The 72,089-nt window shown below is 45.9% G+C and overlaps 1 protein-coding gene across 2 annotated transcripts; it reads right to left on the bottom strand.

Moving 5' to 3' along the window:
• Nucleotides 1-34,270: 34,270 nt before the first annotated feature.
• LOC129713339 (substance-P receptor-like) lies at nt 34,271-70,023 on the bottom strand. Of its 2 annotated transcripts, none has more exons than XM_055662323.1 (6): nt 69,295-70,023; nt 51,209-51,409; nt 40,277-40,427; nt 39,534-39,730; nt 38,707-38,793; nt 34,271-35,479 (listed from the first exon to the last, which is right to left on the bottom strand). In XM_055662323.1, exons 1-6 carry the CDS (start codon nt 69,684-69,686, stop codon nt 35,392-35,394), a joined length of 1,116 nt encoding a protein of 371 aa, XP_055518298.1. In that variant the 5' UTR covers nt 69,687-70,023; the 3' UTR covers nt 34,271-35,391. The 2 variants fall into 2 exon arrangements, with proteins under 2 accessions (XP_055518298.1, XP_055518297.1); XM_055662322.1 differs by having other exon boundaries at nt 38,499-38,793; nt 69,295-70,022.
• Between the last annotated feature and the right edge of the window lie 2,066 nt (nt 70,024-72,089).

Genomic DNA, 72,089 nt, shown 5'->3' with positions numbered 1-72,089 from the left:
TACTCCAAAAACATACAAATAACCAAAGTATGTTATTTTATATTCCTTCCCCTTTACCGCACCCTAATTGAATTTCTTCATTTGCTGATTTAAAAAAAAATTTAACCAACATGGTTGAAAATATTATTTAAATTAGAAGTAGGAACTGAGACAAGAAATTCTATTTTTGTTGTTGTTTGTCTATGTATTTAATCCCTTCTCAAGCTTGTTTCAAGCCATTATCCCACATGTACAGAAGAGTTCGATGGCGGCAACCCTACAGATATAACAGATTGCCAACCTATTTGCAGAGTTTCCCATTCACTGTAACCAGGTATTTCACCCCATTTTTCAGCTCCTGTCTGAACTTCCTCTGTGTCAGTCCATAGATACAAGTGTTGGTGCAGGAACTCAGTAGTTGCAACATGAACCCTGTTTGCTGGTTGATGAATATCGGGCTGGTGTAATACTTGTCTGTGTAATTGTAGTTTATCATTTGCCAATTTAAGGAATGTATAAAATACGGTGTCCAGAGGAGGATGAAATTGGCAGACAGAGTAAAGAGCAAAATCATAGACTTCTTACGGTTCTCGCTCTCAGAATCATTCCCTTCATCAACGTTACTCATGAGCGCCCGGCGGATTTTATTGGACTTTATGATATGTTTGACGGTCAGGGCGTTGAACAGAAGGATGAGGAAGATTGGTAAGAAAGGGTTTAAGATACTATCGAACCACTCAATGCCCACCCATAACTGCGAGGTATTGTAGGCAGCGGTTGCAATGCACAAATACGGGATGTTGTTAATTATATATCCGGGTTCATACATAAAATAATACGGGATGCTACTCAAACAGGCCAGTGCCGTCGCGCTTGCTATAACCACACTTGCTGTCCTTGTGGTACAATACCTTGGTCTGAGGTTTGGAGAGGAAATGGCCACAAGACGATCAAAGGTAAACGCGACAGTGAACCAGACAGAGCAATCCAGGGCTGCCTGTTTTAAGACCAGTTTCATGGCACAGACTGGAGTGATGAACAAAATATTGATCGGCAAATAAATGTTGTTAATCCGCTTCAGTATGACTTCGAAGATCACCACCATCACATCGGCCACCGCCATGGCAACCAGATAGCGTGTAATACATTTGGAGAGTCCGCATTTTCCCCGGGACAGGATGACGATCGCAACCACGTTAACTGCAACAGAAAGGGAAAGGAAATTATCACCTTCCTCAGGAAACAAATCAGTGCCAGGGTCGAGAAACAGGTTACTAACTTCCTGTAAACAATGGAAATAAATACCGTTAGTAAAAGTGTTAGGGGTAATGGGGAGAACTCTGTGATTTGGTTTTGACAATAAATGTTGGGATGTTGCAGTACAGGAGAAAAACGGCCCTTCGAGCCATGTTGGTGATCATGGCTGATCTGTGGAATCAAATGCTACAGACGGCTGTGAGGGCCAAGTCAATGATATAGCCACAAGGGACATCTGACCGATTCTTGCCAATAGAAACTGTGGCCTCAAATACCTTATGGGCAGCGAATTCCAGAGAAGACCACTCTCTGTGAGAGAAAATGATAGATCTCATCTCGGATTGAATAAAAGAATTCCCCCTGATGGGTCGAACTGTGACCCCTGTTCTGCTCCTAGACCATCGGGAATCTCATGAACTTGGGAATGTCCAACCCCTTAAGAACATGCACAGCGACTGGACCCCATTCAATACCTAAATTCTGCGAGTACTGCCGAGTCTATCCAGTAGATCTCCATTCAAACACAAAGAGAGAAAGATAGCCCATGTTATCACTGAATCGGAAGGACAGTTGGGCCATGAGCAGCCTAATATGTCCTGCAAGGTGGCAAGTTAGGTTACTCGAGAAATCCCTTATAGAAATGGCTGGTAATATAACAGGTGATGGGTTCGGTTTGTGGCGTTTGTGGCATCATCTTGAAAGACATATTTAAACTCTGATTCCACCCTATGACAATACATGTTGGGATGCTGCAGTACAGGAGAAGAAAGGGAAACATGTGCACAGCATTCACACAAGGGTGGTGAATCTGTGGAATTCATTGCCACAGACGGTTGTGAGGGCCAAGTCAATGGATATTTTTAAGATGGAGATTGACCGAATCGTGATTAGTAAAGCTGTCAGTGGTTATGGGGCGAAGGCAGAAGAATGGGGCTGAGAGAGAATGATAGACCAACCATGATTGAATGGCAGAGTAGACTTGATGGGTCGAATTGCCTAATTCTGCTCCTAGACCATATGAACTCATGAACTTGGGAATATTCACAAAAACATGCACAGTGACTGGTTCCATTCCTTACCTGTGATGCCGACTGCTGCAAGAATAGGATAGTAGATACTTTCAAACACAAAGATGACCGGATAGCCCATGTTATGCGTCAAGGACAGTTGCCCATGAGGCGATGTCTGCAAGGTGTCAGTTTGGTTACTTGAGACCTCCCTTATATGAAATGGGATGGTCTGCTGGGACACTTAGTTGGAGTGCACTCTGTTATATTTAATTAAATAACCTGACTTAATGAACCAACCCCAGAACCTGTTTTACGAGGCTATTTTTAAGTTGTTTTGTATTTTCTTCAGAAGGAACAAGTTTTCCAAATAAATCACTACAAGGCTGCCACATTAAGAGGTCTGGGGATTTTTACTCCGATTTACTGACCAGTCGTTTCTGTAATCATATTCACAGAGCTACCAGAACCAGTGAAATTCTTTGCCACAGAAGGCTGAGGAGGCCAAGTCAGTGGATATTTTTAAGGCAGAGAAAGATCGATTCTTAAGAGTCATAATTATAGAGTCATGAGTATAGGAGCTAAGAGGTTCTTCGGCGGTTGTACATGGCCCTAGTATGAGCACACCTGGAGTAATGTGTGCAGTTTTGGTCCCCAAATTTGAGGAAAGACATTCTTGCTATTGTGCAGCGTAGGTTGACGAGGTTAATTCCCGGGATGGAGGAACACTCGTATGTTGAGAGAATGGAGCGGCTGGGCTTGTACACTCTGGAATTTACAAGGACGAAAGGGATCTTATTGAAACTTATAAGATTATTAAGGGGTTGGACACGCTAGAGGCAGGAAACATGTTCCCGATGTTGGGGGATTCCGAATCCAGGGGCCACCGTGTAAGAATAAGGAGTAAACCATTTAGAACTGAGTTGAATAAATACTTTTTCTCTCAGAGAGTTGTGAGTCTGTGGAATTCCCTGCCTCAGAGGGCGGTGGGGGGCGATTCTCAGGATACTTTCAAGAGAGAGTTAGATGTTGACAGTATTCATTGCTAAATACTCCATAAATGGCCAAAGTATGTTATTTTATATTCCTTCCCCTTTACCGCACCCTCATTGAATTTGTTCATTTGCTGATTTAAAAAAAAAAATTTAACCAACATGGTTAATATATTACTTAAATTGGGGGTAGGAACTGAGACAATACATTTTTGTTGTTGTTTGTCTATGTATTTAATCCCTTCTCAAGCATGTTTCAAGCCATTATCCCACATGTACAGAAGAGTTCGATGGCGGCAACCCTACAGATATAACAGATTGCCAACCTATTTGCAGAGTTTCCCATTCACTGTAACCAGGTATTTCACCCCATTTTTCAGCTCCTGTCTGAACTTCCTCTGTGTCAGTCCATAGATACAAGTGTTGGTGCAGGAACTCAGTAGTTGCAACATGAACCCTGTTTGCTGGTTGATGAATATCGGGCTGGTGTAATACTTGTCTGTGTAATTGTAGTTTATCATTTGCCAATTTAAGGAATGTATAAAATACGGTGTCCAGAGGAGGATGAAATTGGCAGACAGAGTAAAGAGCAAAATCATAGACTTCTTACGGTTCTCGCTCTCAGAATCATTCCCTTCATCAACGTTACTCATGAGCGCCCGGCGGATTTTATTGGACTTTATGATATGTTTGACGGTCAGGGCGTTGAACAGAAGGATGAGGAAGATTGGTACGAAAGGGTTTAAGATACTATCGAACCACTCAATGCCCACCCATAACTGCGAGGTATTGTAGGCAGCGGTTTCAACGCACAAATACGGGATGTTGTTAATTATATATCCGGGTTCATACATAAAATAATACGGGATGCTCCTCAAACAGGCCAGTGCCGTCGCGCTTGCTATAACCACACTTGCTGTCCTTGTGGTACAATACCTTGGTCTGAGGTTTGGAGAGGAAATGGCCACAAGACGATCAAAGGTAAACGCGACGGTGAACCAGACAGAGCAATCCAGGGCTGCGTGTTTTAAGACCAGTTTCATGGCACAGACTGGAGTGATGAACAAAATATTGATCGGCAAATAAATGTTGTTGATCCGCTTCAGTATGACTTCGACGATCACCACCATCACATCGGCCACCGCCATGGCAACCAGATAGCGTGTAATACATTTGGAGAGTCCGCATTTTCCCCGGGACAGGATGACGATCGCAACCACGTTAACTGCAACAGAAAGGGAAAGGAAATTATCACCTTCCTCTGGAAACAAATCAGTGTCAGGGTCAGAAACAGATTACTAACTTCCTGTAAAGTATAAAACAAACTACCTTTAGGACGGGTGTTAGGGATAATGGGGAGAAGTCTCTGTGTGTGAAAAATGTTTTCCTCATCTCGGTCCTAAAAGATTTCCCCCTTATCCTTAAACTGTGACCCCATGTTCTGGACTTCCCCACCATCGGGAACAATCTTCCTGCATCTAGCCTGTGCAACCCCTTAAGAATTTTGTAAGTTTCTATAAGATCCCCCCTCAATCTTCTAAATTCTAGCGAGTACAAACCGAGACTATCCAGTCTTTCTCCATATGACCCCAGAGAGAAAGATAGATCTGTCATAACTGAATGGCGGAATACGAGATTGATGGGCCGAGCAGCAGGACTGTTCCTAATATATATCAAGTATAGCCTTGTCTGTGAAATGGCTTTTAAAAGGATGAGGGGAGATAAAATGAAAGATATCAAATTTTATAAAATTATAAACTGTGATGGACTAGCTAGATGCGGGGAAAATGTTCCCCAAATGAGCGGGAACTCTGTGCCACAGTCCTATAAAATAAAGGGGGGAGGCCATTTTAGACTGAGGTTGAAAAACGTTTACCCCCTCAAGAAAGTGAAATTGTGGAATGTGCACAGAGGCTGTGGAGGCAAAACAATGCTGGTTTAATCACACAGGAGTGATGAATCTAGGGGCTATTGGAATCCAGGGATACGGTGAGAGGGGCAATATTTCAATTGGACGATCAGCCATTTTTAAGATGGGGTGATTGACCGAATCGTGATTAGTAAAGCTGTCAGTGGTTATGGGGCGAAGGCAGAAGAATGGGGCTGAGAGAGAATGATAAACCAACCATGATTGAATGGCAGAATAGACATGATGGGTCGAATTGCCTAATTCTGCTCCTAGACCATATGAACTCATGGACTTGGGAATATTCACAAAAACATGCACAGTGACTGGTTCCGTTCCTTACCTGTGATGCCGACTGCTGCAAGAATAGGATAGTAGATACTTTCAAACACAAAGATGACCGGATAGCCCATGTTATGCGTCAAGGACAGTTGCCCATGAGGCGATGTCTGCAAGGTGTCAGTTTGGTTACACGAGACCTCCCTTATATGAAATGGGATGGTCTGCTGGGACACTTAGTTGGAGTGCACTCTGTTATATTTAATTAAATAACCTGACTTAATGAACCAACCCCAGAACCTGTTTTACGAGGCTATTTTTAAGTTGTTTTGTATTTTCTTCAGAAGGCACAAGTTTTCCAAATAAATCCCCACAAGGCTGCCACATTAAGAGGTCTGGGGATTTTTACTCCGATTTGCAGACCAGTCGTTTCTGTAATCATATTCACAGAGCTACCAGAACCAGTGAAATTATTTGCCACATAAGGCTGAGGAGGCCAAGTCAGTGGATATTTTTAAGGCAGAGATAGATAGATTCTTGATTAGTACGGGAGTCAGGGGTTATGGGGAGAGGGCAGGAGAATGGGGTTAGGAGGGAGAGATAGATCAGCCATGGTTGAATGGCGGAGTAGATTTGAAGGGGCGAATGGCCCAAGTCTGCTTCTAAAAAAGACAACAGTTACCTGAAGGACGACGCTGACCGTTTTGAAGACAATCCGGAATCTAAGATTGTGGAATGAACACAAATGCTCAAAGCTTATTCATATCAGAAGGTAACACACGGAGCGACGTTGATCACTTGTTGGACGAATGTTGACAACTTCACTTTTATTCACAATTGCCGAATGACAATTGGCGGTTTCAATAGAGAGTCATAAGGATAAAATCATAAGTATAGGAGCAGGGGCGTCCTTCTGCAGTTGTACAGGACCCCAGTGTGACCACACCTGGAGTATTGTGTGCAGTTTTGTCTCCAAATTTGAAGAAGGACATTCTTGCTATTGAGGGAGTGCAGCGTAGGTTCACAAGGTTAATTCCCGGGATGGTTGGACTGTCACATGTTTCAGCGCTATATCTCTAAACTAAACTATGCTAAAACCTTCAGTATAAACATTGAATTTAAACTGTACATTGTAACTATTACTCCCATTTCCTATCGGCAAGAATAAACTTATTTTGCGACTTAGTCCTTCTCTAAACCTAACATCTCTTAACTTCTCCCAACATAAATGATATTCTGCTTTAACCTATTGTCATTCTCTCACTCCAGCCCTCTATCCTATCATAGATCTTCCTGCTCTAAATCTGACATCAGCTTCGCCCCTAAAAAAAAGTATGTTAATGATGAGAGGCATAGATGGGGTGGATAGTCAGTCTTTTCTCTCTCTCAGGATGCTCATATCAAATACCAGAGAGCCTACACTTAAGATGAGAGATCTTATCTATCATCTTAAGATGATGCATAATCAGTCATGTATGTTTTGCAACATGTGAGGATTTGCCATACCGTCATACTAATAAAACGAAGCAGAACATACAAAACACATTTTAACATGAACATCCACCACAGTGACTCCTCCACATTCCTCACTGTGATGGAAGGGGGAAAAAAAGTTCAATTTCTTCCCTTCTTTGATGGGAATATTTATAGATTTGTCTGGTCGGCTCTTTATACATAGAGTGATAGATGCCTGGAATGTGTTGCCGGGGAAGGTGGTAGAAGATGATATTACCGACATTCAGTTGAAATTAAAACAGGCACATGTAAATACAGGGCATTGTTTTAATGCTTTGAAAACTGCGCCACTGTAGCTGTTACAACGAGGGTGAATCCAGGCTGTAATACAGTGTATGTCCACGTGTGATATTAGTGACTGTAAACATTCAGCCTACCATTGTCAATTACCAAGTGCAAGTGCAACGTCAGCAGTCTTTCAGCACTCAGTTTTGGATTAGATAACATTCAAAAATTATATTTAGGATTGGGGAAATATAATCCCTTTAAAACCTAAAATAAATGAATATTGAACGTTTTACCTTGTAAAAATGCTTGATCATTAACGTGCCTTCTCTATTGTTGGTTCCAAGTTATTAATTTACCATTGAATACCTCCAATGGAGATTCACCCAGAATGCACATTGAGATGCATTCCACCAATCCTGAGTGGTCTTCGGTTCTCAATAGGAACCATCCTATCCTTTCTTATCTCCCCCTCCCAACAAGTGGAACAAAACCTTGCACGCGAGACAGATTTACAATGAAAGCCACAACAATGGTACCCTGTCCGCGTTCTGAATTTCATTTCTACCTTCACTTCTGCACAATCCATCCACCCCCAGCTTCTCGTATATGAGGTACTCAGTGTCTGAAAATTTGATCCATTTATTTGCATCTATGGAGGTCTAGATACGGCAGCATTCCACGACTCCAACTCTCCTTTGAACGAACTTCCCTATCCTCACTATTTGAAAACCCCTCATAGCATATCATTCAATTGACTATTTTCAGTCCACTTCTGCGTAACCTTATCTCAAATGAATGACAATGGAAATGGTCTTGTTTAAAACGATGACACATTTGCTCAGTATTCATAGTTCATAATTACTACAAATCAGTCAGTTATTCTTGCATATGATTGATGTGAGTTCCTTATGTTTACTAGAAAACTGCCTATTTATTCATACTCTATTCTCTGCTGGTTTAGTCAAATAGGAGGAGTTATTTAATATCAAATCTAATACGAGGAGTTGGACCAATTCATTGGTTTCTTCTAACAATGTGTATGGTTAATACACTATTGGATGGGTTTCATCTCCCAGCATCCAGTTCTGAAGAATAGAATCCGATAAGCAGGAAGAGGCACTACAACACCGGGACAGTCCTTAGCTTCCTATTTACAGAGTTTCCCATTCAGTGTGACCAGATATTTCACCCCATTTTTCAGCTCCTGTCTGAACATCCTTTGCGTCAGTCCATAGATACACGTGTTGGTGCAGGAACTCAGTAGTTGCAACATGTACCCTGTTTGCTGGTTGATGTATATCGGGTTGGTGAAATACTTGTCAGTGTAGTTATAGTTTTTTACCCGCCAGCTTAAGGAATGTACAACATATGTTAACCAGAGGAGGATGAAATTGGCAGACAGAGTAAATAGCAAAATCATAGACTTCTTACGGTTCTCGCTCTCAGAATCATTCCCTTCATCAACGTTACTCATGAGCGCCCGGCGGATTTTATTGGACTTTATGATATGTTTGACGGTCAGGGCGTTGAACAGAAGGATGAGGAAGATTGGTACCAAAGGGGTTAAGATACTGTCGAACCACTCAATGCCCACCCAGAAAGGCGAGGTATAGTAGGCAGCGGTTTCAACGCAGAAATACGGGATGTTGTTAATTATATATCTCGGTTCATACATAAAATAATACGGGATGCTCCTCAAACAGGCCAGTGCCGTCGCGCTTGCTATAACCACACTTGCTGTCCTTGTGGTACAATACCTTGGTCTGAGGTTTGGAGAGGAAATGGCCACAAGACGATCAAAGGTAAACGCGACAGTGAACCAGACAGAGCAATCCAGGGCTGCGTGTTTTAAAACTAGCTTCATGGCACAGACTGGAGTGATGAACAAAATATTGATCGGCAAATAAATGTTGTTGATCCGCTTCAGTATGACTTCGAAGATCACCACCATTACATCGGCCACCGCCATGGCAACCAGATAGCGTGTAATACATTTGGAGAGTCCGCATTTTCCCCGGGACAGGATGACGATCGCAACCACGTTAACTGCAACAGAAAGGGAAAGGAAATTATCACCTTCCTCTGGAAACAAATCAGTACCAGGGTCAGAAACAGATTACTTGCTTCCTGTAAAGTATAAAACAAACTACCTTTAGTATTAGTGTCAGGGGTAATGGGGAGAAGGCAGGAGCATGGGGTTGAGAGGGAAAAGCAGATCTGTCATAATTGAATGGCGGAGTTGACTTGATGGGCCAAATGGCCTCTTGCTGTTCCGAGAAACGTATGAATTTAAGAAGTATAGGTAATATAATATAAAGATAGAAAATGCAAAAAACATGTAGCGTCTGTGGAGAGAGAAATATTTCAGTTCGACAGTTTTGTCCAAACGGGGAAATGAAATGAACACTTTTAATTTGCAAGGACGGAAATCTAGAGGAGGACATGCAAACTCCTCGCAGTCAGCGATAAAGCTTGGTATTGGACCTGGGTAGCTGGAGCTGGGAGGCAGCAGCTGTGCTCCAATAGTCATGAAATGTACATTTGGTTTATGCAATGTAGAATATTCCAAATCACCAAACACGGACAATGGGACACCAATACAACGCATTGTTTTTCTTTGTCCTTGAAGATCCAATCAGGATGTATTTGGGACTCTGACTGGTGGGAAGGGAAGGGGAAATGAAAGTCATACATGAGAGTGCTGAGCAAAGCAGTGTGCTTGTGGGTGAAGATGGGATGATGTAGCAGAGATTGGGGGAGAAACATTTCCTTCAGATGCTGCAGGAAAGGGTAGGTGTACCCGTGGTAGCCTCTTATTGCAGGTTGTGGAAGTACATCACGTTTGTAAAACATCTCTGACACACATATACTATTTGCATCCATCCTATAACAATGAATGTTTGGATGTTGTGATGAAAGATAAGGAAGGGACACGTGTACACACCATTCACACGAGGGTAGTGAATCTGTGTACAGACGGCTGTGTGGGCCAAAAGTCAATGGATATTTTTAAGATGGAGATCGCGGTGAAGGAATGAGTGCTCACGTCGCGGCCCTGTTTCCATCAATCTTTCCACCAGCACGTACAATAAGCGACAAGACAGACACCATTGTATGCAGATGCCGAGACGTGTGTTCAGCTCAGGCTGAACAACTCCTAATCTTGTGTGTGGACTCGACAAGAAGAAGAAGGAGATTGACTGATTCTCGATTAGTAAAGATGTCAGGAGTTATGGGGCGAAGGCAGAAGAATGAGGCTGAGAGAGAATGATAGACCAACCATGATTGAATGGCAGAATAGACTTGATGGGTCGAATTGCTTAATTCTGCTCCTAGACCATATTAACTCATGAACTTGGGAACATTCACAAAAAACATGCACAGTGACTGGTTCCATTCCTTACCTGTGATGCCGACTGCTGCAAGAATAGGATAGTAGATACTTTCAAACACAAAGATGACCGGGTAGCCCATGTTATGCGTCAAGCACAGTTGCCCATGAGGTGATGTTTGTAAGGTGTGAATTTGGTTACACGAGACCTCCCTTATATGAAATGGGATAGTCTGCTGGGACACTTAGTTGGAGTGCACTCTGTAATATTTAATTAAATAACCTGACTTAATGAACCAACCCCAGAAGCTGCTTTACGAGGCTATTTTTAAGTTGTTTTGTATTTTCTTCAGAAGGCACAAGTTTTCGAAATAAATCCCCACAAGGCTGCCACATTAAGAGGTCTGTGGGTTTTTACTCTAATTTGCAGACTAGTCGTTTCTGTAATCACATTCGGGAGCTATCAGTTACCTGAAGGACAAGGCTGACCTTTTTGAAGACAGCCCAGAATCGAAGCTTGTATAATGAACACAAATGCTCAAAGTTTATTCATGTCAGAAGTTAACACACTGAGCGACGTTGATCAGGTAGATACACAACTTGCTGGAGTAACTCAGCGGGACATGTAGCATCTCTGGAGAGAAGGAATGGGTAACGTTTCGGGTCGAGACCCTTCTTCGGACTGATGTCAAGGGAGAGGGAGGTGCATAGATAAGGAAGTGTAAGGTGCAAAAACAGGATAAAGGGAATGGAGATCAAGGGAAATGTTGAAGACTCTTCTTCATACTGATCAGGGGAGTGGGCGGTCCAGAGATAACATGTAGTCGGAGGCAGGAAGAGGTAGGAGAACTGGGAATGGGGAGCCGAAGAAAGGTATCGCCCGAAAAGTCACCCCATTCCTTCTCTCAAGAGATGCTGCCTGTCCCGCTGAGTTACTCCAGCATTCTGTGTCCATCTGCGATTTAAACCAGCACCTGCGGTTCTTTTCAGTCCACTTCCGCGGAATCTTATCTCCAGTGATTAACAATGGAAATAGTCAAGTTCAAAACGATTAGATATTTGCTCAGTGTTCATAATTCTTTACTCCAAATCATTCAGATATTGTTGCGTCTAATTGATGAGAAGTCATTTCGTTTACTGAAAAACTGCCCATTTATTCATTCGCTGTCCATCGCTTCTGGCTAATTCAAATTAGGAGGTGTTACTTTAATACCAGATGGACTGGACCAATTCATTGGTTTCTTCCACCAATGTGTATGGTTAATCCTCTATTAGATCTGTTTGATGATCTCCCAGCAGGTAGTTCTGCAAGGAAGAATCCAATCAGCAAAATTGGGCGCAGCGGTAGAGTTGCTGCCTTACAGAGACCCAGTTTCGATCCTGACTACGGGTGCTGTGGTACGGGATTTGTCCGTCCTCCCCGTGACCGCGATCGCGTGGGTTTTCTTCGGGTGCTCCGGTTTCCACACACGCTCCAGAGACGTACAGGTTTGTAGAATCATAGGCTTCGGTAAAAGATTGTAAATTGTCCCTAGTATGTAGGATAGTGCTAGTGTAGAGGGGTCGCTGGACGGTAGGGATTGGACGGGCCGAAGGGCCTATTTGCGCGCCGTCTCTTGAAACCAAACTAAAGAAGAAACACTGCAATACTGGGAACAGCTTTATGTCGGGATATTCCTATTTACAGAGTTTCCCATTGAATTCTAAAGTTGGGTACATGTCTCTCACACTTACCCCGACTTCCACAATTTTTTTCAACGTAATAATTCAACATTTTGGCGGTTTTTAACAGGTAGGAAAGTACGCGTTTCTAGCATTAATAACATATACCGGAAGTGACGGATGTCTTCCAGTTGGATTTAGCGGCTCCGTGCGTCGAGCCTTATGACCCGGTGACCTTACGTGCAACCCCCCTATAAATAATAAAATATTATTTAGTTAGTTTAGTTAATCCCTTCTCAATCCCGTTTAAAGCCAACGTACCACAAGTGCCATAATACACAATGGATTCCACGAGATTGTAAACCTACAACGTTATGCCCATAGATTCCTATTTACAGAGTTTGCCATTGAGTGTGACCAGATATTTCACCCCATTTTTCAGCTCCTGTCTGAACATCCTCGGCGTCAGTCCATAGATAAACGTATTGGTGCAGGAACTCAGTAGTTGCAACATGTACCCTGTTTGCTGGTTGATGTATATCGGGTTGGTGAAATATCTGTCTGTGTAGTTATAGTTTTTTACCCGCCAGTTTAAGGAATGTACAACATATGTTACCCAGAGGAGGATGAAATTGGCAGACAGTGTAAAAAGCAAAATCATAGACTTCTTGCGGTTCTCGCTCTCAGAATCCTTGCCTTCATCTATGTTACTCACGAGCGCCCTACGGATTTTATTGGACTTTATGATATGTTTGATGGTCAGGGCGTTGAACAGAAGGATGAGGAAGATTGGTACCAAAGGGGTTAGGATACTGTCGAACCACTCGTACGCCGCCCACAGAGGCGAAGTATAGTAGGCAGCGGTTTCAAGGCAGAAATCCGGGACGTTGTTAATGATAAATCTGGGTTTATACATAAAGTAAAAGGGGATATTCCTCAAACAGGCCAGCGTGCACACTGTTGCTATGACCGCACTTGCAGTCCTCTCGGTGCAATACCTTGGCCTGAGGTTTGGACAGGAAATGGCCACAAAACGGTCAAAGGTAAAGGCGACGGTGAACCAGACAGAGCAGTCGAGGGCTGCAAGCTTGGTGACTAGTTTCATGGCACAGATTGGAGTGATGAACAAGATATTGATCGGGAAGTAAATGTTGTTGATCCGCTTCAGTATGACCTCGATGATGACCACCATGACATCGGCCACCGCCATGGAAACCAGATAGCGTGTAATACATTGGGAGAGCCCGCATTTCCCCCGGCGCAGGATGAGGATCGCCACCAGGTTAACTGCAACAGAAAGGACAAAAAAGGAAAGTATCACCAGTCTGTAATAACCACGTAAATCACTGATTTCTTGCAGTTTAAAAATAGAAACATATTGTAATCTAATCCTTTGTCAAGTGTAGGTGCCCAGATCTGAATCAGAAAGAGAAAGCAGATTATCTGAATGTGTAGCATTTGTTATTGAGTTGAGAAGGTTGCAGTGGAAGATACATTGTCGGTCTTCTAGTTTACATTACAACAGCTGGACTCAGCGGGTCAGGCAGCATCTGTGGAGCGAATGAACAATCGTCCTTTCGACTTAGAATCAATACACAATAGACAATAGACAATAGGTGCAGGAGGAGGCCATTCGATCATTCGAGCTACTTATCACCGCCATTCAATGTGATCATGGCTGATCATCCACAATCAGTACCCCGTTCCTGCCTTCTCCACATACCCCCTAACTCCGCTAATTTTAAGAGCCCTATCTATCTCCCTCTTGAAAGCATCTAGGGAACCTGCCTCCGCCGCCATCTGAGGCAGAGAATTCCACAGACTCACCACTCTATGTGAGTCTGTGAATCCTTCTTCAGAAACATAGAAACATAGAAATTAGGTGCAGGAGTAGGCCATTCGGCCCTTCGAGCCTGCACCGCCATTCAATATGATCATGGCTGATCATCCAACTCAGTATCCTGTACCTGCCTTCTCTCCATACCCCCTGATCCCCTTAGCCATAAGGGCCACATCTAACTCCCTCTTAAATATAGCCAATGAACTGTGGCCTCAACTACCTTCTGTGGCAGAGAGTTCCAGAGATTCACCACTCAGACTGGTGTGTTTTGCTCACGATTCCAATGTTTACATTGGAACAGTGCAGGAGGCTCGGGGATGTCTTTACAGACCTGATGCGGGTGTCCGGCCAAGCGCTCGCCCATCTACGTGTGGTTTCTCCAATGCTGAAAAGGTCATCTCGAGAACACCTTAACACAGCGCACTCGATTGGAAGAAGTTAGTGAATTGATGGCGGGAAGGAACTGCAGGTTTGCTGGTTTGCACCGAAGATAGACACAAAATGCCGGAGTGACTCAGGTAGCATTTCTGGATAGAGGAATGGGTGACGTTTCGTGTCGAGACCCTTCTCCAGTCTGAAGACTTCTTCTGTGTCTGTCCATTGATACAAGTGTTGGTGCAGGAACTCGGTAGATGCAACATGAACCCTATTTGCTGGTTGATGTATATCGGATTGGTGTAATACTTATCTATGTAATTATAGTTTCTCATTCGCCATTTTAATAATAATAATAATCTTATTTATATAGCACATTTTTAGTCAACTTGCATTGACCCCAAAGTGCTTCACATAATTACATTACATTACACACAGGCAAAGGTGGGTAAAGTGTCTTGCCCCAAGGACACAACGACAGTATGCACTCTAAGCGGGATTCGAACCGGCTACCTTCCGGTCGCCAGCCGAACCCGCAGCCCATTGTACCATCTGTCGCCCCTTAAGGAAGTACAACATATATTGCCCACAGGAGGATGACCTTATTCAGTCTGAAGATGGGTCTCGACCCGAAGCGTCACCCATTCCTTGTATCCTTGAGATGCTGCCGGTTGCGCTGCATACCTCCATCATGTTGTGTCTATCTTAAGTGAATTGCTGTTTCATGTGGAAAAACTGTGTGTGACCCTGGTCGGAAGGAAAGAGGTTGCATCTCCCGTGCCCGGGGTGAGCTTGTTAAGAAGGGGTGTGGGTAGCAATCAAAACCACGTTTGGATTTTGCAGTGAAAAAGAAGAAAGGCAAACATGTATACATCGTTCACAAAAATCTACACATTGAGTGGCTCCATATCCTTACCAGTGATGCCGACTGTTGCAAGAATAGGGTAGTAGATGCGCTCAAACACAAAGATGACCGGATAACCCATGTGGTGCATCAAGGAGGCTCTGTCGGAATGGCGTCAGTGTGCTTACCTGAGACCTTTCTTATACGGAATTGGAATGGTCTGTTGGGACACCCGGGTCGAGCACATTCTTGCCCATACGTTCAATTAAACAACCATACCTAACCGACCAGAGTCAGATTCGCAGGCTATTTTTAAAACATTTCGCATTTTTCTCAGAAAACAATTGTTCCCTTCAAAACACGTTCATTATCAGTTCATGCAGAGACATTGAATTCCATCTGCTCATGCTCGAGGCTTGATTTTATCTTGTGTCTGTTGTCTCTTTTCCCTACAACCGACCTCAATTCCCCCCTAATTTGCAAATTATTGGGACAATTGTAATTGGGAAATTCTGCCCTCCACATCCATATCTAAATGTTATTGGGGGGAAGCAGTGGCCCCGGGACCGATTCATGGGGAACTCGATTGTCCATTTCCCTCCAATATAAAAAAAACTGCATTCCATCTTTACTCTCGATTTCCAGCTACTTTGCCAATGTTATTTAGATGCTAATTGCTTTCTATATCATCCGTCTTGTTGATAAGCCTTTCTTGTTGAAATGCCTTTCCAAAATACATATCAATTGCATTCCCTCCTTAATTATCTCAGGAAGAGGATGCATAAATTGAGTATGTTCTTTGGGAGACAGTGGAGACAATTTAAATATGTTAAATTATGAAAGGCATTGATAAGGTAGAACTTTACATTGGAACAGTGCAGGAAGCTCGGGGTTGTACTTACAAACCTAATGCGGGTGTCCAGACAGTCAGAACTTTTTTTCCCAATGTATGGAAAGGTTCCATATTGGAGGGCACGGCTCTAAGATGAGAGGGGGGAAGTTTAATTGAGATATGCAGGGTGAGTTTCTTTACACAGTGTATTGAGGGCTTTGCCAGGGGTATTGGTGGAGGCAGATATGATAGTGGCGTTTAAGAGACCTTTGGACCGGTAAAAGGAAGTACAGGGAATAGAGGGATATGGATCATGTACATAGGCACATCAGGTCAGTTTAACGTTGCATCCTGCTCGGCACAGACATTGTGGGCCGAAGTACCCGTTCACGCGACATACTGTTGTTCTATGTTCCACAACAGAGACAGATCGACTATTGTGAGTTCCGATGAAAGGTCTTCCAGCTGAAATATCAACTATTTCTCTTTTATCCTATTGAGCGCTTCCATGATTTTCGGTTTTTATTTGAAACCACACCGGGGAATTTGCATGGTGGATGTTCAGACGGTGGGCTTTGGTTTGGGTAAGGGGCTTTGGATGAGGAGGTACTTATAACCTTCTCAACCCGGACTTTGTTTGGGCAGTTTGGCTGGCATGGATGGCTGCGAACAGCTATGAAGTGTGGGGACTGATGGGATAAGTTCAAAGGGGGGACTTTCTCAGCTCACTGTCATGTTTGGCAGGATGAGCGTTCTGGATGACTACATCTGCCGAAGATGCCTTCCATTTGCTCAGTTTAAGCGCCTTGTGTCACAGGAGCACTGCGGCAGTTCCGGGAGGCGCACCCCTGGACGGTGAGTGGATATCGGAGGGGATCAGGGAGAGTCGACAAGAGAAGGAATGGGTGGAAGAACCGCAGAGTAGATGTGCAGTTTTGAGGAATGTGCAGTTAATTAAATAACAAAGGGGGACTAAACCAGTTCAATAGGTGGAGCAGAGCATGATCAGTACGAGAGGTGAACTAAGAGTGTTGATCAGCATGTGTGAATGAGAATATATCCTCTGTATCTCAGCTGCATTATCCACCTCCACTGCCACCTCTCCTGGACAGAGCAAGCTGGTCCTACAGTCAGTTCCCTGGTCCTCGCCTTCCACCTCACCAGCCGCTGCACCCACTAGTTCAACCTTTGCACTTTCTGTCATCTTCGAGATCCCAACACCAGACCCTTATCTCCTGTGGTCCCTAGTCGGTATTTTGAACTAGCGCTCCCTTCAAAACTCTTGCAACAGAAGCTTCTTGACCTGCTGAGTATTTCCAACAATCTCTGATTTTTGTATCTACCATAGCAATGCTGTACTTGACCTGACAACATTTCTTCCAATTTTCATTTTTAGTTTGTTCTTCTTGGGGTTTTGTGTTCTGAGTATCTTTGTAAGTGCTCTAAGCATTTTTTTTCCTTTTGTGCTCTGCGCTACCCTATATATTCCTCATCCAAACCTATAAAGCATTAGAATAGAACCTGGACCAACTCCATCTGGTAACTATTTCCTCTCCACTGCTTCGTCATCAAATCTCAGCGTCGTAAAATTCCCCAATAATGAGGGGGGGAGGGATAATGTTTAGTCTAGTTTAGAGATACACCGCGGAAACAGGCCCTTCGGCCCACCGGGTCCGCATCGACCAGCCATCCCCGCACATTAACACCATCCTACACCCAAAAGGGACATTTTTTTACATTTACCAAGCCAATTGACCTACAAACCTGTACGCCTTTGGAGTGTGGGAGGAAACCGAAGATCTCGGAGAAAACCCACGCAGGTCACGGGGAGAACGTACAAACTCCCGTAGTCGGGACAGACAGCACCCGTAGTCGGGATCGAACCCGGGTCTCCGGCGCTGCGTTCGCTGTAAGGCAGCAACTCTACCGCTGCGCCACCGTGGCCGCCCTGTCAGTGTTCAAGCATGTCCTTCTATAGTCCATCCCCGTTATCACATGCTTGATTAACTTGTTCATTTGCTGTTTGGTTTTAATTTGACCACTAGGGTTAATGTATTGTTTTACATTGAGGTGCGAACTGAGACAAGAAATTCCATTCTTGTTCCTCCTATAAATAATAAAATCTTATTTTGTTAGTTTAATTAATCCTTTCTCAAACCCATTTAAAGCCAATGTACCACAAGTGCCATAATACACACTGGATCCCAAGAGATTGTAAACCTACAACTTTATGCCCATAGATTCCTATTTACAGAGTTTGCCATTCAGTGTGACCAGATATTTCACCCCATTTTTCAGCTCCTGTCTGAACATCCTCTGTGTCAGTCCATAGATACACGTATTGGTGCAGGAACTCAGTAGTTGCAACATGTACCCTGTTTGCTGGTTGATGTATATCGGGTTGGTGAAATATCTGTCTGTGTAGTTATAGTTTTTTACCCGCCAGTTTAAGGAATGTACAACATATGTTACCCAGAGGAGGATGAAATTGGCAGACAGTGTAAAAAGCAAAATCATGGACTTCTTGCGGTTCTCGCTCTCAGAATCCTTGCCTTCATCAATGTTACTCATGAGCGCCCTACGGATTTTATTGGACTTTATGATATGTTTGATGGTCAGAGCGTTGAACAGAAGGATGAGGAAGATTGGTACCAAAGGGGTTAGGATACTGTCGAACCACTCGTACGCCGCCCACAGAGGCGAAGTATAGTAGGCAGCGGTTTCAAGGCAGAAATACGGGACGTTGTTAATGATAAATCTGGGTTTATACATAAAGTAAAAGGGGATACTCCTCAAACAGGCCAGCGTGCACACTGTTGCTATGACCACACTTGCAGTCCTCTCGGTGCAATACCTTGGCCTGAGGTTTGGACAGGAAATGGCCACAAAACGGTCAAAGGTAAAGGCGACGGTGAACCAGACAGAGCAGTCGAGGGCTGCAATCTTGGTGACTAGTTTCATGGCACAGATTGGAGTGATGAACAAGATATTGATCGGCAAGTAAATGTTGTTGATCCGCTTCAGTATGACCTCGATGATGACCACCATGACATCGGCCACCGCCATGGAAACTAGATAGCGTGTAATACATTGGGAGAGCCCGCATTTCCCCCGGCGCAGGATGAAGATCGCCACCAGGTTAACTGCAACAGAAAGGGGGAATAAATTGTCAATACTGCTCTGCAAATAGACCAGCGCACGTGTACGGGGAAATGAAATCTCCAAATAACCCTTGTGAAATGGAAGGGAGTTTTCTACAAATACACGTGGGTATTGGATAGAGGATCCAAGCGTTGAACAAGTGCATGCGATTTTTTTCTGTTCAGCTGGAAGGATTGTTCGGGTCCTTGGATGGTGGAAACGGACTGGCAACGGGGGTGGGGGTGGGTGATTGATTTCCTGCGCTTGCTTGGAGCAGCTCAATTAGAAACTGGGTTGTTCTTGGTGGATATGGAAGACTGAGGCAGGGCCAGGAGAGGAAGGTGCCCTTCGAGGCTGAATGGAAGGGAACACGGCCGGTGGTACCTGCTGTTATTTGAAAGTATATCAAACGTTTTAAATCAGTCGTTCTGTTTGGTTCAGAAGTGGGAAAACGCATAACTCCACATTCAGGTACACTTCTGCTACGGCCAACAATGGACCATTGTGGGCTCCACCTATCCTTGGCCATAGGTGCCGGCTCGGATTTATCCCGAACCTCTAGTCTCCCTCTCCCCCAACTCGCAGTCTGAAGAAATGTCTCGACCCGAAACGTCAACTATTCATTTTCTTCAGAGATGCTGCCTGACCCGATAAGTTACTCCAGCTTTTTTTTTAATTGTCTATTTCGCGTGTCCTGTAGATTCTGGGTTTAGTTTCTTCCCAGCTGTTATCAGGCAAATGAACTATCTTATCAACACTAGAGAGCCACCCAGAGCTACGATCTATCTCATTTGGTTTATACTCTCTAGAATTTAGGAGATTGAGAGGGGATCTTATAGAAACTTACACAATTCTTAAGGGGTTGGACAGGCTAGATGCAGGAAGATTGTTCCCGATGCTAGGGAAGTCCAGGACAAGGGGTCACAGCTTAAGGATAAGGGGGGAATCCTTTAAAACCGAGATGAGAAGAACTTTTTCACACAGAGAGTGGTGAATCTCTGGAACTCTCTGCCACAGAGGGTAGTTGAGGCCAGTTCATTGGCTATATTTAAGAGGGAGTTCGATGTGGCCCTTGTGGCTAAGGGGATCAGGGGGTATGGAGAGAAGGCAGGTACGGGATACTGAGTTGGATGATCAGCCATGATCATATTGAATGGCGGTGCAGGCTCGAAGGGCCGAATGGCCTACTCCTGCACCTAATTTCTATGTTTCTATGTTTCTATGAAACCTGCGGACTTTACTGCATTTATTCTTGCACTAAACGTTATTCCCTTTGTCCACTGTGGACGGCTTGATTGTAATCTCGTCTAGTCTTTCCGATGACTGGATAGCACGCAACAACTACAAAAAACTTCTCATTCTACCTAGGTACACGAGACTATAATAAACTAAGGATCTAGACCCGAAACCGAAGGGTCGCCCATTCCTTCTCTCTAGAGAAGTTGCCTGTTCCGCCGAGCCCAGCATTTTGTATCCATCTTCGGTGTAAACCAGCATCTGCAGTTCCTTCATACGCATTAAGTCTGAGGAAGGGTCCCAACCCGAAACGTCAACCGCCTTTTTTCTTCTCCAGAAATGCTGCCTGGCCCGCTGAGTTACTCCAGGATTTTGTGTCTTTCTAAACTAAACTAAACTAAACTAAACTAAATTAAACTCAACTTAACTATTCTTCCTCTTTCGTGTGGCGTGCACAGCCTGAAGTTGTTGGACAACTTGTTCTATTTGATCTTACGTCTGTGCACGTCGAGTTGATTGCATTAGTCGAAACCGGGCGGACCACGTGAAGGTTGCAATCTCCCACCCCAACTCAACTCAACTTTAACTCTGCTCAATATACACCTTCTATCTCCATCACAAAAAGATGAATACCTGCATGTTGAGGTGCAAGGGCAGATACACGCACACAATATTCACCAACTATTTGCCCATTTCCTGACCCCATTTCCTTACCTGTGATGCCAACTCCTGCAAGAACTGGGTAGTAGATACGCTCAAACTCATAGATAATTGGATAGTCCATACTCTGCCCATCCGGCTCTGAAAAGTATCGCTTTAGTTACATCAGACCTTTCTTATATGAAAAAGGAATGGTCTGTCGGGACTCTGGATTGGAGAATACGTGGTTTATTACCCAATCCCATAACCAGATTTAATGAACCATGGGTTTACGGGCTATTTTTAAATTGTTTTGCATTTTCTTCAGAAAGCACGAACTCTTCAGCTTATTCCCCACAAGGCTGCCTCGTCAGGAGGCCCCGGGGAGTTTAACTCTGATTTGTGGACCGATCCTTCCATTAACCATGTGTAGGAAGGGACTGCAGATGTCGGTTTACACCGAAGATAGATACAACGTGCTGGAGTAACTCAGCGGGGCAGGTGACGTTTCGGATCGAGACCCTTGATCACAGTCTCGTTCTGAAAAGTCACCATTTCCTTTTCTCCAGAGATGCTGCCTGATCCGCTGAGTTGTTCCAAAATGTTGTGTCTATCTTTCAGGAATCATCTGTACAGATCTGCCGGTTACCTGAAGAGTGGCGCTGACACCTTTTTGAAGGCAAGACCGATTCTGAGCTTGGAGAATGAACAGAAATGCTCAAAGTATATTCATATCAGAAGAAAACACACGGGGTAACGTTGATCAGTTTTTAGACAAATGTTGAGAACTTCACATTTATTCAGAATTTACTTATTGGCGGCTTCAACAGAGAATCATTGAGATAGAGTCAAGTCAAGAGTCAATGGTGGATGCATTAGTGATAATTTTTCAAAACTCTTTAGATTCTGGAGTAGTTCCTGAGGATTGGAGGGTAGCTAATGTAACACCACTTTTTAAAAAGGGAGGGAGAGAGAAAACGGGGAATTACAGACCAGTTAGTCTAACGTCAGTAGTGGGGAAACTGCTAGAATCAGTTATTAAAGATGGGATAGCAGCACATTTGGAAAGTGGTGAAATCATTGGACAAAGTCAGCATGGATTTATGAAAGGTAAATCATGTCTGACGAATCTTATAGAATTTTTCGAGGATGTAACTAGTAGATTGGATAAGGGAGAACCAGTGGATGTGTTATATCTGGACTTTCAGAAGGCTTTCGACAAGGTCCCACATAAGAGATTAGTATACAAACTTAAAGCACATGGTATTGGGGGTTCAGTATTGATGTGGATAGAGAACTGGTTGGCAAACAGGAAGCAAAGAGTAGGAGTAAACGGGTCCTTTTCACAATGGCAGGCAGTGACTAGTGGGGTACCGCAAGGCTCAGTTCGGGGGCCCCAGCTATTTACGATATATATTAATGATTTGGACGAGGGAATTGAATACAACATCTCCAAGTTTGCGGATGACACGAAGCTGGGAGGCAGTGTTAGCTGTGAGGAGGATGCTAGGAGGCTGCAAGGTGACTTGGATAGGCTGGGTGAGTGGGCAAATGCATGGCAAATGCAGTATAATGTGGATAAATGTGAGGTTATCCACTTTGGTGGCAAAAACAGGAAAGTAGATTATTATCTGAATGGTGGCCGATTAGGAAAGGGGGAGATGCAACGAGACCTGGGTGTCATGGTACACCAGTCATTAAAAGTAGGCATGCAGGTGCAGCAGGCAGTGAAGAATGCGAATGGTATGTTAGCATTCATAGCAAAAGGATTTGAGTATAGGAGCAGGGAGGTTCTACTGCAGTTGTACAGAGTCTTGGTGAGACCACACCTGGAGTATTGCGTACAGTTTTGGTCTCCTAATCTGAGGAAATACATTCTTGCCATAGAGGGAGTACAGAGAAGGTTCACCAGACTGATTCCTGGGATGTCAGGACTTTCATATGAAGAAAGACTGGATAGACTCGGTTTGTACTCGCTAGAATTTAGAAGATTGAGGGGGGATCTTATAGAAACTTACAACATTCTTAAGGGGTTGGACAGGCTAGATGCAGGAAGATTGTTCCCGATGTTGGGGAAGTCCAGAACAAGGGGTCACAGCTTAAGGATAAGGGGGAAATCCTTTAGGACCGAGATGAGGAAAACTTTTTTCACACAGAGTGGTGAATCTCTGGAATTCTCTGCCACAGAGGGTAGTTGAGGCCAGTTCATTGGCTATATTTAAGAGGGAGTTAGATGTGGCCCTTGTGGCTAAAGGGTCAGGGGGTATGGAGAGAAGGCAGGTACAGGATACTGAGTTGAATGATCAGCCATGATCATATTGAATGGTGGTGCAGACTCGAAGGGCCAAATGGCCTCTACTCCTGCACCTATTTTCTATGTTTCTATGCAAGAGAATTTATTGTCATGTGTCCCAGATAGGACAATGAAAATCTTGCTTGCTGCAGCACCACAGGATATTTTAGGCATAAATACAGCTCAGATCAGACCAGTGTGACCATATGCCATAGAATATATATACACACACATAAATACACAGGTAAAATGCAATAGACTGTTATAGTGAATAGTTTGTTTGACGTTGTATTTAATAGCCTGATGGCTGTGGGGAAGCAGCTATTCCTGAACCTGGATGTTGCAGATTTCAGGCTCCTGTACCTTCTACCTGATGGCAGCGGAGAGATGAGTGTGTGGCCAGGATGGTGTGGGTCCTTGATGATGCTGGCAGCCTATTTGGGGCAGCGCCTGGGATAGACCCCCTCGATGGTAGGGAGGTCAGAGGCGATGATGGACTGGGCAGTCATAGAGTCATACAGCGTGGAAACAGGCCCTTCGACCCAACTTGCCCACACCGACCAGCAGGCTCTATCTACACATGTCTTACTCCATGTATCTGTTAAAATGTTTCTCAAACGTTGCGATAGTATTTGCAAGAGATCAGTGGCCGATCACTGGACCAATGAGATCGAAGATACTTGTGTTACCATCAATCACCATGAGCAAAATATCCCGCCTTTCACTCCCAACATTGAAATCAACAACTTCACATTCTAACTATTACCCCCCTTTTTCTTTAGGGGAGAATAATCATGTTTTTGCGACTAGTTCCTTTTTAAAGGCAAGCCAGAGTCTGAGCTTGGAGAATGGACACAAATGCTCAAAGTTTATTCAAATTAAACTGAAGGAAAGAAACACACGGTGAAACATTGATCATTGACAGGCGAATGTTGACAACTTCACAGTGACTAAGGGCCACTAACTGACTTGCTTGTCACATGACTATTGTAGGTTTCTGTAACCGATCTTTGGACAAAATATATTGAGGGTGAGTGACTGTGTTAACGCGAATCTCCAGAGATGCTGCGTGACCCGCTGAGTTACTCCAGCACTCTGTGAAACGTCACCTATCAATGTTCTCCACAGATGCTGCCTGACCCGCTGTGTTACTCCAGCACTCTGTGAAACGTCACCTATCCATGTTCTCCACAGATGCTGCCTGACCCTCTGAGTTACTCCAGCACTCTGTGAAACGTCACCTATCCATGTTCTCCACAGATGCTGCCTGACCCGCTGAGTTACTCCAGCACTCTGTGAAACGTCACCTATCCATGTTCTCCAGAGATGCTGCCTGACCCGCTGAGTTACTCCAGCACTCTGTGAAACGTCACCTATCCATGTTCCCCACAGATGCCGCCTGACCCGCTGAGTTACTCCAGCACTCTGTGAAACGTCACCTATCCATGTTCTCCACAGGTGCTGCCTGACCCGCTGAGTTACTCCAGCACTCTGTGAAACGTCACCTATCCATGTTCTCCACAGGTGCTGCCTGACCCGCTGAGTTACTCCAGCACCCTGTGAAACGTCACCTATCCATGTTCTCCACAGATGCTGCCTGACCCGCTGAGTTCCTCTATCAGTCTGTGAGAAATTTACAACCGTTCACCAAAAAACGTCGAAATCAGAAGTTGTACATATTTGACCACCATCTGCTTTTCTTCCAAGCGGCGATAAACTTGTTTTTATGACTTACATCTTCTCTGATCCCAATATTTTGTACAAAATATACAGCATAGAAAGAGGCGAATGTATACGTGTGGGATTGTCTACGTTGTCAGATTGTTGTTATTGATATAACAGGACTGGAACAGTGTGGCTGGATAGTAGGCACTTCGTTCCAGAGGGGAGATCTTCTGGCAGTGGCCTTAGCTGTACCAGAGACCCTCGCTTCTCCCCCCCCCCCCCCCCCCCCCCCCTTCATATTATGGATTAGGTTGACTTTGACTTTGACTGGCTTAGCGCATATCAAGGAGAACAGATGGATCCGTAAGCTTTGCAATTCTCCCTCGTCGAGTGCCCCATCTGCACTCATACATTCATCTTTATAACATTTGTTCTTTGGATCCCCTTCATCTTTCTAGTTACCCGCTCCCCTTACTCTTAGTCTGAAGAAGGGACTGGACGGGGCGGTTACTGTCACGGTGGCGCAGCGGTAGAGTTGCTGCCTTACAGCGAATGCAGCGCCGGAGACCCGGGTTTGATCCCGACTCTGTACGGAGTTTGTACCTGCGTTGGTTCAAGGTGTGAACAGAACAAACCAGAGCCAGAGATAGGAGCTGATGGTCGACACAAAAAGCTGGAATAACTCCGCGGGACAGGGGTCGGCTCTGGAGAGAAGGAATGGGTAACGTTTGGGATTGAGACCTTCTTTCTTCAGAAGATGAGACAGATCTCTGGGGCTGTCAGCGCGGAAAGTACCGCCGCGCCACTGCGCCGCCCCTTGGTGTTTTGCTGAAGATTTCAACATCTGTTCTTTCTCGTGTCTCTCTTAATCAACTTGTAATTATCTTCAGGGCGTTGCCCCCGCGTTCGTGTTGCTTGGTGTGGGGATTTCATAGAGAGGATGCTGCTTAGACCTGGTGCATGTAAATGGTGAGTCTGGCGAATGTGTTCATTCGACCCCCACCAAACCACCCACCCCGACCCACCTCCTACCGAGAACTGAGGCCCCGTGTTGCAACCTCCCGCGCTCGTTTGGCTTTAATTGTTTTTGTCCATCTATCGGTTGGGCAGGAGACAAAGCTGGGGGGAGTGGGAAGGGAGTGAGGGGAGAGGGAGGGTTGAGAGGAGGAAGGGGGGAGGAGGGAGAGAGGGGGGGAGGGGGGGGGGGGGGGGCGTTAGGGAGGGGAGTGTCATTAAAACTCCAAGGTTTACTTTCAATGTTTTGGAAATATGAATCTGGGTCATATAGGCAATAAAACATCGAATAGGGTGATTTCACCAAATGTCAAATGAGCGTAGATCCCCCCTCACGTGACCGAAAATTTTAACTGGAGGACATATGTCACTTCGGTACATGTTAGTGAATGGGGAAACACCCACGCTCACACCCGTTAAAAACATAGAAAACGGCCGATTCTTTAGCTGAAATTTTCTGTGCTAGTCGGGGTGACCGTGAAGCACAGCGACCTAAATTTTCAGGCAAAACGAAAGATAGAAAGTAAGGTAATTACAAGAGGGAACTGAAGGTGGAAAAACAGCGGAAGTGAATAGCAGACATTTGCCGTGGAGATTTAAAGATCCAAAATATCGGGAATTATCGCGTTTCCTCGCTGAATTTCATCAATAGTAAGGCATTATTAACTTACTTTTGATGAAATTCAGCGAGCAAACGCTGAATGTTGAATATCATGATCGTATCTGCCTCCACCGCCACCCCCTGACGGCGCGGTCCCAGGGCCCCACCGCGATCCCTGTTTGAGAGAACAATCTTGAGGCGCATCATAGAGTCGTTCATCAAGGAAACAGACCCCCCCTTCACCCAACTAGCACATGCCCAGCAAGATGCCCCATCTACACTAGTCCCAAAGCGGGTCCTAAAGCAAAGATCGGGATTCGAACCCTACAACAACACCTAGGATGCTGTCTGTACGGAGTTTGTAGTTCTCCATGTGACCACGCGGGTTTCCTCCAGGTGCTCCGGTTTCCTACTAAATAACAACAATTCACATATTTGTAGGTTAATTGGCCCTAGTATGTAGGAAGAGGATGCGAAAGTGGGAAACATGGAACATAGAAGGGGTGATCAATGGTTAGCGTGGAGTCGGTGGGTGGAAGGAGATGGTTCCATGGTCTATTTCTAAATTAAATTAAACCGACGGCATGTGTTAATGTTCCCTTAGAATAGGAATATTCCAGCTCAGAGACTTGTGGTTTGGGAGTGGTAGTTCTTCAAGGTTAGCATTATTAACGGAAAATATGTCCCATGACTGCATAAGTGGATGCAGTTAACTGTGCTGTTAAGACTCTGTGATTCCAAGTATAACTATTGCAGTGTGCAGGACTCACCACCAGATGGTGATGATGCATAAATATTGGAGATCCGAGGAACTGCAGATGCTGGAATCCTCAACAAAACACAAAGTGCTGGAGGAACTCAGCAGGTCGGGCAGCATCTGTGGAGGGAATGGTCAGATGAAGTTTTTGGTATGGTTTGGTATATCTTCAGACCAATGTGTGTGACTGTTGTGTGGGATTCACTGTAGCTGCACACATTACCATTGTACAATGCAACATCATTAAATGCTTACCAACAGAGGGAGATGTTACTGCACAAATGTCGGATTTGCATTAAAATGGAGAAGCAAAAGCGTGCAGATGCTGGAAATCTGGAGTAAAATAAAACCAAGTACTCAGCGCATGAGGCAGCATCTTTTAGCTAAATTTAATTTTAATTTAAACGGGCCCTTTGGCCCATCGTGTCACTAACATTATCCTACACACACTAGGGACAATTTACATTTGTAGCAAAGAATATTAGCCAACAAACCTGTACGTTATTAGATTGTGGGGAGAAACCTGGGCACCCGGAGAAAACCCACGCAGGTCACGGGGATAATGTACAAACTCCTTACAGACAGCACCCGTAGTCAGGATCGAACCAGGGTCTGTAGCGCTCCAAGACAGCAGGTCTACTGCGCCACCGTGCCACCCTACCTGTGGAGGGACAAGGATTGATGAGGTTTTGGGTCGACTTTCAACATGTCGATTTTGTGTCATTGCAGAGTTCGTAATTCACACTTGCTGTATAAATCTAAATTTAGGTTAGTTGGAAAGAACACAGCTGGTCGAGTGCATTCACACAGCACCAGAGAGCTGGGCTTTGTTCCAACCTCCAGCGCTCTCTGTGTGGAGTTTGCACGTTCTCCCTGTGACCGGTGGATTTCCTCCAGCTTTCCCGTACACCACAAAGATTTGTAGATTAAAGTGGCTGCTGTAATTGCCCCAGGTATGTAGGTGAGTGGGAGAGTCTGGGGGGGAGGTTGATGCGGGAGAATGAAAAGTGGGATAAATCTCCGATATGATGGTTGATGAGTTAACATGGACTCGATGGGCCAAATGGCCTTTTTCCGTGCTGCATGTCTCAATACCTCTCTATGTCTGTGTCTATTGGGGATGTAGCATTGGAGGTCAGTGGCCATGGCAGGGAATCGGATCTGAGATCCAATTCTTGGCTGTGCTGCAAAACATAGAAACATAGACAATAGGTGCAGGAGGAGGCCATTTGGCTCTTCGAGGCAGCACCGCCATTCAATATGATCATGGCTGATCATCCACAATCAGCACCCCTATCCTGCTTTCTCCCCATATCCCTTGATTCCGCTAGTCCTAAGAGCTAAATCTAATTCTCTTGTTGAATACATCTGGAAGAGCAGTGGAGATGGAATCAACTGCAACATCCATAGAGTGGTGGGAAGATTGCAACCTTCATGTGGCCCGCCCTGTTTCAACGAATGCAATCAACCTGGCGTGCACAATCAAATCAAATAGAACAAGTTGTCCTCCAACTTTAGGCTGTGTATGCCGAATGCAAGAGTCAAGGAAAACGCCAATAGCGGACTTGTAAACTTTGCTGATGGATGTGGAGATTTGGATTAGTTCAACACAGCGCCCATGGGCTGTAGATTGGCTATTTCATACTAGCCCGTTATAGTGCTTGTTAGTAGTAGCTCTGCCTTCTATGTACTTTTATAATATCGAGAAGTCGTCTATGCTAGTTAGTAGCAGTAGCAGCCCGGAGCTGTAACGTCTGCAGATCCATGCTGTAAGTGATTAAATAAATATATGCTGTAGTGCTGCATTCTAATGATGCCACGTGCACCAGATGGCATGATGGCGCGTGATTTGCGAGCGACGTCGCGCGTAATGGCACGTCGACCTATTTAACATATGACGCAATTGATGGCCAAGTGGATAAATGTGAGGTTATCCATTTTGGTGGCAAAAACGGGAAAGCAGACTATTATCTAAATGGTGGCTGATTGGGAAAGGGGGAGATGCAGCGAGACCTGGGTGTCATGGTACTCCCAGTCATTGAAGGTAGGCATGCAGGTGCAGCAGGCAGTAAAGAAAGCTAAATGGTATGTTAGCTTTCATTGCAAAAGGATTTGAGTATAGGAGCAGGGAGGTTCTACTGCAGTTGTACAGGGTCTTGGTGAGACCACACCTGGAGTATTGCGTACAGTTTTGGTCTCCAAATCTGAGGAAGGACATTATTGCCATAGAGGGAGTACAGAGACGGTTCACCAGACTGATTCCTGGGAGGTCAGGACTGTCTTATGAAGAAAGACTGGATAGACCTGGTTTATACTCTCTAGAATATAGAAGATTGAGAGGGGATCTTATAGAAACTTACAAAATTCTTAAGGGGTTGGACAGGCTAGATGCAGGAAGATTGTTCCCGATGTTGGGGAAGTCCAGGACACGGGGTCACAGCTTAAGGATAAGGGGGAAATCCTTTAAAACCGAGATGAGAAGAACTTTTTTTCACACAGAGAGTGGTGAATCTCTGGAACTCTCTGCCGCAGTGGGTAGTCGAGGACACCGTTCATTGGCTATATTTAAGAGGGAGTTAGATGTGGCCCTTGTGGCTAAGGGGATCAGGGGTATGGAGAGAAGGCAGGTACGGGATACTGAGTTGGATGATCAGCCCATGATCACGTGAATGGCGGTGCAGGCTCGAAGGGCCGAATGGCCTACTCCTGCACCTAATTTCTATGTTTCTATGGCCTAAGTGGGACAGGCCGTTGAGTTTAGTTTGGTTTATTGTCACATGTACTGAGGTACAGTGAAAAGCTTTTGTTGCATGCTCTCCAGTCAGCAGAAAGGCAACACATCTGGAGTTTCAGGAAGGAGTTTCTGGAAGGAGTTTCTTCCCAGAGGCCATTCGGACTGTAAACTCCTATCTCACTAGGGACTAACTTTACTGAACGTTTTTCCTTCCAATATTTAATATGTAAAAGAATATGTGTGTGTTTATGATTGTGTTTATAGTTTGTTTGGTTGTTTGTTTGTTTGTCTTTTTGCACAAAGTCCGCGAGCATTGCCACTTTTCATTTCACTGCACATCCCGTATATGTGTACGTGACGAATAAGTTTGACTTGACATGATTATCTTTCAATTCAAGTCAATTAATATCTCCCAACACTGATATAAGAACTCTAGCAAAGGTTCTCTGACACACTGCTCTGAAATGCTGGGAACACAGTTTCCACCTGACCAAGGCGCTCAGCATCGCCAAGGACTGCTCTCACCCAAATCATGGACTGTTTACCCTCCTCCCATCCGGGAGGCGCTACAGGTCTCTCCGTTGCCGAACCAGCAGGTCGAGGAACAGCTTCTTCCCGGCGGCTGTCACTCTACTTAACAACGTACCTCGGTGACTGCCAATCACCACCCCCCACCGGACACTTATTATTATTTATTCAAATCATTTGCTATGTCGCTCTTCCAGGAAGATGCTAAATGCATTTTGTTGGCTCTGTACTGTACACTGACAATGACAATTAAAATTGAATCTGAATCTGAATCTGAACCAAAGAATCATGGATGAGAGATATTTTGAAAGACATAAAATTTTATTTCATCTTAGTCATATACGAATCAAACCATGGTAGGGACAAGTCAATTACAACTGACAATGTTATACCAAGTACTGCAGTGGATTCACGTCGATCAAAAAATGAAACATCATGTACTCCAATTCAAAGCAATTTACATTAAACACTTCAGAAGTTACTTAACATAGGTCCCTCAAGATGTTTTTTCTTTGACCTGGTCATTGTTGCTCATAAATGGTTACACAGTTGCCAGGCAACCTACTGAGCAGATCCCCGACTGGTTGGAACTCACTTTTGCCCACATTTTTCCATTCTGGGGGTCCCTTTTCCAACCTCATTATCAGTCCTTCCTGCAGACTATTGAAACTCTTCAAAGTGTGTATACGGCGTTCCTTGGTCCTTTAAATCTGAACCAAAAATATCCCAGTGATGGATGCACCTTGCGCAAAATGAAAAGATTTGCCTTTTGTCCCAGGTGACAAAGGGATTTCGAAAAATGAAAAAAAACAGGGTCCATTTATTTTACCTTTTCCCTCCCCTAACACGGTGATGACAAAACATTCACGAAAGAGGGTGTCAAGAGGGCCACAGTCTTAGAATAAAGGGGAGGTCATTTAAGGCTGAGGTGAGAAAAAACCTTTTCACCCAGAGAGTTGTGAATTTATTGAATTCCCTGCCACAGAGGGCAGTGGAGGCCAAATCACTGGATGGATTTAAGAGAGAGTTAGATAGAGCTCTAGGGTCTAGTGGAGTCAAGGGATATGGGGAGAAGGCAGGCACGGGTTATTGATAGGGGACGATCAGCCATGATCACAATGAATGGCGGTGCTGGTTCGAAGGGCCGAATGGCCTCCTCCTGCACCTATTTTCTATGTTTCTATGTCAAGTGAACCTGCAGCTTTGCAAAGGAAACGGCGGACTTGTAACAGCAAAGGAATTGCTTAGAAAAAGGCATCACAGACTGTCGAAGCAAACGCCAAACTCTCAGAGGGAGCTTTAATGCCAAACTCCTGCAAATAGAACCAGTTACTGGCAGGAGACCAGGCAAAAAAAAAACTCTGCCTAACTTTAAAAAAACTGAACACCAAACTTATCCTGGGGCCATTTTTGGATTAATTGAAACTTGCTTTGGAATTCTTAATTTTTGAAATACAGTTGTTAATAGATTTCAGTTTGCAACTTGTGAGTGAGTAAGAATTATAATTGTGGGTTAATTTCATCATCCTGTGGAAATGGGCTGCTAATGTTAGGGGTCGTGGATTGGAATGCGATGGAGAATCCAAATGCTTCCTAGCAACCATTAAGTTCCATGGCCCATGTGATTGCTTCAAACCAATACAAGGAGAGGAATCTAATGGGAACGCTAGGATCAGCCTTGTATATACACCAGCCTTGTATCAAAAGGTTCGGAATTAGAATTTGGCTAGTCACACCAAAACTGCAATGGCCAATTGGATCACAGGGTCACTCTGCTGAATGGTCCAGTTTGGTAACAGAGTCCCTTTCCAAAAATAGGTTGCATGGCAACATAGCTTCTTGTACAAAAATGGGATGGAGAGGGTCAAATAAGAATCAATGATTGTCATAGGAAAAGCCGGCCATTGTTTAACGAGTAAAATAGCCATGGCAAATGGAGTGAGCTCGTGACAGGAAGATCCTCCTTGTTCTACATCAAATTAAGTGCACAAAGAGGCTGGAATTAATTACACTACTTTAGATTTAAATTTGGCAGATGGTCTTGTGAATTATTTGTAATTGGGGCGAAATCATTTCAATTTGGAAACAAATATTTTTTAAACCCCCCTCTCCTCCCCCCCCCCCCCCCTCCCCCTCTCTCTCCCCCTCTCCCTCCCCTCTCCCACCCCCTCTATCTCCCCCCCTCTCCCCACCCCCTCTCCTCCCCCCCCCCTCCCTCCCCTTCCCTCCCCCCACCCCCTCCCCCTCCCCCCCTCTCCCCCACCCCCCCTCTCCTCCCCCCCCCCCCCCCCCCTACCCCCCCTCTCCTCCCCCCCCTCCTCCCCACCCCCCTCTCTCCCCTCCCCCTCTCTCCTCCCCCTCTCCCCACCCCCCTCTCTCCTCCCCCTCCCCTCCTCCCCCCCCTCTCTCCCCCCCCCTCTCTCTCCTCCCCCTCTCCCCCCCCCCCCATTCCCTCCTCCTCCCCCCCCCTCTCCCTCCCCCCCCCCTCCTCCCCCCTCTCCCCCCCCACCCCCCCCCTCCCTCCTCCACCCCCCCCCTCTCCCCCCTCCCCCCACCCCCCCCCCTCTCCCCCCCCCTCTCTCTCCTCCCCCTCTCCCCTCCCCCCCCCACTCCCCTCCCCCCTCTCCTCCCCCCCTCTCCCCCCCTCTCCCCCCTCCCTCCCCCCCCCCCCCCCCCCCCTCTCCTCCTCCCCCTCTCCTCCACCCCCCTCTCCCCCACTCCCCCCCATTCTCTCCTCCTCCCCCTCTCCCCCCCCCCTCCCTCCTCCCCCCCCCTCTCCCCCCCTCCCCCTCTCCCCTCTCCCCACCCCCCCTCTCTCCCTCCCCCCTCCTCTCCCCTCTCTCCCTCTCCCCCCCCCCCCCCCTCCCTCCCTCCTCCCTCTCCCCCCTCCCCCCCCTCCCCCTCCCCCTCCCCCCTCTCCCCTCCCCTCTCCCCCACCCCCCTCTCCCCACTCCCCCCCAACTCTCTCCTCCCCCCTCGATAATATAATTTATCTTAAACCTAAGCTGAGAAAAAAACCCCAACACATAACAAATTAAAGCTTTTACTGATGAAACCTTTGAACTTGTATGAAAACCATGAGCCTCGGTTGTCCTGTTGACAATGCCACAAGGGGGCATTGTAACGCCACTGTCCAATCTCACAATGACAGTCAGTTCCCAATGCCGATACAATGACAAGATAGGCAACACCTTTGCTCAATAAATTCAGCAATTACCTAAACTGAGAGCAATCGGTTTTATCGCCAGTCCCACTGCAATCTTTCCAGAGTCCCCAGATGGTAAATTTATAATGATACCAGTTGTAAATTAATCAATTTGATTTAAATAACACTAGTAAATTAATCAATTTGATTTCAATAGTATTAACTTAAGATTACCTCTTACAAGCTAAAAGCTAAAATGCATTTCTAATTCCCTGTAGATATTCCTTGTGACATCACCAAATTTAAAATCATTGCACCTTATTTCATACAATAAGATTATGGAGCTAGTGAATAGTCCATTCACCGAATTCCACCCACATATGTTCTTTGGTAGATAAAAATGCTGGAGAAACTCTGCGGGTGAAGCAGCATCTATGGAGAGAAGGAATAGGCGACGTTTCGGGTCACCCGCTGAGTTTCTCCAGCATTTTTGTCTACCTTCGATTTTTCCAGCATCTGCAGTTCTTTCCTCAACACCCCGATATTCTTCAATCAGGAGACTGAAGAATGGATCCCAACCAACACATTTCAAAGTTGCATTATTAAAAGGTGTACAGAAAATTACTTTATATAAAATTATTTTGGACAGTGAAACACCAATCAATAATAATAACGTCAGCAAATCTGGCCTTGGCTCCAATCTCAATCTTGAAAGGTTTACACCTCTGAATTGAACTTTGAAGTGCAATTTCAAAAATTCACCCAGGAGCAGAACATACATTTTCACGAACATAGCACTGTGCAAAGATGGAACATTTTTGGCATTATGTACACTTACACCACCTAAACATCAATTGTAGGGAAGTCATGATCCTTCAACCGAAATGTGGATCTTGATGGCATGGAAGGAGGCCATTTGGCCCATCATGTCTATGCTGTCCCAACTGTGGATCAGGAAATTGTTGAATGTTCATTTTGTATCTCGGTTGGGTTGAAATTTGGGCCTCCCATTGGCCTTCAGAGCCCTCATCTCAAGGATTTAATGGGAATTTTCATCCACGTCCCACTTCCCAGGAGATGGGCGACAAACCTTGGTCTTGCCAGCAGCACCGAAGCTCAGGAACCAAATAAAAATGATTGACCTTGGCTACGAGAACACGTTTCTCCCGTTGTGACGTGTGCCGATATGCCTCTCGTTGAAGGTAGAATCCTCGGTCGGTTCCAGAGTTATCGAGTGAATTCTGTGCCATAGAGAGGTACGAGAGGTGGGATTTTGGAAATAACTTGAGGGACTTGGAAAACTGGCATTGCCCGGCGTGGAGCAGTGTGAGCTGCAACCCACCTCGCCTGGCAGAGCAATGCCAAGCTAGAGCAACTCTCCAAACTTCACTCTGCATCTCAACCCTCCCACACTCGGTAGTTTGATTCCCCTCTGTACATGATAGAAGGCAGCAGAGGTCTCTGCACAGTTCTGGGCACCAATGTGGGAAGAATCACAGCCCTGATCAAATCTCCCTTGGATAAAAAGGAATCACTATACGGATGAATTGTGGACTAAAGCCAAACGGTCAATACTTTGACCCTTGCTGGATTAGCTTGCTGGTATTGGGTTCGGACTGACTCCATTGGCATATCGGTAAGGTCTTCTCAGTTTCCAGTGGTATCGGACCAGTCTCAATCTGGGAGTGCAGACAAATATTGATGTAGTATTAATTACATTGGAAGAATGGTCCACATCCACCCCAGTGTCAGCCATGCCAACCAGTCAACCAGCTCCAAGCCTTGGGATTCTCTTCCCAAACCCCAGGCCTTTCAACACATGTAAAGTCCTCCTTTCTTATCCCAGAAGGTCATAAGGAACAGGTGTAGAATTAGGCCATTCGGCCCATCAAGCCTACTCTGCCATTGAATCATGGCTGATCTACCTGACCCCATTCTCCTGCCTCTCTGACACACGTACTAACCAAGAAACATTAACCCTCAGCTTTCACAAGGTTTGCAATACCTCATGGGCGTCATTAGCACAGAATAAGGACATTTGGCCCATCATGGCCATTTGGCCCATCAAGGGCAGCACAGCTGCTAGATCTGCTGCCTCACAGCGCTGGGGACCCAGGTTCCATCCTGACCTCGGGTGCTGTCTGTGTGGAGATTGCTCATTCTCTCTGTGACTGCATGGGTTTCATCCAGGTGCTCCGGTTTCATAGAAACATGGAAACATAGAAAATAGGTGTAGGAGTAGAGGCCATTCTGCCCTTCGAGCCTGCACCGCCATTCAATATGATCATGGCTGATCATCCAACTCAGTATCCTGTACCTGCCTTCTCTCCATACCCCTTGATACCTTTAGCCACAAGGGCTACATCTAACTCCCTCTTAAATATAGCCAATGAACTGTGGCCTCAACTACCTTCTGTGGCAGAGAATTCCAGAGATTCCTCCCACATCCCAAAGATGTACAGGTTTGTAGACTAATTGCCCTCTGTAAAATTGATTCCAGTGTGAAGGAGGTGCATGAGAGAGTGGGATGACATAGAATGAACAATTGATCGATGGTTGCATGTAGTAGGAGGGCTGAAGGGCCTGTTGCCATGTGGCATTTTTAGTTTAGTTTAGGGATAGAGAACACAAACAGGCCCTTCAGCCCTACCAAGTCCACACCAATCTCCCGTTCACACCAGGTCTATGCTAACCCACTTTCTCAGCGACTCCCTATATACCCAATGGACAATTCACACAGGGCCAATTAAAGTACAAACCATCAATTGAATGGCGGAAATCAATACTGGATTGGCCTGGCTCTGAATGGTGTTGGATCACAGTCCTGGACTAGTGCCCAATACCTTGAAGTCATGGAGTCAAACAGGCCATTCGGCCCAACCCGTCCATGCCCACCAAGATGCTAGTCCCATCCCTCTATCCTCCTCCCTCTCAACCTTTCCCATCCATATACCCGTCCAAGTGTCTTTTACTTCCCCAGAGACACAAAGATGCTATGTATCTTTGCACATTTTCTCCAGCCAACAATGGACTCCACCCTTCCAGAGGGCGTCTGTTGTCTAATCTGTTGTATTCTGGCTTTTTGGCGCCTCCAGTTTCCCCCTGCTCCCCCCCCCCCCCCCTCCTTCCCACCCCATCACCCCCGCCCCCCCCCCTCCCCACCCCATCCCTCCATCTTTCAGCCTGAAGAAAGGTTCTGATCCAAAACATTTTTCTCCATAGATGCTGCTTGACCCGCTGAGTTACTCCAGCATTTTGCATCTATCTCCGATATCAACCAGCATCTGCAATTCTTCCCACACAAGTGGCTTTTAAACGCTGCCTCAACTACCTCCTCTGGCAGCTCACTCTATATACCACCACCCTATGAGTGAAAAAGTTTCCCCTCGGGTTCCTATTAAATCTTTCCCCTCTCACCTTAAACCTATTTCCTCTGATTCTGGATTCCCCGCTACCCTGGGTAAACGGTGTATATTTATTCCACCCATCCCCCCTCAACATCCCTTCAACAATCTTTGAGCTGTCTACCTTTCGGTTGGTGAAGTGTTGGCGACTTTGGGTCGATAGGTGTCTCTCATAGGGACTGAGTGGGGTTAGAAATGGCGAGTTCAAAATTGGTGGCATTTGTTGGCATTTGGTCACTGGCATAGCCCAGCAGTGGCATGTCACAAACTCATGACTTGGGTAAATTGATGTTTAATGTTGACTCTTACAAGCACGGTTCTCTTGTGTTGTCAAGAGGATGGGGTTGGGCTTTAGTTCCAAGATGACGCCATGAAGGGGGAAGTCATTTGCAGCCTTGATGCTCGAGGTACATTGTGCAAGCTAGTCAAGTCAAGAGTCAAAAGTGTTTTAGTGTCATATGTCCCTGATGGACTTACAACATAGACTACAGAAACAGTTTAGTTTAGTCTAGTCTAGCTTATCGTCACATGTACCGAGGTACAGTGAAAAGCTTTTGTCTCGTGCTAACCAGTCAGCGGAAAGATTATCCATGGTTACATTTGAGCCATCCACAGTATACGGATGCATGAGCAAGGAAATTGCCTTTGGACACTCTAAAGGCAGGAAACATGTTCCCCATGTTGGGGGAGTCCAGAACCAGGTACCACACAGTTTATGAATAAGGGGTAAGCCATTTAGAACGGAGATGAGGAAACATTTTTTCTCACAGAGAGTGGTGAGTCTGTGGAATTCTCAGCCTCAGAGGGCGGTGGAGGCCGGTTCTCTGGATGCTTTCAAGAGAGAGTTAGATGGGGCTCTTAAAGATAGCGGAGTCAGGGGATATGGGGAGAAAGCAAGAATGGGGTACTGATTGTGGATGATCAGCCATGATCACATTGAATGGCGGTGCTGGCTCGAAGGGCCGAATGGCCTACTCCTGCACCTATTGTCTATTGGAATATGGTGAGCATTGTAAAAGTGAGAAACGTCGCAGAGATATATAATATTGGCGCGATTGTAATGCGTGATTGCAGAGCCACTTTTGTGACCAACACACAAAGAGTTGCTTGGGTTGGTCGCCATCTTGGATCCAAAGACAACATCTGTGCCCCCGTTCTCATTTAGGTCGCCCCAGTTGCCAATTTCAAAGGAGCACCAATTTTGCATCAGACCCAGCGCCCCTGGATCCGAATGTTGGCATGATTCAAGCTCTTGTACACTTGGGGTTTGGGACCGTGTGTGTGAGTGGCCCACCTAGTAGTGGTCTGGCCTGCAGTAGATGGTGGCTGAGTCAGGACCAGCCTTTGACAAGCTGTGGGCAGAGCCGTTGGGGGTGAGGTCCAGGGCCAAATGCATTGGCTTGGTGGTCTCATTGGCATCATCGTCGGTCTGGTTGATCACGGTGGACACAGCCGTCTCCATCCGGCTGACCTTGTACATGCTGCTCTGGGTGTTAAAGTACCTGGCGGACTTCATCTCCAGACCCTCATATTCATGAGCCTTGACAAAGGGGCACCAACGAAAAGCACGGCGGAAACCAGCACGGAACCTGCAACACACGCCAATCATACTTTAATATGTTCATATGTAGCGAGACACAGTGAAATGCTTTTTTTTAAATTATGTTTTTATTAGAAGCAATTGTACAAAGATAAAAAATTGGGCATCTAAAATGATACAATTATTCCCACTGCTTCGTTTTTAACCTTGTAACCTGAAAATGAAAAAAGAAAAAGATAAAAAGAACAAGAGAGGGAGAAAGTGGACAGTGAAAAGATAGATCGAAAAAGAACAAAAGAATGACCCCTAAACTACCAAAGAAGTGTGGTCGAAAGATATGGAAACAAGAAAAAAGAAAAAGAAAGATGGAGGTATACCTTGCCCCTTGTCCACCTCGTAGTTAGGATTGAACCCGGGTCTCTAGCGCTGTAAGGGAACAACTATGTTGTGTATATTTGTGTGCATATGCGTTTGTGTGTGTGGGTGGGTGGGGGGGGGGGGGGGGGGGGGGGGGGTTGCCTCTGTGTGTCTGTGCTTCCCATACAAATGAGAAACTATATGAACTATATGAAGGTGAATTGGTGATAGCCACTCTATGGGGCAGCTTGTGTATGGAACAGCCTCACAAGACTACTGTTGGTTTTCTGTACATGTTCTGAGCACTTGCGTTTAGCTGGGATTCAACTGCAGTGAAATGCTGGTCAGAAGTGGGTGAAAGGAGACACTAACTTGACCATTGCCAACACTAATAGAGATACTATTAGCATGAGGAACATCCTTTCTCCTTACCGGTCATTGAGGCAGCAGTAGATGATGGGGTTGTACATTGTGGAACTCATGGCCAGCCAGAAGATGGCCAGGTACACCTGCTGGATGTACTGCTCCTGGTAGATCTCAGGGTGGAAGAGGGAGAGCAGGAAGTAGATGTGGAAGGGCAGCCAGCATACAGCGAAGGTGGTCACCACCACAATCATCATCTTTACCACCTGTAGCAGGGAGAAGGGACAGCATTAGATGGTCAACTCTTCTGCCTAGCCCCTGATTCTAATGACACTATAAACCCATGATGGGTCAGCCCAACCTTGAAGATAGATAGATAGATGGATAGATAGATAGATAGATAGATAGATAGATGGATAGATAGATGGATAGATAGATAGATAGATAGATAGATAGATAGATAGATGGATGGATAGAAGATAGCAGCCAGACAGACAGACAGACAGACAGACAGACAGACAGACAGACAGACAGACAGACAGACAGGTAGATAGGTAGAGAGGTAGATCAGAAACACAAATAGAGATGTATGAAATATCTTTGTTTGAATGTTCTAGTATACAATGTCCAATGTGCAATGAAGAGATTTTGTTTGGATGTTCGTGATGTATCGTCACTTCCAATGGAGATGTAGAGTGATTGGAATCCAAGGGAGTTTACTTTCTCCCACACGTCTCCATGTTCTCCCACTCCCCTGCACCTTCTGGCTGCCAGTTGCCGGAGGAAGACTGCCGACATCATGTCCCACTCACCTTCCTCTTGGCGTTCATCTGCTCGCTGTATCTGTCTGAGGAATCTCCTGGAATGGCGCTGGCCCACAGCGTCATTCCCACGACTGTGTACGCAAATCCCATCACCAGAAGTGGCAGGAAGTAGACGAGGACTATCACACAGACGTGATATCTGTTGGGAAATGTTCAGCATCAGTCAGGGAAGAGCACCATAGAAATATGGACATAGGAGTAGGCCATTCGGCCCTTCAATTGGGACCCTTCCAAAAATCAGTACCCCATTCCTGCTTTTTTCCAATATCCCTTGATTCCGTTAGCGCTAAGAGCTATATCTAACCTGCTGTTGAAACACATCACTGCTGTGGAGAAAATATTTGTTTTTTTTTAGTAGTTAGTTTTAGTTTTAGAGATACAGCGTGGAAACAGGCCCTTCGGCCCACCGCGTCCAAGCCGACCAGCGATCCCCGCTATTGTCGTTCAACACTATCCTACCCACACTAGGGACAATTTACATTTATACCAAGCCAATTAACCTACAAACCTGTACGTCTTTGGAATGTGGGAGGAAACCGAAGATCTCAGAGAAAACCCACGTGGTCACGGGGAGAACGTACAAACTCCACACAGACAGCGCCCAGTCGGGATCGAACCCGGGTCTCCGGCGCTGAACAACTCTACCGCTGCACCACCCTGTTATATTGATACCTGATATTGCTACATTCAAAGCAGTAGTTTATAATCGGTGCATGTACGTGTTTAGCCTGAAGGAGAGAGACCAGTTCCGTTCTTCAAAGGCTCACTCTGACATCAGCAAGTCAACAAAGTTAAGTCATGTTGGCTCCGACTACATTTTTCCTTTGTACCGCCCACTCCCCTGACATCAGTTTGAAGAAGGGTCTCGACCCGAAACGTCACCCATTCCTTCTCCCCAGAGATGCTACCTGTCCCGCTGAGTTACTCCAGCATTTTGTGTCTATCTTCAACCTTAAGTGTCTGTACTGTACACTGACAATGACAATTAAAATTGAATCTGAATCTGAATCTGAATCTGAATCTGAAGTGATACTTCCCATGTTTATAGCCTCGATCTTTTAGGGTCTATAGGTGCCAGTGATGTGATAGAAACATAGAAACATAGAAAATAGGTGCAGGGGTAGGCCATTCGGCCCTTCGAGCCTGCACCGTCATTCAATATGATCATGGCTGATCATCCAACTCAGTATCCTGTACCTGCCTTCTCTCCATACCCCCTGATCCCCTTAGCCACAAGGGCCACATCTAACTCCCTCTTAAATATAGCCAATGAACTGTGGCCTCGACTACCTTCTGTGGCAGAGAATTCCACAGATTCACCACTCTCTGTGTGAAGAATGTTTTTCTCATCTCGGTCCTAAAAGATTTCCCCCTTATCCTTAAACTGTGTGACCCCTTGTTCTGGACTTCCCCAACATCGGGAACAATCTTCCAATCGGGATAATTTCATCATTTTATCCATCATCCCTTTCCAGCTTTGAATTCTGCTGTGCTACCCGAGTTGCCACGGTGACGATAGTCTCTTAAAATGGAAATGAACGATGAGGTCGGCAAAGCCCGAGGTGTTCTGCAGTTTTTAATGGAAATAATATTGTTTTTTTTCCCTACTGCATCTTTAACAAGCTCTTCTCATAGGGTTTGTTTGAGTGTATACTTCATATGGTACACTTTAAAACAAGACACAGACTGTCCACAAATGTCAAACGCAGTTTTGAAATGCGTCAGGGGATACAGAATAGCGTTTAAGATGTCATTAGTGTTGGGAGCAGAATTAGGCCGTTTGGTCCATCAAGTCTACTCCGCCATTCAATCGTAGCCGATCTTCCTCCTAGTACTCTAGATATCCTAGAATATACTCTATTTCAAAAAATATAATCTTAATGTGTTTGTAAATACATTTCAATGTAATCCTCATAGCCTCTGTATCATTCTGATAAGCCCATGCTACACTCACTTTATGCCCGATACAAGCTTCTGGAAATATGGTTATTATAGCTAGACTCCCAACATCCTTCCTGCCACATTCAATATCCAAATGATAGACACAAAATGCTGGAGTAACTCAGCAGGTCAAGTAGTATCTCTGGAGAAAAGGAACAGCTGACATTTCGTGTCAGAGCACGAAACGTCACCTATTCCTTTTCTCCAGAGATGCTGCCTGACCCGCTGAGTTACTCCAGCATTTTGTGTCTGTCTTTGGTATAAACCAGCATCTGCAGTTCCTTCCAGGACATTCATTATCCATGTTGCCCTGTCCTTTCCCCTTAATTTTCCAGGTATCCTCTCACCTGACCTTCAACCTAAGACCTACCCCCTACACCCTTAACCCCCTCACCTCACCCAACCCAATCCAATCCAATCCAACCCAACCCAACCCAACCCAATCCAACCCAACCCAACCCAACCCAATCCAACCCAACCCAATCCAACCCAATCCAATCCAACCCAACCCAACCCAACCCAACCCAATCCAACCCAACCCAACTCCAACCCAACCCAACCCAACCCAACCCAACCCAACCCAACCCAATCCAATCCAACCCAACCCAACCCAACCCAACCCAATCCAACCCAATCCCACCCAACCCAACTAATTAGCTGACAGTTGGTGAATGAAGAGTGATTTTGCTTTCATATAAACACATATACTGACTTCATTACATTTTCTTAACCTTATCGTGATATAACGTAATCCTCAGCCTCTCAGGTAATTAGGTAACTAGCTGGAACTAGTTAATTGAAGTCAGGTGATTCAGGTACAATTAACTGGGAATATAAATTGTGGCCCGTCATGAGACAATGTACACAGCAGGCAGCTGCACAAGAGAACAGGGAAGCAATGCTTTGTATTTATATCATTCAGCTGGATCTCATTATATGATTTAGGTGAAGAGTCTTGACCTGAAAAGCTGACTTTTTATTTTTGCTTCTCCTCCACAAACGCTGCCTGACCTGCTGAGTTTCTCCTGTTGATCTTTTATTTTGTGCACAGGATTAGACTTAAAAAACCCCAAAAGCTTTGCTAAGGTAAGGGAGATGTAACTGAATTATGTCCAATAACTATTCTAAGTGTTATCGTAGGTACATGATGTATTTTGGCTGCAGAATGCAGTAGATATTGGAAGCCATAATGAGTATTTTCACTTTGAATATTTGTTTGGAAGTGATAAGGTTGAGATTCTGCAAATGAGAATTTATTTTTCCCTGAGGTGCAGCTGGTGGGGCTGCTGCCTGGCAGATCCAGTGACTTGGCCACTAGTGCTGTCATTATGAAATTTGCATGTTCACCATTCAAGTTGGGAAAATTTACTGCAAACTAAATTGAAGGCTCCATCTGTGTACATGCTATATTTGTAACAGAGTTTGTGAATCATTCGCAGAAAATTAAATTTCTGTGATTTAATGGACATTATGAAGACAGGATAGCGAGTTGGGAATTAAATATTCCAGGATACTTTTTGAAGAAATAGGCAAAATGGAGGATCCCTGACAATTGAGACCATAGGATGACTGATCTCGATGAAGTCAAGAATTTCCATCTGTCTGGATGCAAATGAGTGTTAGAAAAAGATTTGGATGTATATGGGCACTCAAAACTGCTTCTGACACAGGGTGTAGTATAACTTGGGAAGTTACAGTAGCATCTGAGAAGGTTTGTGCAATTGTGGTGTTTTAGACTAGGTTACTAAATTAGCAGCAAAACTGGTGAGGATGATTTTTTTTAAGCAAGGTGGTGCATTTGAACTCCATTGAACTAGCTATGAATTGTCAAAGTCCAAGCATTGAACTGAGGGATTAAACAGGGTTTCGATATTTACACTAAGGTGGCAAGGTGGTGCAACAGTAGAAATGCTGCCTTACAGTGCCATAGAGACCTGGGTTCGATCCTGACTACAGATGCTGACAGCATTCTCTAATGCCCCTGTCCCACTTAGGAAACCTGAACGGAAACCTTTGGAGACTTTGCTCCCCACCCAAGGTTTCCGTGCGGGTCCCGGAGGGTTGTTGTCAGTCTCCCTACCTGCTTCCACTACCTGCAACCCCCGGGAACCGCACGGAAACCTTGGGTGGGGCGCAAAGCCTCCAGAGGTTTCCGTTTAGGTTTCCTAAGTGGGACGGGGGCATTAGTACGTTCTCCCTGTGACCGCATGGGTTTATCCCCAGGTCCACTGGTTTTCTCCCACACTGCAAGGATGTAGAGGTTCCTAGATTAACTAGCCTTGGTAAAAAATGTAAATTGTCCCTAGTGTGTAGGATGGTGCTAGTGTATTGGTCTGCGCTGTATCTCTAAACTAAACTTTGCAACCAGACCATTGGAAAATTACTGAGCACATTTACACTCCCAGAATTTATCGGGAGAACGCAGTGATTTGTTGCAAGTGACATTGATGTCCAATCTCCTGTGTGTGCAGCAGAGGTCTATCTCCTCTCAGCTGCTGGTCTGTTGTCGGGCTGTGAAAAATTTCTGGAGTATTGTGTGTCAAGCCAGGCATTCAATCACAGGGCTATAAGTATTTATAAATGAACATCTGCTGTTATGCCTCAGCCACGCAAGGTGACACAAACGCATCCACACACATTTGACCTATCGTCCCAATCTCAATCCCCTGCAAACAATTGTGTTTAAGAAGGAACTGCAGATGCTGGAATCGAAGGTACACAAAAATGCTGGAGAAACTCAGCGGGTGCAGCAGCATCTATGGAGCAAAGGAAATAGGCAAACCCTTCCGGGTTTCGGCCCAAAACATTGCCTATTTCCTTCAGCCTGAAGAAGGGTTTTGGGCCGAAATGTTGCCTATTTCCTTCGCTCCATAGGTGCTGCTGCACCCGCTGAGTTTCTCCAGCATTTTTGGGTACCCCTGCAAACAATGTTGCTTTCATCTCCTCTCGCCCTTCGATCCTGAAAAATCTTTCTCCACTCAACACAAATTCAGCCCAATTATTCCCTTGCGTCTATTTTGGAGATACAATGTGGAAACGGGCCCTTTGGCCTACCGTGTCTGCCCAAACCAATGACCACCCAAACACTAGTTCTATCCAACACACTAATGGCAGAAGCTTCACCGAAGCCAATTAACCTACAAACCTGCACGTCTTTGGAGCGTGGGAGGAAACCAGTGCACCTGGAGAAAACCCACGCGGTCACAGGGAGAACGTACAAACTCAGAGCAGACGGCACCCAAGGTCAGGTTGGAACCTGGGTCTCTGGCGCTGCAAGGTAGCAACTCTACCGCTGTGCCACTGTGCAGTCTGAAGCATTTAACTGCGGGCAGCACAGTGGCAAAGTTAGTCGAGCTGCTGCCTGAGTGTTGGGGACCCAGGTTCAATCGTGAGTTGGTTGCAGTCTATGTGGAGTTTGTTTCTTCTCTCTGTGATTGGAATTCCTCTGGGAGCTCCTCCTCCTGACATGAACCCGATGGACCAGAATGGCTGCCTTCTTGGAGCCAGTAATGCCTCTGTTTCACAATTCCTTTCACGAGAGATTCTTGATTAGTACGAGTGCCGGAGGTTATGGGGAGAAGGCAGAAGAATGTGGATAGAAGGGAGAGATTGATCAGCCGTGATTGAATGGCAGAGTAGACTTGACAGGCTGAATGTCCCAATTGGGGCTAGTGAAGTCAAGGGATATGGGGAGAAGGCCGGCACGGGTTATTGATAGGGGACGATCAGCCATGTTCACAATGAATGGCGGTGCTGGCTCGAAGGGCCGAATGGCCTCCTCCTGCACCTGTTTTTTTTCTAGGTTTCTATGTAGGCGGCGCGACTCTCGTCAGCAGCGGCCTCTGCAGCCCGTCCGCGTTTTTATTATTTTTTGTCTATGTTTATATGTAGTTTTTTTTCTGTTGGTGTTGGGTGTGTGTGGGGGGGGTGGGAGGGAGGGGGTAACTTTTTAAATCTCTCCCTGCACGGGAGACCCGACTTTTTCTTGTCGGGTCTCCGTTGTCGTTTGGGCTGCAAACGAGGAGCGGCCTCCAACAGAAGAAGACCAGGGACTCTGGTGCTGACTCACCTCACCGTCGCGGAGCTGGCCGAGTCCAGAGCGGGAGGAGCGGTGGTGGAGCGCTGCTGCTGCTGCTGCTGATTCGGAGGCTGCAACTGCGGGTCTGGTGGACGGCGGCACCGGGAGCCCGCGGGTACCTGGAGGGAGACCGTTTTCAGGGCTCCTGCAACGGCGACTTCTCCCGCCCGAGTTGCGGGGTCGAAGAGCTCCTGGAGCGGGGCCTGACATCACCGCCCCGCGCGGCTTGGAATGGCCGCGGGACTCTGCGAGCGCACGCCGGGGGCTCTAACACCAAGACCCGGTGTGCGACCTTGCATCACCCGGCGTGGCTTTAATGGCCGCGGGACAATCGCCATCGCCAGCCGGGGGCTTTGACTTTGACTCTGACATCGGGGGGGGGGGAGGGGGGGAGAGTGCAGTGGAGAGAAGTTTTTTTGGCCTTCCATCACAGCAATGTGATGGATGTTTATGTAAATTGTGTTGTGTCTGGGGTCTATTTGTTTGTAATGTATGGCTGCAGAAACGGCATTTCGTTTGGACCTCAAGGGGTCCAAATGACAATTAAATTGACTCTCTTGACTCTTGTATGTTTCAAATTCTTCTCCCAAGACTTGTGAATTTAACACTTGATGTTTAAGACACTGTTTCAATCCCTGGTGTCAACTGTTCCTGTTTCAACGCTCCCCCTCAACTGCAAGTTGAACTGTCGTTCACTAGACCAGACCTGGCCACATTATCCCAGTTGCAACCTCAGCTGTTCTCTTTAAAATTAGAACAAGATAGCCTCACTTTGTTCAGAATTCGTTTTGCAATGAAGGCCAACATACCATTTGCATTCCTATTTGCTTGCTGAACCTGTGTGTTAACCTACAGTGTCTGACATGCAAAGATAGCTAGGTCCTTTTGAATACCAGTGCTTGAATTAATTTTAAATTACCGCACCCTTCTGCTTTAAATACATTGTATTCTTCCACCTTCACTGTTTCATCTATTCTCTAAGCTTGTCCATGAATCTTGGTCCTTGGTTTCTTGGTCCAAAATATTCCAAATGGAATTTACACTGGAGGTGGTGGAGGGAGGGCTTAATCCAGAAAGGGATTATTGGGAAGAAAGAGCCACTTTAAATTTAGTTGCATCTGTTTGGGTAACTATACTTATCTCCGAAATAGTTATTTAAAAAAACTCCACGGAACCCAAACTTTCCCCTTTGTTCATGACCTCTGTATCATTGCATTTGCTCCTCAACTTTGATATAAATTGCAAATAATAAGGCCCCAGCTCTGATATCTATAGCATCCTATTGGAAACAAACCCCCCAATCTGAAAATGACTTGTCTAAGATTCATTAGCTGAACCTCAATCAAGATACAAGATGCATTTATTTGTCACATGTACCAATTTGTCACATATACCAGTACATTATCTGTACACTGGGCACCTGGTTTTTGTTTAGCAAGTTCTTGTAAGGCCTTCAGGAAGTCAAAATGTACCACATCAGCTGGTATTCCCTTATTTATTCTGCTAGTTACAAAATTCATACATAAATCAGCATTTACTTTACATAATTATATATTTTCCACATGTCCTGTTGCAACTTTTCGAATTGCAGATTGCAACACTTTCCTTTCTATTGGTGTCACTTTCCTGTCCCTCAGTCTCATTTCTTCCTAAATATTTCTTCAATATTCCTGAAACAGTTGTCTGTGACAACTGCGGTAATGGGCGGCATGGTGGCACAGCGGTAGAGTTTCTGCCTCAAGGGGCTGTCCCACTTGCATGACATTTCCAGGATAAGAGACCTCTCACTACCATACAGGCGACCCCTGGCGACATGTCGCGGGTGACCTTTCACCTCCATAGGAGGCCCAGGACTGAAAGGTCAGATTGGGAATGGGAGGGGAAGTCAGTGCTGAACAAAGCGGGAGATGAGGTAGGTTAGGGCGGACTGAGCGGAGGCGTTCAGCGAAACGATCGCCGAGCCTGCGCTTGGTCTCACCGATATACAGGAGTTGACACCTGGAACAGCGGATACAGGAGGTGAAGTTAGAGGAGGTGTAGGTGAACCTCTGCCGCACCTGAAAAGACTGTCTGGGTCCTTGGATGTAGTCGAGGGGGGAGGTAAAGGGACAGGTGTTGCATCTCCTCGTGTAAATTGGTGTTGGATCAGATGGGCTGAAGTGCCTTTTTGAGACTCTGTGAAAGTAAATGCATTCTTTGCTCAACGCCATAAAACACAGTGTTGGAGTAACTCAGTGGGTCAGGCAGCATCTCCGATGAAAAAGGACGGGTGATATTTTGGTTTGGGACTTTTCTTTAAACCTTAAAAAGTTGCTCAGGCAGAGTTTTGGCCGCAGTCTCCGTTCCTCAGTGCTGTGTGGATGCACCTTACAATGACTGCAAATTGATACACGGGCCAATTTTGTTACATCACCCTGAAGGAAGAATCGTGTGTGACAAATATCCTGTTGGGCCACTGTGTTCTGGTAGCCTCCTTTACTAAACAAAGTTTAAATTGTGATTGAGTACAGTACTTAATGTGTCAATTGGATAGCTGCAAGACGCGTTGTAATGTCCTGTTTGGTGTTGTCTTGAGCTCCCACAGAAATATTTGCAAAAGCACTCGGGTTTCTGTGTCGGAGTGATCACCTGTGGCTTTTAATGTAATTTAGAGGGTGGCACAGTGGAATAGTTGCTCCCTTACAGTGCCAGACACCCGGGGTTGATCCTGACTGTCTGTACGGGGTTTGTACGTTTGCCCTGTAGGTTTTCTCCGGTTTCCTCCTACACTCCAAAGATGCACAGGCTTGTAGGTTAATTGGTTTCTGCCAATTGTATATTGTCCCTAGTGTGTAGGATAGGGACATGCTGTATATCTAAAGTAAAGTCTAAAGTCTAGTTTGGAGATCCAGCATGGAACTAGGCCCTTCGACCCATTGATGACTTGTTCACCCCTAGTTTCTTGTTATCCCCACTATTGCAACCACACTCGGGACAATTTACGGAGGGTTAATTAATCCGCAAACCTGCACATCATTGGGTATGGGAGGAAACCAGAGGGCCCTGGGGAAACGCATGCAATCACAGGAAGAACGTACTTACAGACAGCACAGATAGTCGGGATCAAACCCGGGACTCTGGCACTGTCTTGAACATGTTTAACTTAATTTTCATAATTGGCACCAACACTTCTCAAGAAGCATGGGAGATGCTTGTGGATTTATTTATTTTTTGACAATTTACATTTTACTATCCAATTACCATACAAACCTGTACGTCTTTGGAGTGTTGGAGGAAACCGGAGATAATCCTAATATTTATTAATTTTGGTTCTGGGTCCAGTTGACTATTGATAACTTTAGAGATAATTTTTTAAATGTCCGTCCAAAAATGTTGCATTTTTATACAAGTTACGAAAGTGTGAATTAAATTGGCTTCTTGAAATTGACATTTATCATAGAGAGGGCAATGATATATATATATTGTAAACTTTCATCCCATGTGCCTTTCATTATGGGTTGAGCCAGTTCATCCTTCCATGCACGTCTATATGTCTCTGATGACGGAATGTCAGTATTTAAAAGGGCGTTATAGATATAAGATATTTGTTTATTTGTATTGGAATGTTGGTTCAGACATTTATCAAGCTTTTCGCTGTACCTTGGTGCTTGTGACAGCGAACTAAACTAATGTTCTGACCCCAATCAGAATGTGATCTGGAGTTTGATCTATTTGACTGTATTTTGTGGGATCTTTCTGTGTACCTTTGGGCTATTTCATTTTTGTATAACAAGCACACTCTAAAAGGCTGTGAAAATTAACTTGCCGAGCTATACGTGTGTTTTGCATTGCATTGCCGTGGAATTTGGTAAGATGCAAATTAAGCAGATTGTTTTGACATTCCAAGCAATGTTTTATTTGAGAAGGAACTGCAGGTGCTGGAAAAATCGAAGGTAGATAAAAATGCTGGAGAAATTCAACTGGTGAGACAGCATCTATGGAGCGAAGGAATGGGTGACGTTTCAGGTCGGGACCCTTATTCAGACAGAAGGGTCTCGACCCGAAATGTCACCTATTCCTTCACTCCATAGATGCTGCCTCGCCCGATGAGTTTTTCCAGCATTTTTTATCCACCTTAGTTATGTTTTAGATTAGTTTATATATGCAGTGTAGACACGGGCCCAGTGGCCCACCGTGTCCATGCCAACCAGTGATCCCCTCACATTGACACAGTCATCGTCGCACATTAATACTATCCTACGCACATTCTAGGGACAATTTACCAAAGACCTCGGAGAAAACCCACAGGGAGAGCATACAAACTCCACACAGACAGCACCAGTAGTCGGGATCAAACTTGGGTCTCTGCCGCTGTGACCCCTGTCCCACTTAGGAAACCTGAACGGAAACCTCTGGAGACTTTGCGCCCCATCCAAGGTTTCCATGCGGTTCCCGGAGGTTTTTGTCAGTCTCCCTACCTGCTTCCACCACCTGCAACCTCCTGCAACCACCTGCAACCACCTGCAACCACCTGCAACCACCTTGCAACCACCTGCAACCACCTGCAACCTCCGGGAACCGCACAGAAACCTTGGGTGGGGCGCAAAGTCTCCAGAGGTTTCTGTTCAGGTTTCCTAAGTGGGACAGGGTCATAAAGGCAACAGCTCTACCGCTGCACCACTGTGCTGCCCTAGGATATTAAGTTTGGAACTATTTATTTCCTTCAATGAATGTATCTTCAGTCTTGATACCAACATTGTAGTATCTGGAAGCACAGTGTGACACAGTAACAAATAAACCCTCACCCACAATAGCGCAGATGCAGAGTGTTTTCTATCCTGGATTAGCAAGGGGTGTCTCCCAGAGCCGAGGAGGGGTGAGGGAAGGGGAGTTGGGGGGGGACACATTGAAAATTCACTTACGTGGTCTCGGGAGTTTTGCTGTCATCTTCATTCTCGGGCCACTCCACGTAACACACCACCCTGCCCGGGAACTCTTCTGTCTTGGAGTAATAGCACTGTGGAAAGGCAAGGGACAGTGCCACCACCCAGATGACTCCAATGACCACTTTGGTTGCAGTTGCGGACAGCCTTGGTTTCAGCGGGTGAATGATAGCCATATACCTGCGCAGTGGAAAAGAGACAGACCATGTAATGGTGAGACGTTCCCCTTTCTCTCTTCCAAAATTCCCTCGATTATGCTCAAAGCAACTCTACAAAGGCTAGTCACATAACACTGTCATTTGGTTTGGGAGTTGACACACTCAATTGGGAAGGGTCTAGAGTCCTATAGTGTGAAAAATGACCAGCATTTTGAGAGAGGGAGAGAGAGTCACATGGAAACAACAGGCCCTTTGGCCCAACATGCCCCATCCACACTAATCCAGCCTTCTTTTGGTCCATATCCCTCTAAACCTACGCTATCCATGTACCTGTCTAATTATTTGTCATAGTACCTGCCAAACTACTTCCTCTGGCAGCTTGTTCCATGCACCCACCACTATTTGTGTAAAATAAAAGTTACCCCTCAGCTTCCCAATTAAATCTTTCCCCATTCACCTTAAACCTCCAACCTTAAACCAGGATCCCGACCTGAAACGTCAGCTATCCATATCCTCCAGAGATGTTGCCTGACCCACTGAGTTATTCTAACACTGTCAGTTTTTTCATAAACCAGCAATTCCTGGTCTCCTATTATTTGGTTATTTTTTTCCCCTTGTATTAATACAGGATGGCACAGTGGTAGAGTTGCTGCCTCACAGCGCCAGAGTCCTGGGTTCGATCTTGACCTCGGGGGCTATCTGTGTGGAGTTTGCATGTTCTCCCTGTGACCGCGTGGGATTTCTCCGGGTGCTCTGGTTTCCTCCCAGAAGCTGGGATAACTCTGATCCTTGGGCAGCACGGTCTCGATGGGCCGAAGGGCCTGCTTCCACGCTGTATCATTAAACTATTGAAGCTGAGATACTCGACTGTGAAGATATCTCAGCCCAGCTTCCCAACCACACTTAAAATCCAAGTGTTCATACCACAGTGCCTTAGTTTCTCATCTCTGCCTAGTCCTTAGACACAAAGTAGTAATAATAATACTTTAGTGTCATTGTAAATGCATACAACAACATTTCAGGCGCCCTGCCTGAGCAGAGCTCCAACGTATCGAATAAATAATAATGAATAATAAAAACGGCAAGAAAACATCATTATAATGTGCAATATTTCACAGTAGTGTTGTGGCAGTACAAAATATTGGCTATGGGGAATGTGTGTTCAGTGCAGAGTACAGAGTGGTGATGGCCTTGGGGTAGAAACTGTTTGTTAATCTTGTGGTGTGCGATTTGATGGATCTGGAACGCTTTCCTGAGGGCAGAAGGACAAGCAAGTGATGTACGGGTTGAGGTGTGGTGCCTTCCGCAGGCAACGAAACCTATAAATGTGGAGAGAAGAGGGTGATCCTTGTGATCGACTGTGTGAGACAAGAGGCAGTGACGCCAGAACTGCCCCGGGAGCTTCTTACAAACAACTCGCTGTGTGAGGGCATCTAACCTCAGTTATCAAGGTGGCAAAACTGCAAAGCCACAAGTCCCAGGCAGTCTTCAGTTGAAAACCTCATACATCAGCTGAAGTACGATTTCAGAGCAGCAGAATGCAATGTAAAATGAGCTTCTGTTACTGACACCCATGTGGCCCAAGCAGATGTGAGCAGATTAAGTATCAATTGATTCCCTTGCAGAATGTTCATCTTGCCCTGACACCTATCCCTTTGCCATTAAGGCTGGAGAGAGAAATCTATAAAACTGACCATTTGCTCTATCATTGCCTTGGGGCACTGGGTTACAAAGGTCTGCTCTCTGGTCCCAGTGGGACTAATAAATACATGGCCAGGCATCGAGCGGTGTGGCCTGCAATGCTTTGAACAAGATTAAAGATTGCACAAAGCTTTCAAAGTCCTATTTACAGAGGGTTTCAGAGCTGGTTTTGCTGAACAGTTGATGCACAAACAACTTGTCACAGAGTCCTAGAGTGATACAGTGTGGAAACACTTGCCCACACGGGACAACATGTCCCAGCAACACAAGTCCTACCTGCCAGCATTTGGCCCATATCCCTCCAAACCTGTCCTATCCATTTACCTGTCTAGCTGTTTCTTAAACGATGGGATAGCCCCAGCCTTGTTCCATGCACCCACCACCCTTTGTCTGAAAAAGGTTACCCATCTGATTCCTATTAAATCTTTTTACCTTCAACCCATGTCCTCCGGTCCTCGATTTCCCCTACTTGGGGCAAGGGACTCTGTGCATCTACCCGATCTATTCCTCTCGTGATTTTGTACACCTCTATAAGATCACCCCGCATCCTCCTGAGCTCCATGGAATAGAGACCCAGCCTACTCAGTCTCTCCCTATAGCTCACACCCTCTAGTCCTGGCAACATCCTCATGAATCTTTTCTGAACCCTTTCAAGATTGACAATATCGTTCCTGTGTCTGAGGTTATGGGAAGAAGGCAGGAGAATGGGGTTAGGAGGGTGGGATCGCTGGTTGGCATGAACTCAGTGGGCTGAATGGCCTGTTTCCACATTGTATCTCTAAACTAAACACTACAGCAGGTTTCTGATCGCACAGTCTCCTGGTCGTATGGTCTTCCCCCAAGACCTCCTCACTCTGAGCCAAGAGCCAACTACTGAATACCAAATGTGACGTGTTAAACAGCCTTGAAATAAACAATAGACAACAGGTGCAGGAGGATGCCATTCGGCCCTTCGTGCCAGCACCGCCATTCTCTGTGATCATGGCTGATCATCCACAATCAGTACCCCGTTCATGCCTTCTCCCCATATCCCTTGACTCCGCTTTCTTTAAGTGCCCTATCCAACTCGCTCTTGAAAGCATCCAGAGAATTGGCTTCCACTGCCTTCTGAGGCAAGTTGCCAAGTTCCCAGACAACCTGCCAAATCTGGGCTCTGATATTTCTGACTTCCCTGATGAGCTTTATTGATTCCGTGGTGAGTCCATGCAGCAGCTGTCTCATTGCCGTTTGGCCAGAGAAACCATTGCTCTTGAGATCCTGTGCACACAGAGTGTTTCTTAATTTCCTGACATTTTTTTTTGCATGGTGCATCTGGAAATCATTTACTATGTTCATGCAGACTTCTATCATTTAGAGTCGAGGGACTGCAGATGCTGGTTTACACAAAGTGTCGGAGTAACACACCAGTCGGGTGGAATTTTCTGACGCTAAAGGGCCTGTCCCACGAGCATGCGACTGCATGCGGCAAGCGCGACTAAACCGGGAGCGAGGGTCGCGCGGAGGTCGAGTGATCCCCGTACGGGGCCGGTACCACAAGCATGCGGCAACTGCGACCAAACCGGAAGCGGGGGCCGCACGGAGGTCGAGTGAGTGACGTGAAGTTCGAGCGAAGTCCGCGCGTGACGTACGGCATCATGACGCTGCATATGGCATCAAGACGCTGCGTTTGCCCGTCGAGACGGTGCATACGGCCTCAATGCGGCTGCGGGCCGGCAGGTCGTTGCCGCACGGAATTTTTGAACATTGTCGGTTCTTCGGAGCCCCGCGCGATGTCGGGACCAGCTCCGCACAACTCCATACGGCTCCGGCGATCGAAGTGGGACCGGCCCCGCGAGGCCGTACGGCTCAAGCGACCACGTTAGGTCGCGCTTGCCGCATGCAGTCGCGTGCTCGTGGGACAGGCTCTTAAGTCCGTGCCGGACAGTGATCGCCACACAAGGGATCATTTACAATGTTATCAAAGCCAATCAACCTACAAGCTTGTATGTCTTTGGGGTGTGGGAGAAAACCGGAGCCCCCCACCCCCCCCCCAAAATTGAATTCATTACCACAGATGACTGTGGAGGCCAACTCAATAGATATTTTTAAGGAGGAGATTGATTGATTGTTAACTAGTAAGGGCGCGGGGGTTATGGGGAGAGAAGGCAGGAGAATGGGATTGAGAGGGAAAACTTAGATTGGCCATGATTGAATGGCGGAGTAGACTTGATGGGCTGAATGGCCTAATTCAGCTCCTAGAACTTATGAACCTAACCCCTGTTTCTCTCTGGAGAAACTCAGCGGGTGCGGCAGCATCTATGGAGCGAAGGAAATAGGCAACGTTTTGGGTCGAAACCCGGAAGGGTTTCGGCCCGAAACGTTGCCTATTTCCTTCAGTTTGCCCATTTCCTTCAGTTTCGGCCCGAAACGTTGCCTATTTCCTTCGCTCCATAGATGCTGCTGCACCTGCTAAGTTTCTCCAGCATTTTTGTCTACCTTCGATTTTCCAGCTCCTGCAGTTCCTTCTTAAACATGCTTCTCTCAGTCTTGATGAAAGGCCACCATCTCGAAACACCATTAATTTAGCCTATTTCCTCCACTCATGCTGCCTGTCCTGTCTTTCGCGTTTGCAGTTTTTTTTTTTCCAATTAAAAAAAAAATGAGTGACAACATTCATACAAATGAAGTCGTCCTTGAATCGATACGTTTGCACCCTGTGTCTTGTAATCGTTCTATGATTAAAGCCTGCGGTTTTCCTGACTAACGAACAGGAAATTAACTATTCAGGAAGTGGTTCTGATGACATTTATTAATAAGTCTGCATCATTTGCTTCAAAACACCACTTCTGGATGTATTTGCATGCAAATACACCCTGGTACAAAATAGTCCTGTGTTCGATGTGACATGATTAGCAAGTGGAATGATTTTTATAAAATACTACTGCAGTTGTACATGGTCTTGGTGAGACCACACCTGGAGTATTGTGTACAGTTTTGGTCTCCTAATCTGAGGAAAGACATTCTTGCCATAGAGGGAGTACAGAGAAGGTTCACCAGACTGATTCCTAGGATGTCAGGACTTTCATATGAAGAAAGACTGGATAGACTCGGCTTGTACTCGCTAGAATTTAGAAGATTGAGGGGGGGATCTTATAGAAACTTACAAAATTCTTAAGGGGTTGGACAGGCTAGATGCAGGAAGATTGTTCCTGATGTTGGGGAAGTCCAGAACTAGGGGTCACAGTTTAAGGATAAGGGGGAAATCTTTTAGGACTGAGATGAGAAAAACATTTTTTTTCACACACAGAGAGTGGTGAATCTGTGGAATTCTCTGCCACAGAAGGTAGTTGAGGCCACACAGTTCATTGGCTATATTTAAGAGGGAGTTGGATGTGGCCCTTGTGGCTAAAGGTATCGGGGGGTGGGGGGTATGGAGAGAAGGCAGGTACAGGATACTGAGTTGGATGATCAGCCATGATCATATTGAATGGCGGTGCAGGCTCGTGGGGCCGAATGGCCTACTCCTGCATCTATTTTCTATGTTCCTATAACGCGAGCTTGTAACTGCAACATAGGATCACACTCATCAGTAAATGAACCTTCCCTATCTTACTTTAGCGCCAAGTACACTTGCCCAGTCTGGGAATATTATGTCCCTATTGCCGCCAAGGCAGCAGATGCACAAAAAGTGCCCTGTGTGCCAGTGTTGAGGGCATCTAGATCATGCATGTGCAACCCTTCCATACTGATTAGCCATATCTGCTGTGCACCAGTGATCCAGTTCCAAATACCGAAGAGAGCAGCGGAGAGGTGCATCTGTTAACACATCTGTCAAAGCCCCACATGCCTGGATATGAACCTGACCTTACACCAAAGATAGACACAAAGTGCTGGAGTAACTCAGCGGGTCAGGCTGCATCTTTGGAGAAAATGGATGGGTGACATTTCGGGTCGGGATCCTTCTTCAGGCTGATTGTAGTTGGGAGAGTAGGGGGGAACTGGAAGTGGAGGAAAAAGCAAAAGAAATAAGGACCAGCATAAAAAAGAAATGGCTATGAAAAGAAAACCAATAAAAATAAATTGAAGGGTTTTATTAGTCAATTGCCTTTTCATTAGTCCTTGTTCGCATATTTCGCTTGGGCAGCTTACGATCCAGATGTATGAATATTGATTTCTCTAACTTCAAGTAACCCTTGCTTTCCTCCTCTCTCCATCCCTCCCCCATCCCGAGTTCTCCGACTAGTTTCACTGTCCTCCTGATTAATTTTACGGTTTGTCTACTTCGTTGTCACCTTTCCCCTCAGCCAACAATGAACCATTGTGCACTTCCTGGAGCATCTTCTGCTTTGATCTGTCCTTTCCGCACCTTACCCTTCCATATCTCTAGTTTCCCTCTCTCCCCGACTCTCAGTCTGAAGAAGGGTCTCGACCCGAAACGTCACCCATTCCTTCTCTCCAGAGATGCTGCCTGTCCTGCTGAGTTACTCCAGCATTTTTGTGTCTATCTTCGGTTTAAACCAGCATCTGAAGTCCCTTCCCACACAGATATTTCTACACGGTTTGCATTTTGTCAGTTTGATATTTGATTGATTATTTAATATCAAATATTATTTTATATGCTTGCTTCAGCCACTCAGTTTTTACGTTGTGAATGAGTAGGTTGTACACTGTGGTACACAGTTCTAGGCATGGTACCACTGACAGATATATTGGCCTCAAAGGAGTTTTGCCCATTAACCAAACCCTTAATGTAGCACAGTTTTTATTTTACACTCTTCACTTAATGTAAAATATTTGTTACGATAGATATATGTAATCCATTTCCTCAGAGAATTAAGATAATGTACAACCAAATGGATTATTGATACACGTGTCGTACACAATCCATTTATAATCCCTATTAGGGCTCGTAAACTAGCACTGACATAGGTCAGTGGAATACAGGTAGGTCAGATAATTCAACAGGATGGTGCATTAGGCTCGAGGGACAGAATGATACATCTGTACCGATGTTCCAATTAGCATCAAAGATGTAAAAGAATGTATCTCCATGGGCGTTTTAGTATCATTGCTCGGGATTAATAGATAGTAAGGTTAACCTTCGGGAAAGAGTGATAAATGGCAGCACAGTGGCACAGCTGATCCTTCAGAGACCCAGGTTCGATCCTGACCTCGGGTGTTGTCTGTATAGAGTTAGTACCTGCGACAGTGTGGTTTTGTTATGGGTGCCCCGTTTCCGGTTTCCTTCCACGTACCAAAGACGTGCAGATTTATAATATAATATATAATTTATAATGCAGAATTGGCCTCGGCAACATTTTTTTTAAATGTTCCCAGAGTGTAGGGAGCGGTTGACAAAGTGGGATAACATAGAACGCATAGAATCACACCGTGTGGAAACTTGCCCATGCCAATCAACATGACCCATCTACACTAGTCTCGCCTGCCTGCATTTGGCCCAAATCCCTCCAAACCTAACCATGTACCCGTCACAAATGTTTTTTTTAATGTAATACCTGCATCAACTACCTCCTCCGGCAACTCGTTCCATTTATATATCATTCTTTATGTAAAAGAAAAGTTCCCATTAAATCTCTCTCCATCCCCCTCACAATCTCTCTCCATCCCCCTCACAATCTCTCCCCATCCCCCTCTTTTCTCTGGTTCTTAATTCCCCTACTCTGGGTAAAAGTCTGTGTATATTTACCCTATCTGTTCCTTGATCGAACACGCACGCATGCACGCACACGCACACACTAATGTGAATGGGCGATCAATGGTTAGCATAGACTCTGTGGGCCGAAGGGCCTGTTTCCATGCTGTAACCCTGAACTAAACTGAAGGCAGCGGAGCTAATCTGATTGCCCCTGGATGATCATCTGTGGTGAATGAGCAGTGAAGTCTTGTCGATGCCATTGCTAATTCTTGAGGATCTTGAATTCTCATATTTAGCTTGTATAAAAGTCCTGGCGAGCTATATCCTCAGAGCTGTTGTTAAGGACATTGCTGGAAGAGTTAACGCCATGTAAAAACTACTTCACACAAAATTTAGTTTGCACAATGTGCACAAGATGTCGAATTCTGGATATACAACTATGTGTCTATTTATTTTGTTTAGAGCATGAATCTATTGTAACAAATACAGGCATCTCTGGAGAAAAAGGAAAGGTGACAATAGACAAAAGGTGCAGGAGTAGGCCATTCAGCCCTTCGAGCCAGCACCGTCATTTCTTTACTCAGAGAGTGGTGGCTGTGTGGAATGAGTTTCCAGTGAAGGTGGTGGAGGCAGGTTCGTTTTTATCATTTAAAAATAAATTGGATAGTTATATGGACAGGAAAGGTATGGGGGGTTATGGTCTGAACGCAGGTGTATGGGACTAGGGGAGAATACGTGTTCGGCACGGACTAGAAGGGTCGAGATGGCCTGTTTCCATGCTGTAATTGTTATATGGTTATATGGTGATCATCCCCAATCAGTACCCCGTTCCTGCCTTTTCCCCACATCCCCTGACTCTGCTATCTTTAACAGCCCTATCCAGCTCTCTCTTGAAAGCATCCAGAGAACCTGCCTCCACCGCCCACTGAGGCAGAAAATTCCACACACTCACAACTCTCTGTGAGGAAAAAGTGTTTCCTCGTCTCTGTTCTAAATGGCAAAATTCGGGTCCTTCTTCCCGACCTGATGGGTCTCGACCCAAAACGTCACCTATTCCTTCTTCTCCAGAGATGCTGCCGGACCCGCTGAGTTACTCCAGCATTTTGTGTCTAACTTTGACTGCTGTTTTCCTGCATTATGACAGTGCCGACACTTCAAAAATATGTCATTGTTCATGAAAGACTTTGGTGCGGGGTGGGGGAAGCTAATGTTGTGAGAATTGTTACAGAAATGCATGTCTATTCTTCCAATTGTTTACCCGAGTGCCAATTATTAAAAGGGTGCAAAATTCCTGACAGACAAATTACAGTTCCTGATTTAAAACATCTGATATGTCGAGGATAAACCATGTCAAATACACTTCGTGCAAGGAGTGTGCTTGACAAATTTGATTGTAATCTTTGTGTAATTAATATACGAGTGTTTCCTATAATTATTTCAATTGCTGTACGAGCAATGGCACAAAGATTTCTTTATTTATAAAAAATAAAATAAAATAAAAAAGTTTTGGAACTATTTAGTCGAAGACTGCACTCTCGTCAAGTCTCATGTATTGTACAATGTGCTTCTGGAGTTTCTTCTAACCTTATAAGGGCACAGACCTGAGGTCCACTGGTCCTATTAATCATGTCTCATTGCAAGTAACTGAATCTCTCCCCTAGATTTACCGTCTGCCAGCTCTCTCTTACTTTTTAACCAGAATTTTTTTATTTTTTTTTATAAACTTAAATGTTTTGTTTTCACCGATTCCAATTGAAATTTCATAGCAATTAAATTCTGCAGTACAATGTCTTTGTCAGCCCTGGGGCTAGCCAGTCATATTATGTCTCTCCAAATACTCCAGTCAAGAATCTTGAATCACTTTAGGAACATATCCCATTATTGCCCAGGATGATACAAAGACAATTTTGCAACCTTTTCTGCTCTGAATGTGTTTAAAATGTGGAAAAGAGGCTCAACTTTTGGCAGTGGGCATCATCTCATAAGTGATAGAAGCAAAATAGGCCATTCAGCCCATCAAGTCTACTCTGCCGTTCAATCATGGCTGATCTATCTCTCCCTCCTAACCCCATTGTCCTGCCTTCTCCTCATAGGTTCTGGCCTTGCCAGCACTGACTGGCGGAAGGGAGGTGTTTGAGAGGTGACAATATACAATAGGCTTTCATCCTAACATCCTAATCTGAGGAAAGACATTCTTGCCAGAGAGGGAGTACAGAGAAGGTTCACCAGACTGATTCCTGGGATTCAGGACTTTCATATGAAGAAAGACTGGATAGACTCGGCTTGTACTCGCTAGAATTTAGAAGATTGAGGGGGGATCTTATAGAAACTTACAAAATTCTTAAGGGGTTGGACAGGCTAGATGCAGGAAGATTGTTCCCGATGTTGGGGAAGTCCAGAACAAGGGGTCACAGTTTAAAGATAAGGGAGAAATCCTTTAGGACCGAGATGAGAAAAACATTTTTCACACAGTGAGTGGTGAATCTGTGTAATTTGCTGCCACAGAAGGTAGTTGAGGCCAGTTCATTGGCTATATTTAAGAGGGAGTTAGATGTGGCCTTTGTGGCTAAAGGGATCAGGGGGTATGGAGAGAAGGCAGGTACAGGATACTGAGTTGGATGATCAGCCATGATCATATAGAATGGATGTGCAGGTCGAAGGGCCGAATGGCCTACTCCTGCACCTATTTTCTATGTTTCTATGTTTTCTTCTGTGGCTTGGTAACAGATTTGGTTCAACATTGCTCTTGGGAAGCTACTTGTGATATTTTACTATGTGATTGAACAATGCAAATGACTGCTGCAGCTGCATGACAGCATCTCATCATCTTGGTTTAGTTTAAAGATGACAGCATGGAATTAGGCCCTTTGGCCACTGAGTCCATCCTGACCAATGACCGTGCGTACATTATGCTACACACCAGGGACAACTTACAGAAGCAAATTAACCTACAAACCCACACGTCTGGGAGGAAAGCAGAGCACCAGGAGAAAACCCACGTGGTCACAGGGAGAACGTACAAACTTTGCACAGACCGCACCCGTGGTCAGGATCGAACCTGGGTCTCTGGCACTGTAAAGCAACACTGTAAGACAACTAGTCTTTCTGAGCACCTTGAATCTAAAGGGCCTGTCTCACAAGCTTGCGACTGCATGCGGCAAGCGCGACCTAACGTGGTTGCTTGAGCCTTACGGCCTCGCGGGGCCGGTCCCACTTCGATCGCCGGAGCCGTATAGAGTTGTGCGGAGCCGGTCCCGACATCGCGCGGGGCTCCGAAACACTGACACTGTCCAAAAATTCCGCGTGGCAATGGCCTGCCGGCCCGCAGCCGCCTCGACGCCATACGCACCTCCACGACGGGCGTACGCAACGTCTCGACGCTGGTCTTGTTTATCTTCCAGTTCCTCCCCCATACAATCGGACTGAAGAAGGGTCCCAACCCGAAACATCACCTATCTATTTTCTCCTGAAATGCTGCCTGACCCGCTGAGTTGCTCCAGCACTTTGTGTCCATCTCTGAACCTTCCTGATATTCATAGTAGCAGAATTAGACCATTCTGCCCATCAAGTCTACTCTGCCATTCAATCATGGCTGATCTACCTTTCATTCTCAACCCCATTTCCAGCCTTCCCTCTGTAACCACTGGCACTTGTGCTAATCACCAGTCTCTGTCAATCTCCACGTTATAAAATATCCATTGACTTGGCCTCCACTGCCTTCTGCGGCAATCAATTCCACAGATTCACCAGCCTCTGACTAATTACATTTCTTCTCATTTGCTTTCTGTAATCGAATTCTGCATGCCTTGTGCACTTTGTATCCTTCGACTCAAATCCCTTGATTTTGATATTTTCAATTGCCTTCATGATATTCAACCCCTCTCCTTCAATTAGCCAACGCTATACACCCTTCCCCTTGCAGAATAGGAATAAACAGATGCCATTCCAAAACTTGCCGTAAACATCATCAATCTCTCGTTTACCCTTTCCCATGAATTTCAGTCTGAAGAATAGTCTCGACCTGAAACATCACCCATTCCTTCTCTCCTGACATGCTGCCTGTCCCGCTGAATTACTCCAGCATGTTGTGCCTATCTTCGGTTTAAACCAGCATCTGCAGTTCCTCCCTGCACAAGCCATTTTGGAAACCTTGCTAAAGAATTTCTCCTGAACCTTCTCTTCAGTATCAGGAGCACAGGGCCAACCTGGGTTTGACCCCTTCCTTGAAAGATAGAAAGGCAAGTGCAATAGTAGGTTACACATAAAATGCTGGAGTAACTCAGTGGGTCAGTCAGCATCTGTGGAGGGAATGGACAGGTGATGTTTTGGGTCCAGATCAATTTTTGTTGCTGATCTTGTTACACTTCGTAGAACAAAGGACAGAACAGACCCTCTGGTTCACTGTCGGTACCAAATATAATCCCTGATTAAACTTAATCTCTGCCTGCATGTGATCCATACACCTCCACCCCCCGCATGTCCACCCAAAGCCTCTTAAATACCACTATCATCTGCTTCCACCACCACCTCTGGCAGCACATTCCACACATCCACCACTCTCTGTGGGAGGGGAAACTTGTCCCGAACATCCCCTTTAAACTAGCCCCTCTCAGCCACATGAAGCTATTTGAAAAATCGGGGTTATGGGGAGAAGATGGGAGAATGGGGTTGTTCGATTAAAATTCCCAGCCTCTGCAGCTCCTTGTTTCCTAGTACCTCCAGGTTATAAGGTCGACCAGAAGATGATTTTTACCAACAAGATATTGGTGTGGAAACGGGCCCTTCGGACCAACTTTCCCATGCTGACAAACATGCCCCATTTGCACTAGTCCTACCATCCCACCTACCTGCGTTTGGCCCATATCCTTCTAAACCTGTCCTATCCATGTACCTGGACAAAATGTGTGGGAACATCACCCATTCCTTCTCTGCAGAGATGCTGCCTGTCCCGCTGAGTTACTCCAGCACTTTGTGTCTACCTACCCATATAGCTGTCCAAATGTTTTTTCAAACGTGATGATATTCGATTTTTCCCTCTTGTCTCAATCAACTTTGCATTTACTTGAAGCTCTTCTAAATTTGATTCCAGTGGAGAAATAAACACAGTCATCATTTTCCAAGCAGTGCGATGCAGATAAGGTGTTTCAATTACATTTTCTCCTGGGTGGTTTTTATTCTGGCACTGGGAAGGGAATGAGTAGGATTATTGAGTTTGGCAGGATGTAAAGAGCTGAAAATATATTGTCCGGGGGTCCCCAAGGAGTACTCTCATCAGTGTATTTCAAGCTGATTGCTTTTGGGCTGTCTTGCGTTATAATTCTCAGTAACTTCAAAAGGCGAATGGACATATTAGAGAGCCAATACCTCATTGCAGTGAAGTGCAGAATGAACAGGACAAAATAATCCAGAAAAAACCATTTTGGACCCAACCAACAAACAGCTAACAATGGACTATTTCCTTTATCATTGTTACTTTTTTGCATATCTTTCATTGTTCTTTATCTCTCTACATCATCGTCTATATCCCTCGTTTCCCTTTCCCGTGACTTTCAGTCTGAAGAAGGGTCTCGACCCGAATCGTCACCCATTCCTTCTCTCCAGAGATGCTGCCTGCCCCGCTGAGTTACTCCAGCATTTTGTGTCTATCTTCGGTTTTATCCAGCATCTGCAGTTCCTCCCTGCACAAGCCAGTTTGGAAACCTTGCTAAAGTATTTCTCCTGAACCTCCTCCTAATATCCTAGTTCGGTATCAGTAGCACAGGGCCAACCTGGGTTTGACCCATGCTTTGATAGATAGAAAGAGAGGTGCAGATGCTGGAAATCTAAAATAGCACCAGTAAAAAATATACATACAAAGAGCGGTGGGTGTATGAAATGAGCTGCCGGAGGAGGAGTGAAATGTCCCTTCTCTCCAGAGATGCCGCCTGTCCCGTTGAGTTATTCCACCTTTTTGTGTCTATCCTTGTAAATTTTCTCTGTACCCTTTCCAGTTTGCCACCATCTTTCCTATAACATGGTGCTCAGAACTGAGCACAATACTCTAAATGTAGCCTCACCAACGTCTTATAGAACTGCAACATAGCCTCTCAACTCCGATACTCAGTCCAATGAGGATGATGGGTTCCTGTTCAACCTGTTAAACAACTTCTGCAAGAACCAGCGCGCCAGACGCCGCTATCATTGTTACGAAAACAAACTCATTGCTTGCAAGTATATTCAACGTGACAAATCCATTGCATATTTACAAATGGCAAGAAACGTCGCCAAGTAAACCGAATTTAACTGAACAAGGCACTTAATGTGTGGGAAGGAACAGCAGATGCTGGTTTAAACTGAAGACAGACACACAAAATGATGGAGTAACTCAGCGGAGGTAGACAAAAGTGCTGGAGAAACTCAGCGGCTGAGGCAGTATCTGTGGAGCGAAGGAAATAGACAACGTTTCGGGCCGAAATCCTTCTTCAGACTTCAGCGGGACGGGCAGCGTCTTTGGAGAGAAGAAATGGGTCCAGTCACGGAAAAATGCCTTTCAGTCTGAAGAAGGATCTCTCCAGAGATGCTGCCTGGCTCGCTGAGTTCCTCCAGCACTTTGTGTTTTGCTCAAGAAAGACTCCAGCATCTGCAGTTCCATCCATCCCCAATCAATTCGTGCAATTAATTAATTGATTTCTCCAGCTAAAACCCATCTGTGTTCAATTAAATTTACCCCCCAATTTCTCACAAAACGCAGCCAGCCTTTTTCCAAAAAGTGCTCGGCGCGACACCACCCTCGGGGGCTGCCTCTGATAGAAGAATTTCAATGAAAATGTTAACGTAATATCCATCGACTGCCAAAGATCCGACATGCTCTGTTATTACGTCAGAATCTCAGCATCTGCAGATTTTTTTCAAACCAACTTTCTGATGAGTCTGTGTGCATTGGGTATAATGATAACACAGCAATGTGTAAGATTGCCAGATACCCGGGTTAGGTTGAGCGCTTTTGCGTTGGAAAAGATAGCGCAGAGCAGGAGGAATGCATTAAGACCGGGGGCCGAACTTTGTACAATGAAGTGTGTTTGTACAGGAACTGCAGGTGTTGGTTGACACCGAAGATAGTCTCAAAATGCTGGAGTAACTCAGCGGGTCAGACAGCATAAGCATCTCTCGGGAGAAGGAATGGGTGGCGTTTCGGGTCGAGGCCCTTCTTCAGATTAGATTCGGGGACATTGTGGCGAGATAAGGACTCTTGTGTGGCGTGGTAGACCAAACGGCACACACACACGCACACACATACACACACACACACACACACACACACACACACACACACACGCGGACTGGTTGACGCAGATGGATAGACCATGACTTCAGGTTGCAAAGGAAAAGAAAAGAAAATGACCTCCCAATTGGGGAATAAACAAGGAACTGCAGATGCTGTTTAACCCCCAACAAAATACAAAGTGCCGGAGTAACATAGTGGGTGAAGCAGCATCTCTGGAGAACATGAATCCGACCAGAAACGTCACCAATCACTATCCCCCCCAGAGTTGCTGCCTGACCCGCTGAGTTAACCCAACATTTTGTATGTGTGAATTGGACACTCGGGGAACTGCAGATGCTGGTATTTTGAACAAAACACCAGATGCGGGAGGAACTCTGCTGGTCGGGCAGCATCTGGGGAGGGGAGAAATGTAAGTGGGACGGGGGGAGATAGAGAGACGACTGTTCGGGTCGGGACCCTTCGTCAGTCTCGACCCGAAACGTCGCCTATTCCTTCTCCCCAGAGACGCTACCTGTCCCGCTGAGCTGCTCCAGCTATTTTGTGCCCATCTTCGGTTTGAACCAACATCAGCAGTTCTATTCCTAAACCTTTCATCAGGATTGGATTGGGACCATTCTACGAATTCCCATCTGAACGAAAGATGTTGGACTACTCTAAAACCAACCAACCCCCACAATAACTTTGGCCCCGTGTCTGACTCGGATCAGGGTTCACCCGTGAACTGCTTCGACATGTTCTGTCCATGTCGCTCTTACGGGCTCGGAATTCCAGAACCCGACTACATTTCTACATTTCTTCCACCACACTTGCCTCCCTTCATCCTCGATCTCTGTTGTGGAGACGAGAGCTTCCCTATGTGCTTTGGGGAATTGTATTAACCGCGATTAACTCTGCTATCAGCCTCCTCTGCTGCAGATTAGCAACTCGGCGCATCCATCTCCCTGTTCTCCAGTATCCTGGAACATTTCTGCCCCATTCCTGGTGGTCCCTGTAGCGTGCTGATCTGGCGGAATACACTGGGCTCGCTGTGATCTATCTAATATTTCATACCTTTCTGGTGTTTTACTCTAACTCGAGTATCTCGCGTGCTTCCTTAACCTCTATGATCTAATATGTTATACCATTCAGATCTTGCACTCTAGCGCGAGTATCTCGCTTGCCTTTTTAACCACCGTAATCCGTGATCTGTGTAATATTTTGGACCTTTCTGGTCTTGAAGGGGAGAAGGCAGGAGAATGAGATTGAGGGGGGAAGATAGATCAGCCACGATTGAATGGCGGAGTAGTCTCGATGGGCCGCATGGCCTCATTCTATTCCTATCTCTTATGGACTAAGATAGTTATTTTCTGCCGTTTTCACACCTTACACTTCCATATCTTTAGTTTCCCTCCAGAGATGCTGCCTGTCCAGCAGAGTTACTCCAGCATTTTTTCTGTCCATCTTCGGTGTAAACCAGCATCTGCAGTTCATTCCTATACACGAAGATGGCGAGGCTGGTTCAAATCCCAACGAGTGGAGTGAATTCAATCGGTGAATTCAATTCACTGCTGAGTTGATGGTTCCATGCTTATTTGATGACTTTCCATGGACAGAGAAGGCAGATATTTCTAAGAGAAGGCAGGAGAATGGGGTTAGGAGGGAGAGATAGATCAGCCATGATTGAAAGGCAGTGTAGAGTTGATGGGCCGAATGACCTGATTCTTCTCCTATAACTTATGAACCTACTACTCAATCTCGTACTTTCTTAACCACCGCGATGAATGACCCACCTAATATTTTGTACTTTTCTGGACGTGAACTCTAAATGCGAGGATTTCGCATGCTTTCTTAACCACCGTCTGTCTAATACTTCATGCCGTCCTGTCCTCATTCTTGAACGTTGAGTATCCCATATGCTTCTTACCCACCGATTCTATCTGAGGATGCCGCTGTCTCCAGGGATTCGTGAAGCAGGGGGGCACAGTTTAAGAATAAGGGGTAAGACATTTAGAGCGGAGACGAGGAAACACTTTTTCTCTCAGAGAGTGGCGAGTCTGTGGAATTCTCTGCCTCAGAGGGCGGTGGAGGCAGGTTCGCTGGATGCTTTCAAGAGAGAGCTAGATGGGGCTCTTAAAGATAGTGGAGTCAGGGGATATGGGGAGAAGGCAAGATCGGGGTACTGATTGGGGATGATCAGCCATGATCACATAGAATGGCGGTGCTGGCTCGAAGGGCCGATTGGCCTACTCCTGCACCTATTGTCTATTGCCCCTTGACCTGCTCCGCTAGATAGCTCGTAGACACAACATGCTGGAGTAACCCAGCAGGTCAGGCAGCATCTCCGGAGAAAATGAACGGGTGACGTTTCGGGTCGAGACCCTTCTTCAGACTGGGAGTCGGGGAGAGGAAAAGGAAACGAGAGATAGACGGAAATGTGGAACAAATGAATGAGAGATGTTACTCCAACTTTTTGTGCCTATCTTCGGCAATCTTCAGGCTAGATGCAGGAAGATTGTTCCCGATGTTGGGGAAGTCCAGGACAAGGGGTCACGGTTTAAGGATAAGGGGGAAGTCTTTTAGGACCGAGATGCGAAAAACATTTTTCACACAGAGAGTGGTGAATCTCTGGAATTCTCTGTCACGGAAGGTAGTTGAGGCCACAGTCCATTGGCTATATTGAAGAGGGAGTTAGATGTGGCCCTTGTGGCTAAAGGGATCAGGGGGTATGGAGAGAAGGCAGGGATGGGATACCGAGTTGGATGATCAGCCATGATCATATTGAATGGCGGTGCAGGCTCGAAGGGCCGAATGGCCTCTACTCCTGCGCCTATTTACTATGTTTCTATGTTTCTAGCCCAGCGGGTCAGGCAGCATCTCCGTAGAAAATGAACGGGTGACGTTTCGGGTCGAGACCCTTCTTCAGACTGGGGTGGGGGTGGGGGGTGGTGGGGGGGGGGGGGGGGGGGGGGGGGGGGGGGGGGGGGGGGGGGGGGGGGGGGGGGGGGGGGGGGGGGGGGGGGGGGGGGGGGGGGGGGGGGGGGGGGGAGGGGGAGGATGAGAGATGTAGGCGGAAATGTGGAACAAATTAATTAGAGATGTTACTCCAACATTTTGCGTCTATCTTCGGTTTCAATTTTTTTGCAGTTCCGTCCTGATCATTTTGTAAAACCACCTCAATTCCTCTAATTCTGTGGTCTCCCTCCCCAAATGCATCACCCTCGCACGGGAACCGTGCGAGGTTGATGCATTTGGGGAGGGAGTCAATGGGATGCGACTTTGATTAACCCAGGAGGGAATTGGGGTTTCGAACCCCCGTTAGAAAGTTCACCTGTCCAGCGCGATGGCGGTCATGGAGTAGATGCTCGCGAACATGGCCGTGATGGGGAAGAAGTTTTGGAAGCGACAGTAGCCGGCGCCAAAGTACCAGTCGTTGTGGATGCTGTATACAAAGTTGATAACGGTGTTGAAGGCAGCCATGGAGACCTCGGCGAAGGCCAGGTTGACCAGCAGGTAGTTGGTGACCGTCCGCATTCTCTTGTGGGCCAGTATAATCCACATGACTACCAGGTTGCCGCAGACAGCCACGACCACCATGGTGGAGTAAGCGAGAGCCCAGAGGATGATCAACCACTCGGGTTGCAAGAATTTGGTGTCGGTGGGCTCGGTGCCGTTGCCGGGGCTGGAGTCGTTCCAGGTGCCATTGGCGGCGGCGATGTCCATAGCGGCGTCTCTGACAACCCCTCCCTCACTTCTCTCTCCACAGGGAGAGAGAGAACCCAGTCCCCAGTCTGATAGCCCTCTAACCTTTAGAAGCTCCGTGCATGTTGGGCAGAAGCAGCCCGCGATATCCAGCAACCAAATTCGCTTATGCCCTCTTCCCCCTTCATAGGGCAGGTCTTCCAAGTGAAACTTTGCTGATCCATGTGTGGCTTTGAGTGTGGGCAGCGGCGGCGGCGGCGAGTGTCCAGCCCTTGTTGTTTCAGCCACAGGTGTTGCCTTGTCGTGCCGCCTGGCAGACACACACTGAGAAATGGGAGGCGGCTGCTGGTGGATTTAACACCAACCTCGTTGCACGGGAGACGTCAGTGCTCGGGGAGGGAACGCTACAACAACCGCGGGACCTCCCCCTTCCACCCCCTCCTCTTCAATTGTCCCCCAGAGACCCCTCTTCACCAGATCTGTGGAATAAAAGGTGCATTGCCTCTTAGACTGCCAGCGAGAGACGAGAAAGACGGCAACTGTACGTTTTAATCCATTGTGTGTAAGAAGGAACTGCAGATGCTGGTCTTCACCGAGGACGGACACCAAATGCTGGAGTAACTCAGCGGGACAGGCAGCGTCTCCGGAGAGAAGGAACGGGTGTCATTTCAGAGTCTGAAGAAGGGTCTCAACCCGAAACGTCACCTATTCCTTCTCTCCAGAGATGCTGCCCGACCCGCTGAGTTACTCCAGCATTTAGTGCCTATCTTCGTCATAATTCATCGTTTGATCTGTATCGCTGGTTGTACAATTGTCTTGGCTTTGGCACAGTTATGGCTATTATATATATATATAGGGTATTATTAATTATTGGGTTAGTGGAGCAGTTTAAAGAGAAGCAAGTAAGGATTTCATTGTTCCGTTGGCAATTAAACACACTTGACTCTTGGGCAAATGCCACATTTTTTATTAAAGCGACGCTGTGTGATTTATTTTCGATAATGCAAGTTCCTTGGCGACAAAATGACATTCCAGTCCAAACATGTCCAGTTTAGACAGCCTTCTGAATGAGCAGTATAAACGCCGTGAGGTTTGTGTCGGAAGGAACTGCAGATGCTGGCTGACAGCGGAGATGTCGAAACACACAACATGCTGGAGTAATTGAGAGAAGGAATGGGTGGCGGTTCGCGTCGAGACTGTGCTGTCTGCAGCCCAGAGAATCCTCGTACATCAGCCAGCGACCGCCGTGTGTTCTTCTGCAGCGTGTGAAAATGCTCCAGCAAGCCTGTCTGCTAGTCGCAGAGCTGGGCCACTTCGACTCTGATGAAGCATTCATTTAAACGAAAATAGCTCGTTCATTTTGCCGTGCAGGGAGGAAATGCAGGCGCCGGTTTGAACCGAAGATAAACACAAACAGCTGGAGTAACGCAGCGGCTCGGGCAGCATAACTTCGGGTCGAGACCCTTCGGCAATCTCCAGAGATGCTGCCTGTACCCGCCGAGTTACTCCAGCATTTTGTGTGTCTATTTTCGTTTAATTTTACTGCTGCGCGTGGAGTTAAGGGTGAAATGTTATTTCAATGAATCTGAAATGCATCTGCTTCTAATGTCAATTCATTGCAGTTTCATTTGGCTAGCCCATGGCTCTCAGAAGCATGTCACCCGCCCACTTTCCGACTCACCCCCTCGGCGCCGCCAGCGACAACGAGGACGTGGCTCCCTCAGTCACAACTGACGTCAACGCATGGTTGGTCATCTCGTTTTTAAGTGTCACTTTTAAATTTACTTCCCCTGCTCTTTCTGAAGATTAAATCCCATTATAACTTGTCATACAGCCATGCGGCGTGGAAGCGGGTTCAGCGGCCCACGCCGACCAACATGACCCATCTGCACCAGTCCCACCTGCCTACGTTTGGTCCAATGTCCTTCGAGACCTGTCACACAGATAATAGGTGTAGGAGGAGGCCATTCGGCCCTTCGAGCCAGTACCGCCATTCATTGTGATCATGGCTGACCGTCCTCGATCAATAACCCGTGTCTGCCTTCTCCCCATATCCCTTGATTCCACTAGCCCCTAGAACTCTATCTAACTCTCTCTTAAATTCATCCATTTGGCCTCCACTGCCCTCTGTGGCAGGGAATTCCACAAATTCACAACTCTCTGGGTGGAAAAGTTTTTTCTCACCATAGTCTTAAATGGCCTCCCCTTTATTCTGAGACCGTGGCCCCTGGTTCTGGACTCGCCCAACATTGGGAATATTTTTCCTGCATCTAGCTTGTCCAGTCCTTTTATAATTTTATATGTCTATAAGATCTCCCCCTCATCCTTCTAAACTCCAGTGAATACAAGCCTAGTCTTTTCAATCTCTCTTCCTGTGACAGTCCTATCCATGTACCTGTCCAAATGTTTCTTAAACATTGTAAA

The sequence above is a fragment of the Leucoraja erinacea genome, chromosome 35 (assembly GCF_028641065.1).
Source record: "Leucoraja erinacea ecotype New England chromosome 35, Leri_hhj_1, whole genome shotgun sequence".
Taxonomy (NCBI): domain Eukaryota; kingdom Metazoa; phylum Chordata; class Chondrichthyes; order Rajiformes; family Rajidae; genus Leucoraja; species Leucoraja erinaceus.
This window is presented reverse-complemented; position numbering and strand designations above follow the sequence as displayed.

Coding starts and splice junctions, on each gene's coding strand:
- LOC129713339 (XM_055662322.1), bottom strand. CDS start 69,686: ATGGACATCGCCGCCGCCAATGGCACCTGGAACGACTCCAGCCCCGGC. Junction 51,410..69,294: donor ACCGCCATCGCGCTGGACAG/GTGAACTTTCTA, acceptor TCCACTGCGCAG/GTATATGGCTATCATTCACC. Junction 40,428..51,208: donor AGCAAAACTCCCGAGACCAC/GTAAGTGAATTT, acceptor ATTTCCCAACAG/ATATCACGTCTGTGTGATAG.